A 72089-nucleotide genomic window follows, 5' to 3' on the forward strand; every position below is an offset into this window, starting at 1 on the left:
ATTTGTGAGTTGACTTCACACGTAAAATGACAAAGAAAACGAGTAAATGTACGTGCAACACGAACCGTTTAAATTCATTACTCCCTCCATCAAGGGCGGCCCTTAAGTGGTTCAATTAGGTTCACCGAACCGGGGCCCAATAGGGTTGGAGGCCTCATTTGGAAGGAGTTATTGTTAAAGTGCGTATTAACATTCTATAAAGTTAACAGTTCTTCCTATGGCATAGTGATAATAGGCCTAATAACAAACAACAAAAAAAGCCTAATGAAGTCTCATGCTCGAGTCCTAAAACTTAACACCCTTGTTTTACTTCTACTTCTAATTTAATCGGGTGTGAAAATCATCTATAAGTTAATACGGTCTTAAATAAGAATGGTGTTAAAAAAGTGATCTTATTTAACGAAACGAATATGTTATTGTCAATAATGCACTTTCTTACTATTTTTTTTATTGTAGCCTGATTTTTCTAGTTACTTTACTTCTAGAAATAAAAGTATAAAAACGCTAATTGGAAGAAATAGAGCGAACATTTGTTCACAAAAAACAAAATAATATAATTAAAGTAAGAGAAAATTGTTTATTACAGCCTTATAAAAATCATTTTTTGAAAATTACAGGCTTGTAAATTTTTTTTTTTAAATTACATCCATAATATCACTTTTCTTTGAAAATTGCACCATAATGACGTTTCCGGTAAATTTTGTCAAAAAGCGACCGATATGTCCTTGCCTATGTGTTTGCCTACTTAACCAGATCTTTTCACTTTACCTATCATTTACCTCTCTCACAACACAACATTCTTTCAATCTCTTTCCATTTTCACTCGTTCTCTTCGCATCACTGATACTAACTTATAATGTCGAATCACCACATCAAGGAGAAAGGCGTTAATGTCCAAGTCCTCTTTCGCTGCATGTTTTCCCAGAAATCCTTCAGCCTTTTTCACCCTTTTCCATTTCACTCTTTTATTGTTGTTTTATTGCATTTTCACTGGCCTTTCAGCGATGAAGAGCTCCGCAATTTGTTGTTTTTCAATTGATTGAATTAAATTTTAGGGTTTATGTCTAAAATTAGTTTGGGGAAAATTGATGATGAACCCTAATTATTTTCAAATTGGGAAAAATTGATGATAAATAACACTAATTAATTTTAAGAGAAAATAAAAATAATAGAACTAGATTGAATTAAATTGATTATGGTACAATTTGAATAAAAGGGATGAATTAGATTAGGTGATATTGTTGAAGAAATGAAGAAATCAAGAGAAGACGTGTAGTGAAATCTGATTTTGGGATGAACATAAGGGTTTATAAAAGGTTAGGGGTAGGGGTATTTTGGTCTTAAAAAAAGAACTGAAGTCACGAAAATTCAAAATGACATCAATTTCCCGCTGGAGTTAATGTTTTGGTTGTAATTTATGATCAGAAGTAATATTATGGACGTAATTTTCAAAAAAAATTATATAAGGCTGTAATTTTCAAAAAGTGGTTTTTATAAGGCTGTAATCAACAATTTTCTCTTAAAGTAATATGACTTAAATCGAAAAATTGACGCGATTAATTTTATATTTATAGTATTTCAAATTTTAAATATTACGCCTCCTCATACATTAAAGGTTTCATATTTTTTTATGACTATAAAAAAATATGACGCGATCATCGTAAGGGCCTCCATCTAGTATTTGGAACAGGGCCTCCAAATCCAACGGGCCGCCCCTGCCCTCCATTTAACTCCACATTACAAGTTTCTCTTTTGTACACTATTTACAAGTGAATATTCAATTTCGATTTTCTCTCGATATATAAGTGAAAATATATTTCATGTGGGATCTTATTTGATTTGTCTTTAGGAGTACATCAAGAATATCTAACTTTTATAATTTTTGCAAATACATAACTAAAGATATTTACCGCGTAAAACACGCGTTGGCAAACGTGAAAAAACAAACTTCTAATGTGGAGTTGAATGGAGGGAGTAGTTATTAAGGAAGGAAGCTCTTTTATTCCCTTTTAAGCTCGAGTTCCTCCGTCTCCGCTACTTATTTAGTTTTGTTTTGACCACAAAGATTAAAAGAATTGAAGGGGGCCGGGATTATTTGTGGTTATTTGTGGTTATTATTACTGAATAGTAAATGGATAATGATAGATTGGAAGATCAAATTATCCATAGAGACATACTTAATTATTATCTATTATAGAAAGTTAGACAAATAAATGACACATCTAAATATGAAATAGGTAAATAAATAAATAAATGGGACAAAGAATATTAAGGAAAGGAAGCTCTTTTATTCCCTTTTGGAACATTGCCATACTAGACGACTCCTAAATAATTAGGGGTGATAACGAAGAGAGTAAATTATTAGAACTTCGTATTATGTTGGTGGTTTAAGAAAAAAATGTTAATTCATTTAGGCAGCGTTTGATCGGGGGTTTATAGAAAAGGGAAAGGAAAATAAAGTTAATAATTTACTTTGTTGGGTTTGTTCGACACAAACAATACCACTAAATCCATCTAATTCTTTACCCCCCAAATCTTCCAAGGTGTGAGATTTCATTACCCTTGTTACCCTTCAATCACCATATTCACCTACCAGGGCTACCACCACACTTGCGACCACTACCACACCAGCCACCGGGCCACCACAGCACCACCATGACGCCATCATCGCCACCACCACAAGGCCACCGCCACTGCTATCATGACGCCACCATCACCATCAAAGTCACCCCACTATTGTCTGCTTCCTCATCCCTAACAAGTGTTCATGATTCTACTTGATATCCAAGTAAGTGTTGTATTTTTCGTTCTTATATTACCATCCTCCGTTTGTCATAATTATTTATTTGTTTTTTTATATTCTTTATAAGGAGTATTTATTACACACCAAAATGGTACTAAGGGCAACCTAATAATTTATCTCTTACATTTCTTGTTTCCCAAACTAATTAGGCTAGCTATAAATAATTAGGTTAGGTATAATGTTTATTTTTGTGAATGAATTAATCAAATCCTTCTTTGTCTAGTTCTCTCTTTTGCTATTATTGCTATAGAAACCAACCAAGTTTATTTATCAAAACCCTACATTTCATAGCTCATGAAAGGGCCTATCAATTGCAATAATTAAACAGCTTTATTACTCAGCAATTTAGCTAGTTATTATTTACATCATCAATCGGCTTTACTTCTGATGTATCCCTCATTGTTTTCCTATATTATTATGAATTGTAAAAGTATTTTAATGAAAGGTAAATAAATAATAGGAACGAAGAGATCAGAGCTGTAATTTGTATATAATTCATCATTGTTTTAAAACCGATTAACCAAGCTCGACGACTATGATTGGATTGAGGTAGTTGTTATACGGACTTACGACCGGAGGTTCTTTCATACTAAAGGTCGTTTGTGACTACACACAACAATTTTTTATGTAGAGATTAAACAATTGCCGGTACCGGTATCAAGGTGCCACATCCTCTTAAAATCTAAAATCGATCATGGGATACTAATTATCAGCTTAAATTTTTGGTTGAGATGATTTCTTTTTCATGGTATCAGAACCAGTGTAACTAAAAGGTCACGGGTTCAAATGAAATTCCAATCATGAATTTAAATTTTTAGTTGAGATGGTTTCGTAGCAGGTACAGAAAATCCATGAGATAGGTTGGTCCTAACCTAGAGGATCAACCTAATTTTCTTAGCTTAAAAAAAATATAATATTCACAATTCAATTTGAATGAGTTATATAATACTATTGTATTACTCCGTACATTATTACTACCCCATCTGCCTAATTTCCAGCATGCATTGAAGCAATAATGATACAGAGAAATGTCGTAAAAGTGGAGAAACAACGTGATACACAAAGTTACGGTTTCATAAATATTATTATTACTCCGTATGAAACAATAATATAGTAATAACTAGTTTGAATGCCCGTGCGTTGCAACGGGGTAATTAACTTATTTATAATTTAAAAAAAACTTTATAAGGGTTTAATATTTACATTCTATGTCTTATGATTTGTTTACATATTATTAAAATATCTCTTTCAAAAAAATAAAATATTAATATATACGTGAGTTAACTCTTATTTATAATCATATAATCACCCCACCTTATACTAATCTTTCGATGTGGGACAATTTTTCTATTTATAAGTAATATATTCACAAAACTTGGATTTTTTTCTGATGAAAGGACAATTCTACTATTTATACGTAATATGTATTCATCAAACCTGCATTGTTTTTCAATGTGGGACAAATAACATACTCAGAATTACACCATTTTTTTTTGCACTTAGTTTGACATCCAACCAGATCTCGAATACCGAATACAGACAATTGCTACTCATTATATCTAATAGTTATATTTAAATTTAATAATAGGATGAAGTACTCTCCATTAATATTTGTACGTTATTTTTTTTTCAAAAAAAAAATTAACATAATTGAAATACGGAAATTTCCCGTGGTACCCCTTAATTTTGTCAGATTTTCCATGTTACCCCTACTTTTAAGAATCAGCCTATGGTATCCTTGAGGTTCCATTTTTTTGCCCATGGTACTCCCTAATGTAAAGGCTATTAAAAGGACGTTAAGTTTGATAGCGTGACAATAAAATAACAATTTAAAAATAATACCTCATTTATTATTTTATTGGTACGGATATCTCTCTTTTAAATGAAAATTTAATTAATTATATCATTATAATATTGGAAATTTTTCATGGTAACCTTGAACTTTCATAGATTACACATGCTACCATAGACATTTATTTTCTATTTTTTTTTATCATAATTAAAATATGTGCAAATGATAGAATAGGAACTTATACTTTAATGACAGAATTTTTTTAACACAATTCTAATTATATTATTTAAACATAGTATATTTACCACACCTACATTATTTTTCAATATAGGACATATAAAATTTTTAAGTAGAAAATATAATGATATAATCTTTTAAGAGCTCTCTAAGACAATACTTAAGAGACTCAAAAGATTTTGAGTTGATGTCTAAGTTTAAAGGATGACTCCTATTTATAATCATAGAATCACCCATCTTATGCTATATTTCGATGTGAGAAAATTCTATTTTTTATATCACACCTATATTATTTTTCAATATGAGACATGTAACATACTATGAAATACACCATCTTTAATATGTGCAAATTATATAAAATCTATATATACTCTAATGATAACAGTTTTTACCATGAATCTAATAATATTATTTTCATAATTTTTGTACCGACATTATTTTGCCAAATGAAATGTAAAAGTTTTTATATAAAAATTAGAAATATCACTTGAATATAAAATAAGAAATACAGAATATATATTAGGGATAATTGATAAACACTACCAACATTAAGACCAACTTTCACAATCACTACCATGATAAAAAAAGTTCTATAATCAATACCAAGATGTAGACTCCGATTCAATTTTAGTACCAACTCCCGAAAAATCGTACTTTTCGAGGCATATTTAAAATTTTAGGTCAATTCTTTGTATTATATACCCATTCTACCCTCCCTCTTATTCTATACTCCCACACACTGACTCCACCACCAGTCACCATAACCAAACACTCACCACACCCACCTCGCCATTAATCCCTACCCCGACTCCACCACCAGTCACCATAACCCAACACTCACCACACATACCTCACCGCCAAACACCTTCAATCCAGGACTCGCACCTCACCACCAATTATCCATATCCGCTGTCGGAAACACGCCATAACCACCACAACGCCACAATCCAATTATCCCACTCACCACAACCGCCACCAAATACCATCCTACTAATCCTCCTTTTACCCATCTCACCACAGCCGCCACCTCTCTCCTCTCTCGCACAAAGCACTCCCCATCCCACCACAATCTGCACCACCACACAACTCTTACCACTACTTTACGCTCCTTCCTCGATTCATGCTCCTTAGCTTCTTTAATTTCGACCAACAACCACACATACCACTGCAGATCTAACGGGATGGCGGGTTTTCGAGAAGCAGGGTCGATTAGAAGGAGTGAGATAAGGTAGAATTTGTCTGTGGCGATCAAAAGACCGTGGTTATGCGTGTTCCTGATGATGAGAGGGTGGTGATGGGTGGTGAAGGCGGTGGTGGGTGAAAGTGGTGGGTAGAAAATGGTAAGTGATAGAATGTTGGGTTTGAGTTATGTAAGAGTGGTGAGTTAGTGTTAATGAGAAGGGTATTTTGGTCAGTTTATCTTATTTGTTGACTGAAAATGTGTTTTGGTAGTGAGAGTAAATCGGAGATCACATCTTGGTATTGATTATAGAACTTTTTTTATCATGGTAGTGATTGTGAAAGTTGGTCTTAAGGTTGGTAGTGTTTATCAATTATCCCTATATATTATAATAAGTAAAAGATTTTACAAAGATTAACTTAAGTTAGAAATCATTATTGTAGAGACAGTAATAAAAACTCTTTTAAGAGCTCTCTCTGACAATAATTAAGAGAATCAAAAGATTTTGGGTTATGACTTCTATTTATAATCTTAAGATCACCCTGCCTTATGATAATCTTCCGATGTGAGGACAATTCTAATATTTATACATAGTATATTCCCCACACTCACATTATTTTCAATGTAGGACAAATAACATACTAAGTACACCATTTTTTTTTTCACCTACTTTGACATCAACCCGATTTAATAATGAGAAAATACAATACAATACAATCTACACTCTAACGATAACATTTTTTTGTCACAATCTAATTATATAATTTTCATACAATACTTTTTTGTCAAATGAAATATAAAGTTTTTATATCAAAATTATAAACATCACTTTTATATAATATAGAAATTTATATATATATGGGACAGTTCTATAATTTATACATAATATATTCACCACACTTACATTATTTTTCAATGTGGGACATATAACATACTAAAAAGTACATACCTTTTATATTTATAGAATGAACTTATAGGGTGGGAGGGGACGAACTGATGGCAGCCTATTGTATTTTTTATACTTTGCTTGCCCTAGAATTTTCGTATTTTTAAGTTATTGTATTGCCTCTCCTATATATGTACGCTATTGTTAATTAATGAAATACACATAAATTACACAACTTCTACATATTTAACTAACTCGTGGTCTCGTGGACGGGTTATCTAGCTCACTTCTACACAACTTCTACATATTGTATTACTCGTAATATTTTGTAATAATTGAATGATGAGCAATTGTATGTGTAATTCTAAATAATTAGTATTGCTCCTTATTGTTATAGTGTAATGAGACGATGATTGAATGAAATGTTTTTCTATTTTACCTTAAAATTTTGGGTAATACTTAAGTTTTAAGGATGCCTCCTATTTACATTTATAGAATCACCCTACCGTATGCTATTATTTCAATGTGAGATACATAATTTAATTATTTAGACGTATTATGTTCATCATGCCTACATTATTTTTCAATGTGAAAGATATAACATACCAAGAAATACATGCCTCTTCTTAAAAAAACCACTATTGTATAACGACTCATTAACGCTCTATTACTTTATTAACGCTCTATTACTTTATTCAGAAGACAATCATTAGTAAAATATTTAGTTTTGTACTCTCAGGAGACTACCATTAGTAAAACCTTTAGTTTTGTCTATTTTCCGAGTAGTTCCCAATGATTTCCACTTTAATTTTTATATCATATCGTAGATAATGATAGAAAATCTTAAGAGCTCTTTAAAATAATATTTATGAGACTCGAAAAATTTTGGGTGGATACATAAGTTCCAAATATGTCTCCTATTTATAATCATAGGATCACATCACCTTATACTAATCTTTCGATGTGGGACAATTCTACTATTTATATGTAATATATTCACCACACCTACTTATTTTCCAATGTGGGACAAAACGTACTAAAAAGTACACAATTTTACGTATTAAGAAGTACACAATCTTTAATATGTGCAAATAATATGAAATCTATACTCTAATGATAGCATTTTTTACCACAAAGCTAAATATATTATTTTCATTATTTTTTTAACGATATTTTTTTGCCAAATGAAATGTAAAAGTTTGATATAAAAATTGGAAATATCACTTGAATATAATTTAGGAAATATACATATTATAATAATTAAAAGATTTTTCACTTTATTTTTTACATCAAAGATTATACTTTCCTAAATTGATTTTTGATGATGTGGACGCTCTAGAATCGCTCGAAAAAACTCTCTTTTATATATAGATATAGATTTTTTTGCCAAATGAAATGTAAAAGTTTGATATAAAAATTGGAAATATCACTTGAATATAATTTAGGAAATATACATATTATAATAATTAAAAGATTTTTCACTTTATTTTTTACATCAAAGATTATACTTTCCTAAATTGATTTTTGATGATGTGGACGCTCTAGAATCGCTCGAAAAAACTCTCTTTTATATATAGATATAGATTAGGTGTAGATTAAGACACGTCAAGCTTTTGTTAATCATCTTTACTAATGTACGTACAACGTTGTCCTATATATGCATGACCTAACTAACAGCGCGGCTTTCACATTATCACCCATTCTCATTCAAGAGTCAAGACGCATGCTTTTCGTTAGTAGCTGAAGATAGACGGGTTAAATCTCGTCATTTTAACGATAAAATATGGCTATTTTAATGACAAAGTGTTATAGCTTAGAACATTATTTTGTTGAAATGGTTATATTTTCGTCTTAAATAAGTCACATTTTACCCATCTTCAACTTATGACGAAATAGTACCCGTTTTCTGCAAGACTTATTGATTATTACTGTAACACTCCACGGTAATTGAAGAGGTCCAGGGATAGGCTTAAATGACTAGTGCTTAAAAGGATTAGAAGTACTACTCATATCAACAAAGTGCACTTTCTTTTATGGTCATCCATGCGAAAGAACTCCAAAGTTAAGCGTGCTTGGCTAGGAGTAGTCTTAGGATAGGTGACCTCCTGGGAAGGTTTCCGGGATGCGCATGAGTGAGGACAAAATGCGCTATAAAGGACCCGTGTTGATCTGTGAGCCATGTACACAGCCTGGTGAGCTATCATAAGTAACCGCTCCCGACCCGGTCGGGGTGTTACAAGTGGTATCAGAGCAACCCTGCGACCGTGTGGTGATCGGAGGCAGTTGTTATACGCTCCTGGAGGCGGTGGTTATACGCTCCATTGTGATCACACACCTAGCGGGGGAGGATTCTGGGTTAGCGGTTATGCTCCCAGGCGCAACGAGGACGTTGCGTTCTTCAAGTGGGGCGACTGTAACACCCCACGGTAATTGAAGAGGTCCAGTGATAGGCTTAAATGACTAGTGCTTAAAAGGATTAGAAGTACTACTCATATCAACAAAGTGCACTTTCTTTTATGGTCATCCATGAGAAAGAACTCCAAAGTTAAGCGTGCTTGGCTAGGAGTAGTCTTAGGATGGGTGACCTCCTGGGAAGGTTTTCGGGATGCGTATGAGTGAGGACAAAATGCGTTATAAAGGACCCGTGTTGATCTGTGGGCCATGTACACAGCCTGGTGAGCTATCATAAGTAACCGCTCCCGACCCGGTTTGGGTTGGGGTGTTACAATTACCAATTAGGAGGTATAAAATAATCGGTAATTTATTGAATAATAGCCGTGTTCGTATGTAGAGTTTATCATTTTAATGGGATGTATATATTATATGTGAGAGGTTGGTATCGATCGATTTAATTAATAAATTCACATGTTAACTGTGTCAAGGTGGTATCAAGTCTCGATACTACCTGATACCCTAAACTAGGGCAGAGTACGGATCGGGTATTTGATCCAAAGTGCTAGTTCGGATCGGATATCCATATTAAAAATCTTGAATTTAGATATCCAATATCCAAACCAAATGTTTCGGATATCCAATGTTCGGGTATCCAAAATAATCGGATCGGATGCAGATATCCATCGGATATCCATACTTTAGAATTTACTTTAAAATTAAGTTTGAAACACGATTATATTCATAGTCTTACATGCTGATTTTCTTTAGTATTCTTATTCCAATGTTCTCGACATAAAATTTAAGTACCACCTAGATATTTTTCTAATATTTTAAACATTAATTAAGTTGTTGTATCAAATAAAATTTTATTTTCTCAAAATTATACTAGAAAACTATAGTTTCGGATCAGATCGGATATCCAAATGTTTTAATTCTAATATCCATATCCAAACCAAAACCAAAGATTTCGGATCAGATATCTAAACCAAACTTAACTTTCGGATCAGATATCCAAACATTCGGATCAGATTCGGATCGGATATCGGATCAGTTTGGATAATCAGATTTTTTGCTCTGCCCTACCCTAAACGGCCTATTATTCTTCAAATTTGAATTAGAAATGTCAAGTAAAATAATCCGTAATTTAATGAATAATAACTGTGTTCTTTGATTAGTTTTTTCCAGTTCAATTTTTTTTATTTCATATCTAAATACAATAGTGATGTTACTGTTAGTCGAATATTCTGTGAATATTTGACATTGTATTTTAGTAAATAATATTATGTAATTATCTCTATTTCCTTGTTAGCTAGGTTGTTAATATTGCTTCCTAATTTGTAGGATTGTATCTAGCTAGAATAGTTAACATGTAACTATATATATTTGATGAATGATATGAAACCCTTCAAGGGATTCCATCAACTGACATAAGATAATTTCAATCATCTTCCCGGTCCTTCGTCCCTGTGTGTGTGTCGTTCTTGCAATATTTTTTCGAAAATCTTGCCCCTTTGCTTCCAGCCACGGCCAACGACACCCCTCCTCCTCCTAAATCCCAACTCCATCCCGTTTTTACCGTCACAAATATCCAAAATCGAGTCTGTGTTCTTGATGGCACTAAAGTCACATATGCGTCCTGGGTTCGTCTATTTAAACTTCATGCCCGTGGTTATGATGTCCTCTCCCATATTGACGGCACGGCTAGCCCTGGCAAAACAGATTCATCATATGCCGACTGGTGTAAAGTGGATACACATGTCCTCCAGTGGATATACGGTACGGTCAGCGACGACATCCTCCCTCGCATTCTTGAAGATGAATCCACCGCTCGGGAAGCATGGCTCCGGGTCGAGAATATCTTCAACAATAATAAAAGGGGCTCGCGCTGCTGCCCTTGAGTTTGAGTTTAACGCCCTTAAACTCGCAAATATGCCGTCTCTAGAAGCGTATTGTCAACGACTCCGGGAACTTGCTGGGATGTTAAAAGATGTTGATGCTCCTATCACCGAGCGGCACCTCGTCATACAACTGGTACGTGGTCTTCCAGGTGAGTATGATACTGTGGCTTCCTATATTAATCAAACTTCTCCGAATTTTGAAATCGCTCGTAATATGTTAGAGCTCGAATTACATCGTACTTCTGGCTGCGAAGAAGCCGCCACAGCTTTAGCCGCCCCTGCGGCAGCCACACCTGACCCGTGGGTCGACCCGACACCCAAGACCACCCAATCGGTTCCCCCTCGTCAGCCACAAAATAATTCCAATAACAGTCGGTCCAACCGTCACAACAACAATAAAACCACAAATACTTACCAACAAAATGGAAACCAAACTCCCTCCACCACTCCACAGCCACCCTCTTACCCGTGGGGACCACCACCAGGTTGGCCTACACCCTGGACTCCACCGCCATGCCCCTACCCTACGTACCCTGGTTGGGCTCCACAGTGGCTTAACCCACTCCAGCAGCCGCGTCCTCATCAGTCTCGTGGCAGTCAGCCTCGTTCTTACGGGCAGGCCTATGTTATGGATAATGAGCCTCCTCAACCCACTGATTTAAGCCAGGCCTTTCAAGCTCTCTCGGTGCAGAATGCTATGGATCCGTGGTATATGGATACGGGCGCATCATCTCATTTGACCTACGATCCAGGTATGATTATGTATCCTTTTAATACGAGCAAAATTCGTTCTATTTACGTCAGAAACGGCAATAGCATATCGGTTTTGGGTTCTGGTACTTCCACTATTAAAACTGTCGACCGTACCCTTCACCTAACCCAAGTCCTTCACACGCCTCACATTATTAAAAACTTAATTTCTGTGCGACAATTTACCCGAGAAAATAATGTTAGCATTGAATTTGATCTATTTGGTTTTTCTGTGAAGGATATTCCGACTGGGAAAACGATTTTGCGGAGTGATAGTGACGGAGAGCTCTACCCCGTGTCAGCCGTCCCTGGACCTCAACCTACAACTCCTACCGCTTTGTTGACCCACGGCCCTGACATTTGGCATTCCCGTCTCGGACATCCCGGGACTTCTACTTTAAATTTTTTACATTCGTCGTGTCGTATTTCTTGTAATAAATCCGACATTTCTGGTCTTTGCTCGTCGTGTCAAATTAGCAAACACAAACGATTGCCTTTTTATGATTCATCATCTCAGACTCTTGCTCCATTTGATATTGTGCACAGTCATTTATGGACTTCCCCTCTATTAAGCACAAATGGTTACAAATACTATATGGTACTCATCGATAATTTTTCCCAATTTGTGTGGGTGTACCCCCTAAAATTTAAGTCACGGGTCTATGAAAAATTCATTCAATTTCACAATTTTGTTCACACTCAATTCAATATAAAAATCAAATCATTCCAATGTGACTTAGGACGAGAGTTTGACAATAATTCATTTAAATCGTTTGCTAATAAACATGGGTTTGTTTTCCGCTTCGTGTCCCCAAACATCTCCACAAAATGGTAAATCTGAGCGAATGATTCAAAGACTTAACAATATTACCAATGTCCTCCTTCAATATGGCTCGGTTCCCAAGCATTATTGGGTCGATGCCCTTCATGTTGCCACTCACCTTCACAATATACTACCCACATCAACTCTTCAATTCCGTAGCCCCACTTCCGTTCTCTACCTCAAAAACCTGTCTTACGACCACCTTTGCGTGTTTGGTTATGCATGCTATCCGAATATGTCCGCCACCCGTCCCCACAAACTTGCCCCAAAATCCCTCAAATGTGTCTTCCTAGGGTACCCTCCTAACCAACGGGGCTATAGATGTCTCGAAATAGCCACTGGTAAACTTTTTGTGTCGCGTCATGTCACCTTCGACGAAAGCGTTTTCCCGTTCCAGGAATTGTCCTCACCGACTAAACCTCATGACCCGGACCCGCCTATACCCATTCTCCATCAACAACCTGATCCCTCACCCAACCAGACACCTAAACCTCCTCAAACACCACCCCACTCCCCAACCCGCCAACCTACTTCACAACCTCAGACGCCTAATACCCCTGCCACACCCGTATCCGACCCTCCTGTCACTCAATCACCCACCCCGTCCCCTGCTTCCGCTCCCTCATCTAGCCCACCCCCACCTCCGCCTCCCCCTCCACCCCCACGTCGACCACCCATACCCACTCATGCTATGTCTACCCGTGGCATGCATGGCATCTTCAAGCCAAAAGCCCTCCTTACATCGACACCCATCTCACCCTTGCCCAAATCTCCTCACCTTGCCCTTCAGGACCCGAACTGTAACCGTGCTATGCAGGACGAATTTTCCGCATTAAAGGAAAATCATACTTGGGATTTGGTACCTCGACCGAATGATGCGTCTATTATTCGTTGTATGTGGCTTTTTTCGTCATAAATTTAATGCAGATGGCTCGTTTCAACGATACAAGGCTCGCCTTGTGGTAAATGGTAAGACTCAACAAATTGGAATTGACTGTGACGAAACATTTAGCCCGGTTGTTAAGCCTACTACTATAAGAACAGTTCTTAGCCTTGTTGTATCCAAGTCTTGGCCAATACATCAATTGGATGTTAAAAATGCTTTTTTACATGGTAACTTGGAAGAAACTGTTTACATGCATCAGCCACCGGGATTTGTTGACTCATCCGCTCCTACTCATGTGTTCAAACTCCGAAAGTCGTTATATTGTCGTAAGCAAGCGCCCCGCGCTTGGTTTCATCGATTTGCCACTTTCATTACATCGAAGGGTTTTATTAGCAGCAAATGTGACAACTCCTTATTTATCTACAAGACACCGACCGCTACGGTATATCTACTTTTATATGTCGATGATATCGTGATAACCGTGTCTAGCCCTTCCTTGCTACGGTCCCTTATACAATGTCTTTCCCGTGAATTTGCTATGACGGACCTCGGTAATTTACATCATTTCTTGGGCATATCCGTTCGCCAATCTACTAATGGTTTCTTTTTATCTCAAGAACAATATGCCAGGGACATTATCAACCGAGCGAAAATGGCCTCGTGCAAATCATGCTCCACTTCTGTTGAACCCGGCTCTAAACTCAGTGCCGACGCTGGTCCAAAATTTGAGGACCATGTGCTTTATCGAAGTCTGGTCGGCGCGCTACAATACCTTACCATTACGCGACCAGATATTTCTTATGCGGTACAACAGGTTTGCTTATTTATGCACGATCCCCGTGCCTCTCATTTTCAATTTTTAAACGGATTATCTGATACATTCAAGGCACTAGTACTCACGGGTTAACCATTCGACCCACCCGAACACATGTGCTTACCGCCTACTCCGATGCCGATTGGGGCGGATGTCCTGATTCCCGGCGCTCCACTTCTGGCTATTGTGTGTTTCTGGGTGATAATTTGGTCTCCTGGTCCTCAAAAGGTCACGCCACCACCTCTCGGTCCAGTGCTGAGGCTGAATATCGCGGTGTTGCTAATGTCGTCGCAGAAACTAGCTGGCTCTGTAACTTGCGTCTTGAATTACATGTGCCACTGCAACGGTCCACCATAGTCTTTTGCGACAATATATCCGCTGTGTATCTCTCTGGCAATCCGGTCCAACATCAACGTACCAAACATGTCGACATTAACATTCATTTTGTTCGCGATAAAGACAAAATTGGTGAGGTTCGGGTTCTTCATGTCCCATCCGAATATCAGTATGCTGATATCTTCACCAAAGGCTTACCTCGCCTCAACATCTCTTCGATCGGTTTAGAGTCAGTTTAAGCGTTCGCCCCGCTACCGCTCCAACTGCGGGGGCGTGTTAGTCGACTATTCTGTGAATATTTGACATTGTATTTTAGTAAATAATATTATGTAATTATCTCTATTTCTTTGTTAGCTAGGTTGTTAATATTGCTTCCTAATTTGTAGGATTGTATCTAGCTAGAATAGTTAACATGTAACTATATATATTTGATGAATGATATGAAACCCTTCAAGGGATTCCATCAACTGACAGTTACTATTGCAGGGAGCCAACTCGTAAATTAGAAAAAATGAATTACCGGCACCGGTACCGGTGCCATGGCCAAGGTGCCTCATATCTCCACCAATATTGACGGCCATGGTATATTATTGCATGGAGCCAACTCGTAAAGAAAGAATGAAAAGATTTTCTTTAATTTGTACTCCGTATTATTCAATGTTATTATGCTACTCCGTATTAAATGTTCACACTAATTACACCATTTTTCTGGTTCACTCTTTTATTTTGGGAGCCTAACTTAAGAACAAACAAACGAGTATGTACGTTATTTCGAAAAAAAAAAAGAACAAAAAAGGAGTATGTACGTGTTATATGAACTGGTGTTACCGTGCTTCTCGTCTTTTTAGTCGAATGGGGTAAGAAAATAACGGAATGACTTAAAAATTACGAAAATTTATGGAAAGGAAGCTATGTATAGGCTAATCAGGCCATGATATGGACGAGTTTTACAAAAAACGGCCTTTTACTTTAAATCATTCTAATCTCCCTTTTATTACTAAGAGAATAAAATCTCAAAGTAGTTTTCCCGCCTAATATTTACTACTCTCTGATGGGTCTGTCTTATTGAATATCATCCCTACAACATAGCCCCTTAATTTAAACTAGTGTAGTTCTCGTGCTATAGCACAGTACTTTTTAGATTTATTTTATAAAGAGATATTATAAATTAAATTATTTGCATAAATGAAGTATAATTTTAATTTAATGTTATAATCTACTAAATATAATATTAATAAGAGGTTAAAAAAAAAGTTTACTACCATAAGAAGACATTTTAAGTTAAGTTTTTTTTTTACTATTAAAAATAACACAATAATTTTATACCGTTACATGCAACTAATTTATGACATTAATAGTACAATTATTAAGTTAGTTGTATAATTTTATTAAAAAGCGTATTGACCTTTAAACGAAAAGCAGTAAAAACTATTCCTCGCGTCGAAAAAGACAATTTACGAATTATTAAAATAATGTTTTTACTTTTTTATTTCTAATAGAAAATACATAAGTGTTTTTACATCCTTCAAAAAATAGTCCATATTACTAAGACAAAAATTTACATAATAAATAATGATGATTTCTTACAAAAGAGGTAACATATAAATATAATATAAATTTAAATTTATACGAAATCAAGTTCACTCATCTAAATTTTATAATATAACATGTAGAGTCCAAAATTATGGGCTATTAATAACTTTTACTTTGATAGATGAGATAGAAAAAGTGGGCTACGTATAAGGTCCACAATTTACAATCCATCAAATCTTGTTGTGTTAGTAGTATCCAGAAAAATAGGCCCAATTAAGAAGTTTTTTTAGGCGGGAAAACTAAGAGAATTTTTATTCTCTTAATAGTAGGGGGGATGTATGCCAAGTTCGACCTGTTTTATTAAATAAAATTTGCAGACTTCACCCGTCAAGTTAACGTATACTTTAACTCCTATACATGGAAACAATCACTATTTATATTACACTTATATCTTACTGATTTTACAATGGAAACAATCAAATATCCCTCTTATATATTATGCAATCTTTTCCAAAATTATTAACCTTGTTCATTCCAATACGAAATATTAATGAAAATTCATTAATATCAACCTTATATGATTACGATAATTTTATCAATACAATTACTTAGTTATAGAAATGAAATAGCTATGACCAACCATTCCAATACGAAATATTATGGGGTTTAACCCCTCTTATGCACCCAAAAAAAAAAAAAATACGAAATATTATGGAAAATTCATTAATTCTTTCGAATCAACAATGTTGATCTTTCTATTTTATTTCTTCTAATACGAAATAAATCAATATGAGCCCTCAACAAATTCAAAATAAGTTAAAAATAATACTTTAAATGCAAATATCTCTAACAATCACATCTAAAAAATACCGTGCTATAACACGGAGCTACACTAATATAAAAGTCTTCTTTTGTTGAGCTTTTCACAGAGGCTTACCTTGGCCTGAGATTGCTCTTTGGACTAATCTATCCCAAGCTCCGGAAAGTGGTTTTATTGAACCACCTAAAATAATACGAAGCATAATTAATATGTTATCTTCTCAACAACTTTGTAATGCGATTTGACATAAGATAAATTAGATCAAATAATAAAGGCAATAAATTCACTAACTGAGAGATCGTCTCTTTTAAAAATTTGTGTTTATCATAAAATTTTCGAATTTTATTTTTTAAAGATTATTATGAGTTTTTCTATAAAGTTTTTGAGTTCGTTCACTTAAACATTAAACTAAAAAAATACAATATTGCTCAAAAAACTATACATCTAATTAAATTCAATAAATTTTGAGTTTTGACATCAAAAATAAAAACATACCTTATAAATTTTAAAAGCTAAGAAAAGTACATGTAAACTCAATTAGTAAATGTGATCTAATGAAATACATCAAATACGTGTTCTTTTTTCCGTATTCCACATTAAAAACATAGTATTATCGAGGATTCCCACATTTAGTTTTTTTTTTTTTTTTTTTTTTTTTTTTTAAAAAAAAAAAAAAAGGATTGTACGTACACTTCACAAACCCTATAAAAAGGACCCTAGAAAGCCTTTGTTAAACACAACAAAACACACAAACAAAGAGAGCTCATAGAAAGCAAAAAGAGTGATGGCTAACCTCACAATAAACACACAAAAAGATCAAGTAGTGAAAACTAGACAACAAGTGAGTCTTCTCAAAGAAACCATCCCAACAACAAGTCGTCCTTTAATGGTCACACAATATTCAAGTCAAGTAAGTAGCTCCATCGGAGGACGAATGCTCTCCAATGTCGTATCTGAGGAGACTAAAATCCTTAAGCTTATCCAAGCTACTCATTCTCATGATGCTCGTGGTGTCGACACTGCACCTATTGTCACTGTCGTCGAGGATATCTTGCAACGAGCTACCCTCTCTACCACTCCTACTACCCCTTCTGAGGTTTGCACATTTTCCCTAGTTTTTTACTAATTACTCGGAATTTCTCTGTAGTTACATACATTTGCATGATAACATGTGAGAATGAAGAACATCTGAACTACTCAATCCACGGTTTATATACACATTAATAATAACAATATTATTACACTTATGTCTTAATTGTATAACCGTGTAATGATAACACAAAAGACAGTTAATTAATTACTATTATACTCAAGGTTGTACAAGAGCATTATACAACCATAACAAATCTAAATGAGCTTATGTGTATTTTTTTTTTTTGAGCTTTTATTGTTTTTGATTTATATTTTAATTTGTTGATGCCAAAATTTATAATCTAAATGAGCTTATATATAATAATTTTGACTTTTATTTTGATTTACAATAATCTATGAGTATAATTTTTTATTAAGTTCAGTATTTTTATAATATAGCTCAGATTCTTTCAAATAAAGCTCGAAATTTATAAGTTTTAGCTCAAGTTCTCTATTTTATACAACCAATACAACTGATTGTATAGTCTACTTACTAGTCTGGTAACGTTTGGGTGTGAACGATGATGATGCAGGTTACAAAAGAGCTCGTAGCGGATACCCTAGAGGAGAAGTTGGGTGCAATTGCTGCTGGACCTAAGGGCACAATGCTAGAAGCAGTAGCTGTTGACATTCAAAAAATTTGCTGTGAGGTACATTTTCATATGACATATTAGAATATAAAACCGATCTTGGGAGTTTAACCATCAGCTTAAGCTGCTGGTTGAAGTCCCAAGATCGGTTTTTTAGATAATTTAACAGCACGAGGCAAGACTCCGATAAATACATTGTTAAAAAGTAACTGAAGTCGAACAAGAGGTGTAAAATTTAATTCGATTATATATACAGACTCAATTATATAAACTATATCGCTTACTATGATATTTGTTCATGAAGTTTTCGTGCAAGTGCTCCGGAGGGGACGTACATGCATCGACACTAGAAGTCCTGAACATTCTAGGGAACTACTCATGGGATGCCAAGGTGGTCATAACCTTAGCCGCGTTTGCTGTGACCTATGGAGAGTTATGGCTAGTCATTCTCCTCGGCCTGGCTAACCATCCTTTGGCTAAGTCAATCGCGGTGCTTAAGCAGACACCCGAGTTAAGTGAGATCAACGGGGTGCTCAAGTCCCAGTTTGCGACTCTCAATGAACTCCTCGAGGTTGTGTTAGATGTTGCTAAGTCTCTTATCGAGTTTAGCTCGTTACCGTCTAAGTACATCACTCCTGAAGATGCTCCCTTGGCCACTTCCATGAACCCAATTGCAATTGCTACTTATTGGAGTATTAGGAGCATTATTGCTTCTGGTGCTCGGATTACTAGCAACATTGGCATCACCTCTGGGTAATTCTTAACTACTCTTTCTCTATTTCCTTATAAAAATTACTTCCTTTTAAAATTCTGTTTTCTAAAATTACTCCCTTATATAATTTTTTACTTCAACACTCCAATTTAGGTGACTTATTATGTCTGTTTTTGAACTTATTCTCCATTGTTATACGTTTCAAAGTATAAATTAGCTAAGACACAAACGAAATAAGTTCATAAAATGACGAAATATGTAACTTAAGTTGGTTTTTTGAAGCAATTTTTGATAAAAGTGCATTTTAAGGAAGTAATTTTAGGAAAAATTTATACAAGGGATTAATTTTAAAAAACTGAATTTTAAAAAGGAGTAATTTTTAATTTACTCTTGTACTTATTAGGCAGTATCTGAGTTACAGTATCTGAGTTACAGTATCATCCTCTCATATGTTTTCAAGTTCTGCTCCTTATTTCGGCCTTGTGGGGTCTACTTGAGAGAGTGATATTAAAACTCAGAACCAACTTATCTTGTATATGCAAATTGTTTTTCGTACCAAAAATTAGACTAGCTAGCATATACGGAGTATGTATCGATTAATTTGGAAGGAGTTCGAAAGTTTAACCTGAAAACCTTGCAATTTGTGATCTCAGGTTGGTAAGCTCTGCAACAGAAGCATGGGATCTTTCAAGCTTGACCCATAAGCATAGGAGCCTACATGATCAGCTGCGCCAAAAGCTCGAACTCTGCTACGAGCACATAGGTCTCCATTCAACTTCTACAACATAAATAAATAAATAGATAATCATCAAATCATTATTTACAGTCACCCTATATATAGGACGGTCTTATACGAGAGTTTTTACCTGCTGTAGCTTTAGACATAATAAAATCGAACAGGAATCTCACATGGCAATTCACATTTGTTGCAGAGGTAAAGAAAATGGAAGAGGCATATGCTAATCTAGTGCACATCTACCAGACACCTCAGAAAGATAATTTGAGGTTGTTGAAGACATTGATCTACCCGAGGGACGACATCAAACCCCTAGTCAAAATCTCACCCAAGAGAAAGAATCTGTTAGGAGTTGTTATGGACACAGTAGCAGACATCATCAATCTTCCTAATGATGATGAAGTCAAAGTCGAAAGATTCCATGTCGACATTCTTAAGGGGAAGACTGTACTGTTCTTCATATCAGATCTTGATGTATCCGAAGAAGAACTGGCTATCTTGGATAAGATTTATAAGGAATCAAAGCGGAAAGATAAAGAGTTTTCGTATGAGATTGTTTGGATTCCGTTGGTGGATCAAATGACGAAAGAGAATGAACAGAAGTTCAAGGAGTTGCAGTATAAGATGTCTTGGTACAGTTTGTTACATCCTTCGTTGCTTGATGCAGTGTCTAAGAGATTTACAAGGGAATATTTGGGATTTGCAAAGAAGCAGATCATTGTAGGGATTGATCCTGTCGGAAAAGAGACGACCCGGGATGCTTATCATTTGATCCTCATTTGGGGCAACTCTGCTTACCCTTTTACTAAAGAGAAGGTGGAAGAGTTGTGGAAGAAGGAGACTTGGAAACCCGACTTCTTGTTAGCCTCTATCATTCCTGAATTCAGTAAATGGGTAAGAATCCTGACAACATGAGTCATCCGAAAACAGTCCCTCTTTGCTGTAAATCTCTCTTCAGGTTTCTAACATGTTTTGTATTTTTGTATAGGCTGCACAACCCAACACTCATGTATGCTTCTTCGGAGGAGAAGACATTGAATGGATCCGCAAATTCACAACTACCATGAAAGAGCAATCCAAAAAAACAGGAACAAAGATTGAGCTAGTCTACATAGGCAAGCCTAACGCCAAGAAGGCAATCGAGAGAATCATCAAAATAATCACTGCAGAGAAAATCGCTCACACTATACCTAATGTAACCTCTGTCACATATTTCTGGACTAGGCTCGAATCAATGCTGTACACCAGAATGCAGTACAGTCATAACAATGTCGACAATGACAATATCATCAAGCAAGTCATGTCTGTTCTGAGCTTTGGTAGCGGACATGAAGGGTGGGCATCCATCGGAAAGCCAGGAACTACTGAAATAATTCAAGCAAAGGGCGATCAAATTATCGCTTCTATTTCCAAGCCAGAATTTGTAGACCTCCAAAAGGAGCGCGGTATTGTGGGTAGCATTTCCCAGATCATAACCCATATCCCTGGTAACAACACAGGTTTTCATTGCAATCGGGTTGAATTCCCTTCAGTAGCTGGTGCTGGTGTTCCAACCAAGGTGGTTTGTACCGACTGTCATCGCCCTATGGAGAAGTACATCCTCTACAAATGCTGCACTGGTTAATCCACTTACACAAGGATAAAGAGACATTGAAGAAGTATAAGAAGTTATGGCCCTTCTAGTTGCTGTTATCGACTTATCTGAGTCTATGTCAAGTGTCGTATTTCAGGAGTTTCTGTTTCCTAAATCTGTTTTCCCGGAATTACCTAAAGGTTGCCTGATGCAATAGTTATGCATCTTAGCTGCAACTGTATTAGTTTATAAGACAGTATGTCAAATTTTCGAAGTACTAAATAAAGGGCCTTATATTATATATATGTCTTCTTTTTTATGCAGTAGTAAGTAAATTTATCAAGGCGAAAACAAACGCTATAGTTGAACGAACTATCAGTGTTCCTGTTACATAACTTTAGCTTTACTCAGACTCGGCTACAAGAGTCAAGCACGCTATTTTGTGAAATTAAATTTAGGTTGTTGACTTGGTGGAATTATGAACTTCAACTAATCTAATTTCATCAATTCATCTCAAACAGATTGCAAGACAAAATTCCAATCAAAATAGGTGAAATCAAACAGATTGCAGAAATTCAAGCAAAGATCATAGAGTACCCATTAGAACTCACTCCGTCTAAATCAATTCTTTACGTTTGTTTTTGGCATAAAGACCGAGATATGAGAGTCCCCTTAAGAATTTGTGTTTAAAAAGAATACCAAGTATAAAAGCGGAAAAGTAATTACAAATGGGAAAGATTGTCAATTTGTACATGCTAAAAATGGATACATAAAGAAATGGCGGAGATAATCAATAAATCAAATAAGAAAAACATAAAGAATTGACCGAGAGAGCCTTGGTACGAAACTATAAGCAAAATTAACGGATGTATAATCAAATCAAATTGAATAAACAACTTACAAACCAAAATTTTCTCTCCAAGAACAATAATAATTGGCGGAATTTAACTGGAATTCAGACTCGGTGATTTTCTCTTCTTTTTCTTACGAAGTTTTTACTTTTCCTTTTTTTTTTTTTTTTTCAAATGAGCGCACTCATGCCGCAACTTCGCAAGTGAGAATCGAATCCCCAACTTTATATTGAAGTAAGAGAGCTCTTATCAGTTGAGCTAATTCTTGTTCTCAAATTTTTATTTACACTGGTGTGAGGCGATTTTACACAAGTTTTATTGTACAACAATTGCCTTTTACCCACTAAGACGATTATATTTATTCCGATTTAAATATTAATAGTTAAAAAATTTGTAGCAATAGCCCCTATAGCTCAGTGGTAGAGCGTCAGAGCATCCACATTGAAGAGGATGGTGCATCCTCTTAGCACCTTCTCTCATCTAAGAGGATGTCCTCTTCAATGTGGGATCAATTTAGACATCCTCTTTGAAAGAGGAAGAGGAAGACTTCCTCTATTTTTAGAGGAAGACTTCCTCTATTTTTAGAGGAAGTACAACCTAGGCCCTTGTGCCAATTAGTCATACATTTCGACCATGTGGCATATAATTTGTTTCTTTTTTATTTTTTGGTCATTAAAAATTTAAGAGAGGATAAATAAGAGGATCCTCTTTGATGTGGGAAAAAAATAGAAGAAAACTTAGGAGGAGGATGGAGATAGTGGGAAATGAGGTGTCAAAAATATAGAAGGAAAGAGAGGAAATAAGAGGAAGATGACATACTCTTCAGTCTTCAATGTGTATGCTCTCAGTCTTTTAAACTAATGTCTGTTGTTCGATCCTGCATGGGGGCAATTTTTTCTTTTTCTTTTTTTCTTTTTATATTTTATACTAGTCTTACAAGTGTTGCATTCAAGTTCCAATAGTGTAGCTTTGATATGAGAGTGTGCTTGATTGAACTAGTGTACCCTATAGATCAATAAATTTCTTTTTTTTTCAATGTCGGGATATTATTAAACTGCGCTTAATTTCGTCTAACAACTAACAAACTCATACAATAATTCGTGAAATTGTGAACATATATTAGTAGGCACATAATGACATAGGCCATGTTCTTTTCGGTTTGAAAGAATATGACCTTTAATCCAATCTCTCTTGTAAAATGTTATAGTCATAACTCCTGCTCATGATACTAAAGGTGATTGAACTATATGAGCATCCACAAAGATGGAAAACTACCTCTCCATATACACTATCTTTCCTCATATGGAGAATCTCATTATTGCACCAACTTTCCCTTAATTTGAGGCTCCACCATTTTTAGAGGAGGTCCCCAAAAACAAATATCAAAAATTTGTGAAAAAAGTAAGGGTTATTGGTGTGTTCTTTTGGGGGAGGTTCTCATATATTTGGCTGTGAATTAATATTGTTGGATGAAGATATAAATTGGGGAGGGTAGATGGAACCATTAGTAGAAAATAAGATGAATGAATAAGAAAAAAAGAGAAAAAATATGGGAAGCCTCATCAGCAATCTCAACTTTGTAAAAGGTGATTTTGCTAAAAGATGCCCTTTATTATTTTTATTTTATGCAGATTATTATTGATATTTGAAGAATAAAACTTTTTTGCGTTTTGCGCTTGCTACTCATGCACAATAATATGCTTATTCTCGATCCTAAACATTAAGGATCAGCATGACGCGACTAAAAGTGAAATATGTGAAATATTAAGCATCGGGTATGAGAAGAAGACATACAGGTGCATTCTATTATTAGAGAGTTTGATTCTCTTCCAACTTCATTTATTTGCTCAAATAATTGACGGTACACAGGCATCTTTTTTTTCCTTTTGTCTTCTTTTCTTCCTATTCACACAAAAACAGAATCAAAGTTGTTCATCGTCATCGTGTTATCAGCATCTGATGCTGTTATTATCAGCATCTGATCCTGATAAGAAGAAGACTAGCTAATTCATTCATTCACAATTAATCGTACAATTTCCATTCATCTATAAATAACCCTTCACGTTTTTCATAAACATTCATATAAATTCAAAGTTAAAAAAATCAAAACATCCATCACCCATTTTCGCTACAAATTCCCGTAATCCAAACTCCAAACAAAGGGTTAAGATATGTATGGAGTCACTGCTTGAGTAGACCTTGCATCGTTCACACTCTCTCACTGAGTGTATGAGTGGGTGGTTCAAAAAACGTTGTAGCGGCCTTCATCGCTCTAGCCATGGTTATAAACCAATGAATCACTAACAGATCGATGACGGTCGCTACAATGTTTTTTTTGAATTACGCACTCTACACGCAGGAGAGATTGTCCACAGAGATTGTACACGCAGCATTTTTTGGTGGGACACTTTGCCAATTAACTTGCCTGATAATCCACCTGAGTTCACGTAAGTTTGATTTTCATTTACATGAGTCTTATATGACTTATAAAATTTTCTTTGAATTTTCATTCATTTACTAGTAACACGACATTTTATTAAGTATTTTCAATGTTAAAAAAGAGTATTAAAAAAATATATGTAGAAGACAATCAGACATCATGTAATCTAATGTTACATGTCTTTCTTCTGCTGGTAATACATATTCCGTCATGAAAAGCAAGATCACTTATGAAAAGCAACAGATCCTTACATGATGCAGCATGACCGAAATCTGAGTCACCCACCTCCCTTGACATGTTTCTTGATGACAACAAGCCCGCCACCACATCCTCTTCAATGCCACATTTGTTGGTCTTTCTTCTTATCTTGAAGTATCCATCCTGTTAAATGAAATTCCGTCATTAATCGTTATTTAGTCCCGACTCCCAGCTCCAGATTACGTCTAAGCTTACTTCAATGTTGTGTTACATCCACAGTTCGCTTTGGCTTTGACCAAAGCAAGTAATATTTTCACACCATAGTTCTGACCAATACACACCGCAACTGACAATTGCAATCGAGTCCAAGTAACATAGACTGATATTCGTATACTCCGTATATAGAATATAGTACCCCAGAATATATGTCCATATATAATTATCAAAAAGGATTTCATTGTCGCGCCTACGGAAACAGAACCATGTCCTTTGGTTCTAAGTTAGTTGATGGAATAAAGCAAAATGATTTTTTAAACTAACTGATGCGCTGCTTTTAAAATGAAGTTGCACTCGACTCACTCAATGCAATTCTCGACGCAGTTTTCACCAGTCATTGAAAAAAAAAATCTGTGTGGTAGGGCAGCAAAAACCAAGAATTTTAATTTATAAAGTTCAAAATTATATTTATCACTGTTTCACGAGTGGCAGCACGGCAGCCCCTCTAGCTCCCTTTCGTTTCGCCACAACTTATGACAACACGCCAAAAGAAAAGGATACAAAAAGGGTGCATACAGAAATAAGGTTCTTGAAAGGAATAGTGTGTAGTATCCCGGAATCATGGCTGATAAACCTCTGGAAGCTGAAGCCCAACACTGGCAGCAGATTTTCCAAGTATCCTTTTCATCTCATCTGATCTATCCACAGCAATGTTGTATGAGAAAAGAAGGTCCTGAAGAATCACCAGGGAAAAGATTCAAGAAGAGGCACATCATGCCGAGCTTTAGCTAATCTAGCTGGGTCAGCGGTGGCAGATCAGTGAAACAGGAATAAGAGTATCAAACAATCAATAAAAACATTAGTCTTTTGTTCTTGGCAAAAAACGCACGTCTACAGTCCTACTACATAATCGAAAAAATGTTTTCATGTAATTTGTCTGCCAGTTCTTCGAATGTGTGCCCCATCATAATAGGGTATTGGCTTTGGGACGAAAAACTTGATAAAAATGTTTCATGTAATTTCCTCTGCCAGTTTTCATGTAGTAATTTTTCTGAGTTTTCATGTAATAAGGTTTTCAAATTTCAAATGCAGAATATTGTAACCAAACAACATTAACCCCTGCATCAAGGAACTTTTGTGGCATGCAAAGCTTCTGACCCCATTGAAATTCTGAGTGCTTTCCTCCGCCCATTCAACGACACTAATAGAAAGCAAGCAATTAAGAGAAGATAGTGATGCACAGTTATGAAAGAAGGTTTCTCCTAGAAGTCGGTCTTACAATATAAGTATACAAGTAAAAGGATCGCTAAAGGATGTAAGATACTCATTAACGACATAATTGGCTCAATAAATAAAGTTGGTTATTATGAAGGATAAAATAGTTATCAACATTATTACATTATGAAAATGGTTACTAGCTAAAAAAGTCGTCACCGGGATAACAACAGTTTGCTTTAATTTATGAGGAAAGTAGTGAATTACAAAGGAGGGAATCATCTAGACGAGTAGACGGAATAGATTACTGTAGGAGAAAGGGCATATATTTGTTCCGAGTTTTCACATTCCCCGAAGGAAAATGAAAGGACGCCACTGGGTGACACCCAATTTGGGCGCCACCCTCTCACATGGGGTGAGTGGGGACCCCTTCAATTAAGAATGGTTGTGAGAGGGTGGCCCCCAATTTGGGCGTCCGAAAACATTTCTGGCCATCAAAACTTGAAGCAAAACTAAATACAGCCATCTTATGCAAATTCAACAAATGATAATATAAAAGGTGAACAAATGACTGAGACGGAAATAGTACTAATTACCAAAATCAACAAAACAAGGAAACCAATAAGCATTGAATTGACGGGTTTACAAATTGAGCAAACCAAACAATTGAAAAATCAATCAGTATATCAAACAAAAACCAACAACCAATCAATCAATCAATAAGTCGATGACTAATCGATAAACAACAAATGAGATAAGAATTATTACAAATTATATTATATTAAAGATGATAAAATCGGAAAAACGGAATCATGGAATTTAGGGTTTATGAGTTGAAGATTGAAAAATTGAATTAGGGGTTTACAAATTAATTAAACAGAGAATAAACAACTTACAAAATCAAAAATCTCTTTCCAAGAACAATGATTGACGGAATTGAACTTGATCTAGCGCTTTGTCATTTTAAAAGCTTTCAAATCCTTGTTTGGTATATCAAAAGTTTAATAATTTGGAGCAAAAGCCCGTATAGCTCAGTGGTAGAGCGTCAGTCTTGTAAACTGAAGGTCTGTAGTTCGATCCTGCATGTGGGCATTTTGTATACACCTTTTTTATACTCGATCCGTTCCGGTCAAAATAAAAAGGTAAATAATTTTATTAAAACATCCAAAATGAATTTATTAAGACACTCAAAATAAAATAGGTAAATATTTTTAATGATCGGGTGAAAAGGTAAATAATTAATTGAGTCACGCAAAATGAAATAGAGGTAAACATTCTTAATAACCGGACCAAGGGAGTAACTTTTTAAACTTTCAAGTTCCAAATGAATTAAATTTCATTATATAATTGACTTGATTCGTTTTGTTCAATGTAAAGCATTGCGTTCACTTTGAAATTTGAATAAATCAGGATCCCATCATCGACAACAGTAAATAATCCCCTGGACGGGGATGCTCCTCGAAAAAATGTTAAAAGAGTAACACGGTAAACCAGCTGTAAATATAGTTTATGAACGGACCCTTTACCCACATACTCCTTTTTAGCAGTGGTGGAGCGAGTGGGGGGCTAGCAGGGACGCTCGCCCCGCTGGCGTTTGAAAATTTCGAAATTTTTAGTTAAAATTTTCGAATTTTTTCGAAGTCCCCTTATAATATTACCCTTCCGCCCCCGTTGAAATTTTTTTCCCCCGCTGACTTAAAATCCTGGCTCCGCCACTGCTTTTTAGTATGTTTTTTTTTTTTTTTTTTTTTTTTGACAACAAGCGATGAATAACTTACATTATAACGAACAATACAAGGTAAGCTATTCGACTAAGTAACCCCAGAGTCCTCACTATCAAATCTAGAGCTACCAAGCCAATCCTAAAGATTACATAAACATTAAGAAAGATAACAACCGCCATTACAAGGGCATGATGGAAAATGCAAGCGACAGAGCCATGGGCCATAGAACGAGCTTCATAAACACGGAAGACCTCCAGATACCGTCGATACTTACAAGCCGCAGAGTGACGATAGCAAGGTGTACTTACGTTCTTGCGAAAAGAGCGTAGAAAGACAAATTGGTAAACAAGACGACGAAGTCCGCCACCGACGGAGATAAAACTCCTACACCTTAGATATCGAGCCCTTTGAACGTAGGACCAACAGACCAAGAAATTCAACGTGCAATGACCAACACGAACATTGTGTCGTACCGAGCGTTCTCAGAGCAAGTCAGTACACAGACAAGCAAGGAACTACATCTTACTACGCACTATTATTTCACCCTGAGATGTTAAGAGGGATGAAGACTCCATAAATTCGAGCACAGAGTCGCAAATTAACCTTTATCATTAAACTGAACAGAAATTACATCACAGAAACTATTCACAAATTCTCATTTGTGACGGGCGTTATCCGTCACAAGTGAGAGACTGAGCGAATAGTGCCATATCACAAGGAAATGGGCGGGTCTTGTGCAAGTGGGTTTAATAAATAAAAAAAAAAGGAAAGGAGGGCTTCCCAATGCAAGACGTCATTTGTAAGTTTATTCATCATACCCATCACTTCTCCCTGTAACATTAACTCCTCTCTCTCTTCTCAAAATTATCAAAATTCATCTCTCTAAAAACACCATCTTCATCTGTTAGCTCCGTCCTATTCAATAATTTATTTAACTACTCTTCATCTCGCTTATCTTCATCTCGCCGATATGGGTCTTCATCTCGCCGTTCTTCATCTCGCCGATATGGGTCTTAATCTCGCCGATATTCATCTTAATGTCAAATATGGGTATTTTTTTTTAAGTTGTTAATGTTAAAATCTTAATTTTATTTGTAAAAAGTGGAGATATGGTTTAAAAATGGAGACATTGATTTTACGAATCTTGATTTTTTGTTGTTGTGATCTGATTTATTTTATTGCAATTTGATTTTTGTCGATTTGATTACTGATTTCAAATTTATTGCAATTTGAGTTTAAAGTTTTGTCGATTTGATTACACATTTTTTGTTCTTGTGATTTGATTTGATTCTGAACTTAATTCGTTGTGATTGTTTATTGTTAGCTTAGATTTGAGTTTAAAGTTTGATTTTCAGGAAAATAGAGAAAAATGTGATTGAGTTGATTACTGATTTCAAAAATGTGTATACTTTTGTGATGATAGCATTTATGCATAGATTTGATTACTGATTTATTGTTAGCTTAGATTTGATTACGGATTTCAAAAATGTGTTGAGTTGAAGTCCAAGAGAATGAGGTGTGAGACGATATGCAAGTTTGTAGTGCTTATGCATTTGTATACTTTTGTGACTACGACATTTATGCATGTCTGAGCAATTGTATCCAATAGTAACATTGTACTCTAAGATAATAACATTTTACACATACCTTTATGTCACCATTTGTATCCATATATGTTTTTAGACTAAGGTGATAATAACAGTGTGACCATTTTAGAGTTCAGTGTTGGCATTTTAACCAAAACTTAAAATTTGGTTGCTCTTGCCATAGATACTGATCTTTCATATATGTTACCATTTTAGCTAAAAATGTGACCATTTTAGAGTTCAGTGTTACCATTTTAACATAAGCTTAAAATTTGGTTGCTCTTGTCATAGATATTAATCTTCAAATATGTTACTATTTTAACGTACAGTGTGACCATTTTAGAGTTCGGTGTTACCATTTTAACTAAAGCTTAAAATTTGGTTGCTCTTGTCATAGGTACTGATCTTTAAGGGTGTTTACTTGGAATAAAAGCTACAAAATGGGAACACTGCAGATTAAGATGATATCATTTCTTAACATATAAGTGATTGTTAACAATGTTACCACCTTAGCTGACAAATGTACCAATATTATGTTGTAATTTTTTCTTAACATGTAGACATAATATACTTAACACGGTGACATGTAAGTGATTGTTGAAAATGTCACCACCTTAACAAAGATATGTACAAATAATATTATGATTTTTGGTGTTACAAATTATTCTTAACATGTAAACATAATATACTAAACATGGACACTATATGTGACTGCTGAAAATGTGATCACCTTATCAAAGGTACCAATATTATTAACTTGTTAACATAAATGGTGAATGTGACCACCTTATTATACATATGTACCTGTCTTAGTCTGATTATACAATTGTCACCATAATTACACATTTGCATAAACATGGTCACATATTTGTTTAAAGGAGAATGTGTCACAATGTTACCATCTTAGTGTATTGTAACATAAGCTAGCATGGTTACATTGTGTCATATTTTCTTATGTCACCACATTCCTACATCAATGTTACCATCTTAGTGTGTAGCAACATAAGTTAACATGGTTACATTGTGTCATATTTTGTCATGTCACCACATTCTTACATAAACGTTACCATCTTAGTGTGTAGCAACATAAGCTAACATGGTTACATTGTGTCATATTTTCTCATGTCACCACATTCTTCATAAATGTTACCATCTTAGTGTGTAGCAACATAAGCTAAGATGGTTACATTGTGCCATATTGTATTAAGACCCATTAAGCATTGATATTATGGTTACATTTACTCACTTAGGGTGGTAACATTTAGGGCATACAGTGTATATGTCAACATTTATATTCATGCATAAAAGCATATGTTTTAATGCTAATAATGGTAAATTGGTGACAGGTTTATCCAGAAACGATACATCGTCTATGTTAATGGCACATTATTCAACAAAACGCCATATCTCACTTTGGGAAATTAAAGGGTGATCGGTCGTTCCAAAACTTATTCATCAAATTAAATGCCTCAACGGTTGTTTATTAAGGCTAATGAGGAGATCCAATTGTTAAGGCTAATGAGGAGGTCCAATTGTTACTTCTAACCTTAATATGGAGGAAGATCAACCAACCGTAAAGGTGACCGTGCCTCCTATTCTGGACCCTACGTTGTATGATAAAGGGTAGCAGTCAACGAAAAAAAGGAACATGGGGCCGAAAAAGAAGGCTAGGAAAGGGACGGAGGTTGGGTCAGGGGAGAGTGCCATGTACGTCGTTGTCCCGCGTCTGATATGACCAATAAGATAGAAAAGGCTGATAATGTGACCAAAGTAGTTGAATAATGTGTCTATGTTTGATTGTATGTTTTTGCTATTTAAATTGTTGTTTCTTTGGATTTAATACGAAGCTTACCATATGTTAGGGTGGATTTCTGTTTACATGTAAACATAATACACTCAAGATGGTGACATATAAGTGGTTGTTAGATATGTTAACCCATTAAGCTGAAATGTATCTATGTTTGCTGAATGTTATAAAGACAAGTTTTGGCAAAATGTGATCAATGTATGGGAGATATGTTACCATTTTAACTTAGATAATGTGCTTATTTTTGGAAGGTGATAAAAATGGTGACTGTTTTGCAAGCATGATCACTCATATGCCAGGGTAGACATGTTACCATTTTAAATGAACATAAAACTCTAAAAATGGTCACATAGAAGTGATTCATGAATATGTTACCACCTTAAGGGAGAAATGTACCTGTATTTGCTGAACGTTATAAAAAGATAAGGTTGGGAAACATAGGGATGATAAGTTCTGCATCATAAAATGGTCACACTGCTGTACAACATCAAAATGTCACCACATTAGTGCTAAACTGTGATCATATTGGTCTACATATATGACAACATTAATATGTCATAAGGTTTATACAAAACAAGGATTGTTGCACAATCCCTACCACCTAGAAGGTCTTAAAAGTGTGCCCCAAAATATTACATTGTTAAACCAACCAACAACTACTGATCTAAAATATTACATCATTAATCAACATTGACGGTTACATTAACGACCTTTGCCCCATCTTCATTTCTTCTTGCCAGGCTTCTGGGCACGGGTTGGGGAAGGGGCAACATCCTTAGAAACATTATACACCGGACCCCATGGTGGACGGTCTCTAGCATGGGTGTACCTCAGCTCATAAGAGCGGGCTGGTGGCTCTCCCCCAACGCCAATGTCATCTATGCCTGTGTCAAATGAGGGTGGGAGCACCACGTTCTCCAAAGCGTTGTCCACCTCATCAAGCATGGCAATGAAGGCAAGATAGAATACAAGGTCGTTTTCCAATTGTTGCGTGAATGTCTCTTCCGATTCGCCCACGCTCCCAGCTTGCTCGCTTCTTTTGCGCCACCGCTTTAGACACGCTAAGATCCGCCTCCATTTCTGCACTTGTGGCTGTCTTTCTCTTTGAGCCTTGGCCAAGCTCCAACTCCTTCGAGCATTCTTCAGCAATGGTCTTTTTCTTGTCCACTTTCAAAGGCCCTGCTTGCACATGAATATCTGCAAATATGTTTGTCAGTAATGTCACCATTAACTCCAATAATGATACCAATTTAGATGCTTTTAAAACAATGTCACCATTTAAGAAGAATAGATGTCACCATTGCTCTAAGGTTCAACTCAACCGAACACCTGCTATACGTAATACAACTATGGTCATTACATTTTGATCCTAAAAACTATGTCATCATTATTTTTACTTAATGTTACCATTTTAAATGCTCTGACAAAAATTCAACCACAACAACAAATAGGTACATTAGCTACCAAAGATGGCCACATTTTAAAACTAACTAACATGTCACCCTTTAAGAGAATAGATGTAACCAGAGTAACCTAATCTCATAACACTAATTTAATGTTCATCTCACTTAACAATACCTAAATATAACAACTATGAGGGTCACATTTTAAGACTAAGATGTCATCATATTAGAAGCATTCATGTCACTTAAACATACCTACATATAACTACTAAGATGGTCACATTTTAAGACTAACAAACTTGTCACCCATTTATATAATATATGTCACCATATTTAAATAAATCTATGACACTACTATAAAGGTCACATTTGTCACCTTAGATGGTTACATTTCTGAATTATAAATTATGTTATCATTCTTCCCACATATTGTTACCCTTTTAAATGATTTCGTATTCAATAAACTACACCCTAAAATAGGTACCTCGGCGAAAACACTAATTTAATGTTCATCTCACTTAACAATACCTACATATAGCAACTAAGATGGTCACATCTTCACCACTAATATATATGTCACCATATTAGAAGCATACATGTCACTTAAACATACCTAATATAACAACTAAGATGGTCACATTTTTAGACTTCACAACTTGTCACCCATTTAGATTATATATGTCACCATATTTTACTGAATCTATGACACAACTATAAAGGTCACATTTTACACCTTAGATGGTCACATTTTTGAACTGGGCAATATGCCATCATTCTTCTCACATATTGTTACCCTTTTAAATGATTTCATATTCAATCAACTACATCAACTAACACTAATCTTCCAACACTAATCTGATAAGAATACCTACATATAGCAACTATGATGGTCACATCTTCACCACTAATATATATGTCACCATATTAGAATCAGACATGTCACTTAAACATACCAACATATAACAACAAAGATGGACACTCAAACAAATGTCATGATACTTCCTCATTATGGTTGCCATGTTTAGATGATGTTACCTATAAACGTGGCACATCCTAAAATGTGTACATCCACTGAATTTCATAATGACATATTAAACATCACAACATATGTGACTATTTTAAGCTTAGATGTCACCCTGTCAACTGAATATCATAATGACATATTAAACTTCACAACATATGTGACCAATTTAAGCTTATGTGTCACCCTGTTAAGTTCATGTCAAACCACGCAAACAGAGGTTAAAAAACCGCTGATAAGAAAGTAACATTTTTAACTTAAACTATGAACATTTTTCAGATGAAATGGTGACATTTTCAGCTTACCATCTACTACGCTTGCCTGTTCCTTGCTCTTCTTTTTTCCACCCATAGCAGCTGCCATTTTCACACCTTTTTCAAGCGCACCTGCCAGCATAAGCTATTACTAGTACGCAAAAAAACGAAACAAAGCTAATATCAATCAAACAACAAATTTGTTTAACCTTTTTAATTACATTAATTTCACCATTCTTTAGCAAATAAGAATCAACATGTACAACAACTCCTTTGACGACATCTATTCATGCATGCATGGTTAATACACAACATTGAACAATAAAGACCATTTTTTGTTACACAACATTGAACAATAAAAACCATTGAACAACAAACAACATTCAACAAATGCAATAATATCATACCTTCCATATTTTTCTTTGGGGGAGTTCTCCTAGCCATTTGTTTCTTGCCCATCGTCTTCGAGAGATGAATGAAATATTGTTATTTTGAAGAGATGCAGCTGTAGACGGAGTTTTCGATGCTCAAAGACTGCTAAAATGGCGATTATAATTGGAAAATGACGAACCCAGTTGATGATAGAGGGAGCTAGATGAGAGAGTGAAAAAGCTAGATGAGAGAGTGAAAAAACAATAAAAATTATGATGTGAGACTGTAGAGAGAAGAAGTAGTACAATTATTTGTCTGACATAGACGAAATATTGGGAGCACCCCAATTGTATATTATTTTTTTTTTGCTTTTCCAAGAATCTTAACAATAAAATAATAACTACACATGGTCCACCACTATCCATATTACACAATACGGTAGTTATTTGGCCCGTCTTCACCTTGTGACGGATATAGTCCGTCACAAGGGAGACTAATTGGAAACTATTAGTAGTCTGAAATTACAATGCAAATATTCTTAAATAATATAGAGCCATCAGAAACTACACATGACTCCAATGGGGGCTGGTGGAAACTTGTTCGTCGTGAGTCGCACCAGCCATGAATAGCAACAGAATAATGACAGATCCTTACATGGAGGCAGCATGACCGAAATCTGAGTCGCCCACCTCCCTTACCATGTTTCTTTGTGATGGCAACCCCGCTGTCACATCCTCTTCAATGCCACATTCATTTGTCCCTCTTCTTATCTTGAAGTATCCATCCTGTTAAAATAAATTCCGTCATTAATCGTTATTTAGTCACAGCGCCAGATTATGTTGAGCTTACAAAAAAGTTCTTCGTACCATAGTTGTGCCCAATACGTCTGACAATTGCAGTCGATTATGATGGAACTAAGCAAAATATTTTCTAAACTGACTGCGCTTCTTTTATAATGAAGTTGCACTCACTCGATGCAATTCTCGACACAGTTTTCATTATGGTCATTGAAAAAAATCTCTTTGTTACCACATGAGTCAAGACTTTGTGCATCCAACTCAGTTACCCCGCCAGTTGCGGAAACCCTGGAGGCATTCAGGCAATGTTTTTTTATGTAATTCCAACAAATTTTTCAACTAGACGATCTCAAGCAGTACTTTTTGATAAAACCGTTCCATTTACCACTAATCAAGCATTAACACATATATGTAAGACGGTTTCACCGGAGACTAGTACAAAGAGAAGAGGAAAGAGTAATAAACTTACATCACCCCAGCCTCTGTTCCACTGATTCGCAAGCAGCTGTGAAGCAAAATGAAATTGGTTAAGCAAAGAGATTTATCAGACGACATATATAATACTAAAATCTAAAGATACACGAGAATAGTATACCCAATAATCATCGCCTTCAGCCGATGTTCCCCATCCTATCAACTTCACGGCATGGCCTCCCATGTACTCCCCGGTGACATGTTTGTATACTCCTGACTTGTAATGGGCGAAATCCTGTGAAACAATACCATAAGAACTAGTAAAGAAGCAGTCAAAAAATTTAGACCACCAAAGTCGAGTACTGACGATAAAACGAGATGGGAATAAGTCATAAGTTAGTCTTTACCCCATAAACGGTAAAAGCGACCTCAACTGGTCCATTCTTGTAGACTTCTGCCATGATATCATGCGGGTCAGACTTGACTCTGTAAACGTTTTTGGCATAATGCTTAGATTGTTTCCACAGTTGGTTGCCATTGGTACATTTCTTCTCGCACTTTGGTGTAGGGTAACCAGGCTCACAACCGGGGTGAGAGCAACCTTCAGTGTCAAAGTAGGGATCACACTCTTCAGTGACCACACCGTGGTGAACAAGATAGCTCCAGGCATAGATGGGGGTCCCACCATCACAACCCTCTCCACACAAGAATCCACAACATGCCAAAAGATCATTGACAGATAAAGGAACAGTCGTGTTGAAATGAATGCAGAAACGGTCTTGCAAGGACTCGACTGCACCAAATGCCCAGCAAGAACCACAGTGACCCTGGTCAAGAATTTTGCCAATGGTGCTACATTGGGGCCATGCTTTTCTGGCGTCAAACTCTTTCGGCAAATTCAAAGACTTGGGATGACTTATAAGCGGTATTTTGGCCTTTTCACTTTCAGGGGTAGATCTAGCGCCCAAAATGCGCTTAAATTGGCCAACCTTCACAATTTGGAAAGCTATAATCATTTTCAAGTTTAACATGAGATTGATAAATCATTACAATAGTCTATCAAAACTTACTGAAACATCGGAAAACTTTTGGTTCACGCCAGCCTTCCATCCGGCCTCTGGATTAGCATTGATTGTATTGATAATAGAATCCTGAGAGACAAAGAAACAAGTCAAAAGCTGAAATGCTGATCAACGAAGAATGACAATTCGTTTGTTCTTTACGCACTTTTTTACAAGAAATTTACCTGGAGAAGGTTAGAGTTCAACTTGAGCTCAGAGGATGATTCGGCCACAAGAACCTGATACCACAATTACATTCATCAGACTTCAACATATACCAAAAGCTGATGGATCGGAAAATACTGAGATTTCAGCTGAATTTAGAAAGCGGATTCTAGTGAATCCTACAGAAGGGGAGCCTTGGCGCACCGGTTAAGGTGTTGCTTTGTGACCCTGAGGTCACGGGTTCAAGTCCTTGGAGCGGCCTCTTGCCAAAATGGCAAGGGAAGGCTAGCCCCAGTTACACCCTTATGGTGGGACCCTTCCCCGGACCCTCGCCTAGCGGGGGCGCCATCGTGCACCGGGCTGCCCTTTATCCTAGTGAATCCTACACTACTCAAGAACGACAAACGGGCAAATCTTTCTCTATAGAATACAAAAATTTCAATTTTTTTTCCATTGTAAATACACTTTTCTCAAAAAGATCAAACTGTTTGAGATATGAATTCAGTGTCAACTATCAAGTAGATCTGTAAATAGCTCGTCTTCTAGACGAGATTCGGAATGATTCTATCTGAAACTACTAACAACAAGAGATCTGGTCATCACCCTGCTAAGTAATTTACCAGATGTTGACTGATTATCCTCATCAGTCATCATCCAAGCTCAAATTCCTAGTTGCTAGTTCAATTAATTAAATTAATTAACTAGGGTCATTTTCCCATTTTTTCTAAAAATTAATATTAAGCTCTTAATCACAAACATTAAACAGTAATTAAAAACAATTCTGTTGATTATTTCACACTAGTTGAGAACAAAAACACCTAAAATAATGACGACAACATCACCCCACCCCAGTGTCTCAAAGGCTCCCGCTTATAAAAACTTAAAACAACAATAACCCAGCAAATATATTCAATCAGTGATCCCTCCAACATCAAAAAATTTGATAAATAAATAAATAAAGTCCAAAACTTCAGTCTTTTACACCACCAGACGGTCACAAGCTTGTAACGTCTCGTAACCCCTTTCTTTTTTAACATTATTTAAATCGGGTATGAGTCGTCAAAATTAAGAATTTGTGATACACATGATACTGCAAATTACCACTGTCAAATAAAAAAATTACCCTAATCAAAGATCAAAACTTGTAACACAAACAAGCAAAATTTGTCAAATTTAGAAACAATATTCTTCAACAAATTATGAAATATACTGATTAATTTACGTATAAATTTGATTAACAACATAATCAAAAAACAATAATTTAGATCATAGATAGAATGATTACCAACGATGCAACAAGGAACAAAAGAACAGAAGATAAACCCAGTTGAGAAACAGCCATCATAGATCAAAATATGAACTTTTTAGGTGTTGACTAAGATGGTTTGCATAAGAATATCTCTAGGTGAGCTTTCCCTCCCAAATTTATAAAGTTGGAGATTCTTTTTCAATCTCTTTTAGTATTTGTTTACGTTTAATTAAAATAGTCCTAATAAATTATACGAGTAATGTAAATACTCTTTTCATTCAACTCTATATTACACATTTTTTATTTTTACACTATTAAGTATTTACAATTCAATCTAATTTAATTTCTTAAATTGAAAATATATTCATGTGAAATCTTGTTTGATTTGTCTTTATGAATACATTAAAAATATTTAAGTTTTATAATTTTTGCAAATACGTAGCTAAAGATATTTAGTTAATTACCGCGTAAAACACGCGTTGTCAAACGGAAAAAAGTAAATGAGTAGTGTGGAGTTGAATGGAGGGAGTAAATGAATGATTGAGACAAACTAAGGCGTTGTTTGGTTGATCAAGGAACTTAATTTTCCTAGGAAAATACAATTCATGGGAATTAAGTTCCCTCATCCAATTCGGGTGAATTTCGGAAAAGTGTTTGGTTGCTCATGTAGGAATTAAATTCCACAGGAACTTCCAATGACCAAGGGGGGAGTAGGTAAGCAACTTCCTACATCATGTAGGCATTGGAAGTTCCTGGGAAGTTCTAATTCCTACATTTTCCAAAATTTATGGCAACCAAACAACCCATGTTTTTCAAAATCATGGGATTTTCCAATGCCTATGTTTTCTAAGTGGCAACCAAACGACCCCTAAGTACAGCGTATTTCTTTTGGTGCCTTTGTTTTTAATTTTATGTTTATGCACAAATTTGTTTACGTTTTATTAAAATAATTAGTAAAGTAGATAAATGACGTAGGTGAAATGAATATTTCTTTTGGTTTCTTTGTTTTTCAAGTGTTCTGTGTTTGTTTATGTTTAATTAAAATAACTTTGAAATATGTATTAACGTAAACAAATTATTGAGACGGGATGATATGTTTTCAAATTATTGGTTTGATTGAGATACTTGTGGAGTTGTGGGTGTTAATTATCCAACAAGGTATGGGGAGGAAATAGGAATGCAAGATGAGGAAGCAACGGTGAGTGTTTAAGTCAGATAAGTTAATGATTAATGAATGTATTTTCCGCAGAAGATAAGGCGTTGGAATGTGTGTACTCTTTGATTGATTCTTGAGATTCCTATTTTTTATTCAGAGAATCTCTCACATTAATTTTGCCAAAATTTGAATTTTTTTATCTTATTTTTGTAACAAAACGCATACTTAGTTATATTAGTGGGGAGGGAAGATTGAATTTTGTAATGTTTTTGAACAAGAAATACGAATATCTTTAAATAAATGTAAAAATAAGTAACGTAACTTACAAATATAACAAAAAAAAAAGTTTGTTGATTTTGTAGTCAGTTTCAAATACAATTTAATCAACTTCAAATATTTTTTTTTTTTTTGACAATTGGAAAGCGAGTAGAGATTACAGGCGGATAGCTCCCTTAGCCAAAGAGCTTGAGCTATCATATTACAGTTTCTAGGGACAAAATAGAAGGGAATACAATGGAAATTGTGGACCAAATTAAAGATATCTTCAATAATAGTCTTGGTTCCATGGTGGTTTTGATTAAGTTTGAGAACTTGAGATAACACCTGCAAACAATCAGAGAAAATAGAGATATGAACGTATTTAGACTTCAGAGCAGCAATTAATCCTTCCCGAATAGCCAGAACTTCAGCTTGTTCCGCACTTTTGTGCAGCTAGCGATCGGGCACTCTGCAAAATCACTTCTCTAGAGTTTCTCTTTATAACCCAACCTAAACCATCAGAGAGATTTTTGTGCCAAGAAGCATCTACAAATAACTCAAGTTGGTCACAATTAAACTTAGCCGAAATAAGAGGAAAAGAAACATTATTCTTTAAATCCAAGAGTTGGTCGTCTACACGACATTGATGCATAACTCCTTTAGGATTCAACCTAGAAGATCTTATTTCTTCCGCTTTCAAAGTCAGGTTGTAGGAAAATTCATATAAACCTTGATAGCTCTATAAGGGGGGATAACTTCCTTGTGAAAAATCTTTTTACATCGACAACTTCAAATACTTGCAATTTAGTTAATTAGAAGTTGACCATTTCTATGCAAGTAGGTTATCTAAAAATGAATGAAAAGTGTAATATAAATATATAATTTATCGAAAATAAGAGAATATAAAACTTAGTTTAAATCAAGTACGAATTTTACGACATAGTGTACCATAGTTACGATGTTATTAGTGATCAACTTAGAAATATTACTGTGAAGTACTATATTAATTTCGATGTTATTCCTAATATAGTATTAAAGAGGCCGTAATGTTTTGAGCAAACTATATAATTCAGAGAATTATTTGCATGATAAATCTACCATTTTCATGCATAAACTCAATATGCAATTATAATATGCTGCTAATAGCAACATATTTAAAAACAGTAAATTCCGGCCAATATGCTATCTGAATATGTCATTAGGCATTTGATGAGGCATATTCTGCACCCGCTGACCAGTCAACATATTGAGCAAGGTCAAAGATGTCCACAGCAAGTCAACGGCTTAGACAGCCTAACCGACGAGGCCTGTCAGATGGGTCCCGGCCGGGGCAACCAGCCAGCCAGGGCACACATCCGCGAACTCATATCCAAGACCCCTCGGCGGTGAGTCAACAGGGCCCGCCGGCCTGCCATGGGCCACTCGGCCGAGGGGTAGGTCAGTCTTTCCACCTGCTAGCCACTTGGCCACTTGGCCACTACGTGACAAAAGGTGAAAGTCTATAAATACTCCTCTACTCTCATTGAGTAAAGGATCCAGAATTTAACCTAAGAATCACTATTCATCTGGTAATATCTTCCTTATCTCTCTACAATACGTACTTTGCCAAGTAACAACAACTTACCTCTCTAAGTTACTGACTTGAGCGTCGGAGTGAGTTCGCTCGGTCCAAAGCCGAGCCCTCAGTTTGTTCATCGTTTCAGGAGACCGCAAGGAGAAGCCAACCAAAGACGTCATTCTACAAGCACGGGTGGTGACAAATAACTGCTCTGGAATTACACCCGGAACAATTGGCGCCGTCTGTGGGGAAGAGATACTAGAAGCTAGTCACATTCATTCCCAAACAAAAAAAAAGACAAAACAAAAACCCACCCAAAAAGCTAAGAAGATGTCGAAACAACAAGAGGTATTCGTGACTGACGAAACCGAATTCTGCCAAGACAATACCGTCCACAGTTCTGGTGTTGCGCAGCCCTCCACCGGTCGGGTAATTCAACCGGAGTACGGGTTGCCAATAATACCAGACACACCGCTGCCCGCCAGCCAGGTCACAATCATGGGACATGTGGTCGATGCAGCGAAACTAAAGCTACTCCTGGACCTAATTGGTAGTACGTCGGCTCACACTGTCACACCGACAAGAGCGGCGGAACCCGTCCAGGAAACCAGGGCCCAGAACGTGACTCCAAGAGACTTGAATGGAGCACTGGAAGAAGCTGGCCCCGTCAAGACGCCGGAGGAGCCCAGAGTGCTAGTGGTAGACCTAAGTCCTTCCCGCACCCGCGGGAGGACAGCGTCGCAGCGGCACCGACGAGGCCTGCCTCAGAGGAGTGAAAGAAGTCCGACTCGTCAGAGTCGGAGAAGAAGCCCGACTTACCATAGTCGGAGGAGAAGCCCCACCCAGTACGAGGAGAGGAGCCGGACTAGGAATGCGAGGAGCCGATCGCCGCGTGTCATTCGACACGTGGTCAGACAGCCCCTCAGTGCCTATGTCCTTGACACCGTCATGCCAACCAAACTAAAATTGCCGGCGTTCACATACAAAGGGGATAGCGACCCCACCGACCATGCCGAAGCCTTTGAGTCGTACATGTCGGTGTGGGAACAACCCGATGAAGTCTGGTGCCGAGTCTTCCAAAGGACCTTGAATGGGATGGCTCAGAGTTGGTACAAAGGGCTGCCCGACGGCTCAGTATACTGTTACGCCGACCTAAGGGACGCCTTCCTAGCCCAGTACTCTTGCAATAAGAGAAGGGCCGTGGAGACATCGGACCTCCTAACTATTAGGCAGGAGGGGGGCGAGTCTCTACGAAGCTATGTGAAGAGGTTCGATGCCAAGGTTCAGCAGATTCGAGAGATTAATCCCGAGCTGGCGGCCTTCTTGGCGATGAAAGGCCTCCCAAGGGGAGACTTAAAAAACGAGCTCATCAAGTCCGGAGGCCTGGGCTTAGACGCCGCCAGGAAGATGGCCGACCAAGCCATCAAGGTAGAGGACTATCACAAGACCTGGGTAGGCCACAGCGAGGCTGGGCACTCAGAGAAGAAAAGCCACCGGGAGGACAACCCGGATGAAAGACGCCGTGACAATAATAGGTCACGGTCGGACAAGACTGCCAGGAAGCAGAACTCGGCGGACGCCGGGGGGAATTCGGGGCTGTACTACCAAAGGCGATACAAAGATCACACCCCCTGGTCGTATCGGCCGCCGAGGTCTTCGCCCTGAGCAAGAACGAGGGCCAGAAATGGGAAAGGCCCCCCAAAACGAAAGGAGACGGTGACACGAGCCGATCGTGAGTACCACGGCCACACCGGTCACCTTATCGACAATCGCCGCATCTCGAAGAATGCCATTGAAGAGCTGATCCGGAAGGGGAGCCTCGGCAAGTATGTTGCCAAAGGCCAAAAGACTGATGCCGGCGGGCCGAACAAGAAATCCATCTTTGAACGGATAGGAGTTATCCATGTTGTCATCGGGGGCAACGAGAACGGTGGGTCCGCTCATGGGCACAAACGGCATCTGAACGAACTATATCAAGCCATCAACTTTGTAACAGCCCAAGGTAACCTGCTAACGTGATATTGTCCGCTCTGGGAGACACAACCTCCTCACGACTTTAAAACGCGTCACATTAGGAAGAGGTAGCCACATGATTATAAACCATGCTTTGTTCCCCTCTTCTACCGATGTGGGAAGGTCACCTTCCCTCCTCCCCAAAGGAGAAGGCAGCGTCCTCGCTGCCCACCGTACAGGCCCCGGCTCTGATACCATTTGTAACAGCCCAAGGTAACCTGCTAACGTGATATTGTCCGCTCTGGGAGACACAACCCCCTCACGGCTTTAAAACGCGTCACATTAGGAAGAGGTAGCCACATGATTATAAACCATGCTTCGTTCCCCTCTTCTACCGATGTGGGAAGGTCACCTTTGGTATTGTGCAGTAAATTAGGACTGTTTTTAAGTCCGCTTTGCAGGTACTTTGGGACATTTTTGGGGAGGAGGGAAGGTGACCTTCCCACATCGGTAGAAGAGGGGAACGAAGCATGGTTTATAATCATGTGGCTACCTCTTCCTAGTGTGACGCGTTTTAAAGCCGTGAGGGGGTTGTGTCTCCCAGAGCGGACAATATCACGTTAGCAGGTTACCTTGGGCTGTTTCAAATGGTATCAGAGCCGGGGCTGTCTTGTGCGGTGGGCGCGAGGACGCCGCCTTCTCCTTTGGGGAGGAGGGAAGGTGACCTTCCCACATCGGTAGAAGAGGGGAACGAAGCATGGTTTATAATCATGTGGCTACCTCTTCCTAGTGTGACGCGTTTTAAAGCCGTGAAGGGGTTGTGTCTCCCAGAGCGGACAATATCACGTTAGCAGGTTACCTTGGGCTGTTACAACTTTGTGCCCAACACAGCAACCCCCGCTTCCAACATCCCCGATATAACTATTGGAAAGAAGGACTACGAGGGAGTCATCGCCCCTCACAGCGACCCACTCATAGTCCACTTGGACATATCCAACCACCTGGTCAAGAGGTGCCTGATTGACACAGGCGCCTACACGAACATCATGTTCAGGGAATGCTTCCTCAACCTCGGTCGAAAGTCAAAGACCTAAGCCCTTGCACCAGTCCACCTGACAGCCTTCTCCGGGGCCGGCCTAGTACCCCTGGGGTCAATCAGACTGCCGGTGATGTTCGGCGAAGGGAATGCGGCTAAGAATGTCCTAGCTGAGTTCGTGGTCATTGACGGCTCGTCCGCCTACAACGTTCTTATCGGCCGAGTCACTCTGAGCGAGGCCGACGCAGTGATGTCCATACGAGCCCTGGCACTGATGTATGTCTCGGACCGGGGGGAAGCGCATAAGCTCGTCTCCAAGGAAGAGAAGGACGAGGTGGTCAACGTCCAGATATCTGCCAGAGGATGCAACATGCAATCCCTCAAAGCGGCAAAGAAGTCAGAGAAGGGGAAAAGCCCATCCTTACAACATAAGGACGACCTCATGGATGCAACTGACGGCTAACTAGGAAGGTGTGCCTTTAATAAGCCGTTAGGACACTGACGATCTCAGAGAGTACTTTGTAAAGTGGCGGAGGTGCCCAAGACAACTGTGGGTACCCCGACACATGTTTATATCTAATGAGGAATCGTCCAAGTTCTCCATCAAAGTGTTCATTTCCCAAATAGTCACTATCAGAAACAGGCGCCGGCTCACACTGTCATGCCGACAAGAGCGGCAGTCATCATCAAGAAGCAGACGTCGTCGCAGTCACCCCAAGTAGTAGACGCTACGGCAGTCACCCCAAGAGGTAGACGCCGCAGCAGTCACTCCAAGTGGTAGACGCCACGACAGTCATCATCAAGAAGCAGGCGCCGTCGCAGTCACCCCAAGTAGTAGACGCTACGGCAGTCACCCCAAGAGGTAGACGCCGCAGCAGTCACTCCAAGTGGTAGACGCCACGGCAGTCATCATCAAGAAGCAGGCGCCGTCGCAGTCACCCCAAGTAGTAGACGTTACGGCAGTCATCCCAAGAGGTAGACGCCGCAGCAGTCACTCCAAGTGGTAGACGCCACGGCAGTCATCATCAAGAAGCAGGCGTCGTCGCAGTCACCCCAAGAGGTAGACGCCACGGCAGTCACTACCAGCACAACTGATACTCGCAAAAGCGATCAGCATGACTTAGGAACGTTAAATAGTTGAGATATGCATTCTAGCTGCCTCGGCTAAGCCGAAGGTAAAAACAAAAGAGGCGCTCAATTAATAACGTAAGAAGACAACTCAGACGAAGACGAGAAAAGACCTCGGGCAAGCCAGAGGCAAAGTGAAAACGTTAAGTACAGTTGAGATGCTCAACTATTAGCGCAAGAAGACAACTCAGAAAAATGAGGTGAAGACCTCGGCCAAGCCGGAGGCAAAAGAAACGAACTCTTATTAAAAATAGTCAAGTTACAAAGTGAGGAAAATACAGACGACGGCCGTCCCCATAAAGATAAGCCAAAACACAACCTACCAAAGTTGTACAAAATACAAGGGAAAGAAAGGCAAAAGATTACAGACATATCATTTAAGCGCCAAAAGATGGCAGGGAGGAAAGGCTTAATAGTTGGCCCCGAACGCCTAAAGCTATCCGAGACGCCGGGTGAGCCTGGTGACGACCGCCCGTCTCCCTATGCCTGTTGCTGCTTACCATCAGCAGCGTTAGCAGCATCGTCCTTAATGGGCGACCCAGAAGCTGTCTCAGCAGTCTCAACTTCCTCAGCAGCCTCAGCTGCCCTCATCCTCTCGGCTTCCTCCTTGGCCGCCTTAGCCTCCTCAGCAAGGGCTGCCTTCTCCGCGGCAGCCTCTTCCTCCATCTTCACCCTTACCTCCTCCTTAGCCTTTTCCTTCGCGGCTTCCTCCTTAGCTTCGAGCTTGTCGTCAAACAGCTCGTCAAATTTGTCCCATGGAAAGGAGCCATCAAGAGGGAAGAGCTCCTCAATCACTTCCCTGGCGGCTTCTTCAGCCAGGTCCCGGTATTGGGCGCACATGTTAGGGAGAAGAACGGTTTGGAGTCTCTCAATGTCCTCCTCCCTTTGGGCGATGATAGCATCCTTGTTCCGGACCACCTTCCCCTGGCACTGGAACAAGTCCCTAAATTCGTTCCTCTGCGTAAGGTAAAGGTCGGTGTGCTTCTGAACGAGGTCACGCATCTCGCGCAGCTTAGCAGCTTCAGCCGCCGCAGCCTCGGCCTTGGCTCTCTCAGCAAGGACTTCCTTTTCAGCGTCCTCCCTGAGTTTTCTCTCTGCACGGATCGCCTCTTCACCTCGGCCTTGGCCCTCTTAGCCTCCTTGTTCGCCGCGTCGAGTTCCAGCCTTAGCCGCTCGAGCTGTGGGGCAGCCTCAGCCATGGTCCTCTCTTGCTCCATAATGTGGGAGCCGGCTAGCTGAGTCCATTTCGCCATCCTCTTGCCTATTCTCATCCCCTCTGCTACAAGCTCGGTGGGGGAAACCTTCTGAGGTAGGGGATCGACGGCGACATTTCTATCACCCGCCTTCTCAGGCTGCTTCTCCAATTGCCGCACAGTAAGAACGGCGGCTGCCAACGGTTGATCTACAAAAATGAATTAAAACATCCGTGTCAGTATACATGGGCGTATCGGAGGGCCTGTCATCAGGAACGCCTAATTAACCGGCTAAGTCTGAGCCACAGGATATATCTGTACCATGCTTGGCCTTCTTGCTCGGAGGACGCATCTCCTCGCCGGTAGCAGCTGCAGCAGTAGCAGCAGAAGTATCAACAGCAGGGGAGGGCTCTTTCCTTTTACGGACAAGGGGAGACCCCTCCGCATCGGAGTCCCCCCCATCGGTAATGTCAACGATCTCCACCGTCTCCTTCTGGACTGAGGGGATGGAAGGTGGAACGGACGTCGACGCCGTCGAAGACTTCGTTTTCCGCGTTCGGCGCGGCATGTTACTAGCAACCCTCGCCTGGGCCGCCTTCACATTCAAGCCTTTCAGCTGCTGATCCATGAGATCATTCGGCGCCATTCTGCGGTCACGGGCTGAAGCCTTAGGATGCAAATTAGCAACGGTCTTGTCCTTGTGCAGCCCCATCCTCTTAAGAATATCCCGGATGTGTCCGCGCCAAAATGATCTGCAAAAGAAGCAAAGCAAGAGTTAAGCAAGGAATGAACCAAAATTCAAAACGGACAGAAACATTGAGAGCGGTGATGGGCCTCACACCGACCCCACTCACCCTGTGCTAGGGCCGGTATGAGGCCGACATGGCAGAGCAGCTCATCCTGAAGAATAATCTGCGTTGGGGGAATCCATCTTTTCGGCACCCCACTCTTGTCCGCCTCAAAAAGCCTCATCGCCAGCTTCTCATCCTCAGTAAGAGGGACCTTGCTGGCGTCCATCTTAAGCTTTTTCCGGGTGACCCATCTGTCGTGCTCCGCCTTAGTCTCGCACCGCAAATTAACTTGGTGCTGGAAGGACCGGGGCAGCGGATAGTCATCCGACACCTCAATATACACCCACCGATCTTTCCAGTCTTTGCAAGAAGACAGCTTATCAACGGAGACGTAACCCGACTCCATTTGCACGCTGTACCATCCGACGCGACCAGAAAATGACGGCCGAAGGTGGTGAAGCCGACGGAATAAGTTAACCGTTGGGACTTCCCCCTTAAAGAGACAGAGCCAGACAAAGCCGACTATGGTCCTGATAGCCAACGGGTGCAGCTGGGCCACATCGACGTTCATGGCCCTAATGATGGCCATAACGTAATCATTCAGCGGAAACCGGAGCCCGTACTCCAGGTGCCGGATATATACGCCGGTGCAACCCGGTGGAGGGCAACAGATGGCTCGACCCCCTCGGGGATAACAATTTTGTATCCCCGCCAAAGTAGAAATGGCCCTCGAAAAATGTCTCGCCGGAACAACGGGCGAACTTATGGGTCCAAGTACGGTCAGGGCCGATCTTACAGGGGTCGCCGTGATCCATGACGTACTGCCTCCCCTCATTAGGATGAGCCCTTTCGGCATCATCACCGAAATCGTCTCCGTCATCATCAACATCATCATCATCCTCCCATTCCTCCAAAATTTGAGGATCAACTTCAGGAGAAGGAGACCTAGGGCCCCCAGACCTTAGCGGGATGGCGTCTAGCATCTCCCCCTCATCAAGACGCGACGGAGAACCCCCCGGCGTCGGTTCGCTAGTTCCGACATCAGCAGAAGACATGTTTACAGCAAAACTCACAAGTTAAAAAGAGAAAAATTTGTTGGTTTACCTTGAAGAAAAGTACTAGCCGGAGTAGTTACACTGAAAAATAGAAGAGAAAAGCCCTTGAAAGTCTAGAGAAGAAAATTTTTGAGAAAATGAAATTGGTGCCCAATTTCAGGGATTAACTGCCCTATTTATAGGAGAAAGCCCATAAAGAAGGACCAATCAGGGTGCAGCCCATGAAACGCCAGCCAATCAGCAAACAGACACGTGTCAGACATGCAACCACGGAATGTCAATCGTCGCAACAGTTGAACGTCAATCAATGCAACAGTGACCAAGCGTCTTCAACACGCCCCTTTCATATCTCTCTGCCCGTTCATCTTCCTCAACAAATTCCTAAGTATCCGTTTCTCCGCCGGCCACATGATCAACCAAGCGTAGTAAACCGGCCAGGGGGCAATCGAAACAACTAAGACTCTCCACCCTGGTCTCGGCCCGGCGTCATTGCCTCTTTCCACATCGGATGTCCATTACACATCCATGTGGAGGGGGGGATATGGTACGGCCTAAGCAGAGCCATGCCGAGGAAGAAGAGGCCGGGGCAGAAGTAGGAACTTGCGCAGAATATACGCTCAACATACATCGGAGCCCATACCACGGCATAGACTACGCTGGGGGCAAATTGATGAGGCATATTCTGCACCCGCTGACCAGTCAACATATTGAGCAAGGTCAAAGATGTCCACAGCAAGTCAACGGTTTAGACAGCCTAACCGACGAGGCCTGTCAGATGGGTCCCGGCCGGGGCAACCAGCCAGCTGGGGCACACATCCGCGAACTCATATCCAAGACCCCTCGGCGGTGAGTCAACAGGGCCCGCCGGCCTGCCATGGGCCACTCGGCCGAGGGGTAGGTCAGTCTTTCCACCTGCTAGCCACTTGGCCACTACGTGACAAAAGGTGAAAGTCTATAAATACTCCTCTACTCTCATTGAGTAAAGGATCCAGAATTTAACCTAAGAATCACTATTCATCTGGTAATATCTTCCTTATCTCTCTACAATACGTACTTTGCCAAGTAACAACAACTTACCTCTCTAAGTTACCGACTTGAGCGTCGGAGTGAGTTCGCTCGGTCCAAAGCCGAGCCCTCAGTTTGTTCATCGTTTCAGGAGACCGCAAGGAGAAGCCAACCAAAGACGTCATTCTACAAGCACGGGTGGTGACAAATAACTGCTCTGGAATTACACCCGGAACAGCATTAACCAAACACATTAATTAATAGTTTGATTGGTCAAACTGCTATTTAAGCCGGAATATACTAATTTCGCCTAATAAGTTGTTTACCAAACAAGGTCATAGTACACTCCGTATATGGAGGGCAATTAGGTCTCTCTTCCAGCCGTCAAAGCAAACTGTGTTATTTTCCAACGTTTGTGAATGATTGGCCTAGTTAATTCATCATACGCAGGATATATAATAACCGTGGACTCTGATACCATGTTAAATCATGTACCCTAGTTAATTCATCATACGCAGGATATATAATAACCGTGGACTCTGATACCATGTTAAATCATGTACCATAATTAATGGATTATCGCTAGTCGTTACTAGTGAATAGTGATCAACTAAGAAAATATTAATTACTATGTACCATATAACATATCTTACAAATAGTTTATTTTAGAACCGTCTTAAACAACAACTCATGCATGATGCATGCATATGAATGCTCAAATAATGTCCACGCTATTAGTGTGATACCAACTACCATTCACCAAGATTGCGAGAGAAAATGAAATCTGTTTTGCAAGAAGCATATGGTTATGGTATCCTAGTAGAAGTTGTGGAGAAACAATCGATGTTACGTAGTGTTTTAGGTGTTTGATTGGCTTTTCTAAAACACTAAATTCTAAATTCCTATATGAATCTGCACATGTTTTTATTTAAGACAGACATAATCATTTTAAATAGTAAAACGGATCAAATAGGTGGATGAGAAAAAAAGCACTGAGCTTAAGAAATGACTAACTTTTATCTCGTCTATGTATATAGGATAATGTTTATCCATTTTACACTTAAGATGGACAACTATTTTAAAAGAGATCGATTAAGTGGTCAGATGTAGCAAAATGGTGCTATCACAAACCGTTAAAAAAACCAAATATGTTTGGTGTGGTGGTTGTTCACCTCATCCATATGAGGTAAGGGGTTTGATATTTGCCTATGGAAATGGAACAAACTCTTTGGTCAATCATTTACCTCTTTGTAAGGGTCAACCATAACAAGAGAATTTTACACTCTTGTCAACTAACGATGGCCCCCCGTTTACCCCCACAAAAAGAAAAAAAAAGTGTTTTTTTTTTGTTCTCCTACGTTTTGTATTCATGTATTGTCGGATGTTGCTTCATTGCTGAGATTTCTTGGTTTCAAGTTGTGTGTTGGTTTATTAGTTTTAACAAATTGGACATGTGCTCGTCACTTTGTTGTGCATTATCTTATTTTACACGTTATAGACTTACATGCAAGCGTGAGTTAGGCCCGGTTTGTTTGGTGAAGAGAGTTGAATTAACTAAATCACAAATTCTCATTATAGACGGACACTATCCGTCTATACGTATAGACGGATACCATTTTCCCTCACAAAATACCCATTTGCCATAAAGTGGGAAGCACATGGGGGGTGCCCCACCTTGTCCCCCTACCCATTTTATTAGAGGTCTTTACCCGTCTGTTCGCCCCACCCGTCTATACCAAGGCCTATTGTAACTAAATTTAATTGAGTTAAATTAAACTGATTTGAATAAAATTGAATTGAAATTAGAGTTAATTTGTGAAAATATGAGGGGAATTGAACTAAATGAAGTTGAACTAAATTTAATAAAATGAACTGAAATTAAGTCCAAAAGAACAGGGCATTAGTGCGACACAAAATCTCATTATAGACGGCATATATCCGTCTATAACTAAAAACGGGCCAAATACAATATCACATTCCTAATAGGACAAGCAACAAGTGGGGTGGTGGGAGCCAAATATGTCACCACTTTCAAATTATTTAACCCGTCTTTAGCTACAAGACTAGCTGTTAGTGCAAATGAACTTCAGATCTCTCACCAAACCAGGCAAATGAAGCCATGCCTGACTCGATTTCAAGGAAATAAAATATCACTTGAAAAAAATGAGAGATTCATATCAGGTTAGTATAAAAATATCTCACCCGAATTTCGTATTACGTTCGTGTCAACATAAATAAATCCTAATATCGTAACCACCTAACCTTGTTATAAACGGATATAGTTAAAGACGGGTCAAATAGCTTGAAAGACTGAAAGTGGGGACATTTTTTGCCTCCACCACCCCATTTGTTGCTTGTCCTATTAGAAATGTGGTATTGTATATGACCCGTCTTTAATTATAGACGAATATGTGCCGTCTATATTTTGTGTATCTTAACTCTCTTTTAATTCCGGTTCGTGTCGGGTTTCATGCCGAGTAATAATTACCAGCTCTATTCCGTGTTACTGTAGTTCCAGATTTTCGCTGCAAAAAAAATACTCTACTAAAAAGGAAAATTAAGGCTTTCTGAAGAGCGAAATCGCTCGATAATTTACTTGACGTGCGAAGAACAATCGACAATGGCGATGATCAATAAGTAAGAACATGATTTAAATTCACTCTCTAAATTAACTTCTACTTAAATTTTATCCAATTGATTCTTGTAATTCTTTTGATTAAGTGAAATTAATCAAGATAATTGTTTTTTACTGATGAAAATTAGGTCAAAGGAAGAAGAATTAGATGATAAAGCAAGAAAAGCAATTAATGATTGCTTATGGCAGCTTAAGCAACGACGAAAATTTGAAGAAGGTGCTTTTGTTGACCTAATTAATGCTCAATCAAGGCCTTTTGTTGATCAGGTTTTGATTTAATTTCAATTTCTTAATTTTCAATTTTAGCTTTCCTAGGGTTTTGTTTCAATTTCAATTTCTCAAGTTTTATGCGGAATTAAAATTTAGTGATTCACTGGAAATTGATGATGACAGTGAATTTGATTAGTTTTGTTTGAAATGTGTCTGTGTGTGCTACATTGGAATATATATGGCTTTGATTGCTTCGGTAGTATCGGATGATAGTTTTCGTTGATCAATTTGAGTGAAATGTTAGGGTTTGGGAATGATATGTTGAGGATTGAGTTAGGGTTTGCACAGAAATGTGAGTTCTTTTTATGACAGCTGCTAACTACGTTAGTTATTTGTAGAAAAAGAAGATCCCGTGCAACTTGTGTTAGTGACATTGTTTGGGAATGATTGTTGAGTCGGTATGTTCTTGGAGGTTGTCGAGGATTGAGCTAGGATTTGAAGGGAAATGTATGTTCTTTTTAGGGCAACTGCTATCTGCGTTAGTTATGTGTAAAAGGAGCTTGTGCAACTTGTCTTAGTGACATTGGCTGCTGGAGCGATGCCATGGACCTTCTCTATCAAGCCTCTTCTTTAATCGTCTCTTCTTGTGGTATTATCAAGAGTGAAACAGTTGAAGTTTGATGTTAATTTTAGCCTCTTGGAGGAAAAAAGAAAACATGAAATATCTTTCTTAGTCTTGTAGCGATTTCATCTAGCCATGGAATGCTTGTGAGACGATGTGTCATCTTACCCTGCAATGTTTCACGTGATGTGAAGTGAAGTACTTTGTAATCTTTCTCTGCTTAGTGATAAGGGTTGGGACAGATTTACCAGATATTCATTTTTAAATTCTTTCACTTGGCGATGAATACAGCGAGGTTTATTAGATGACATCCTTTCGATCCTTGCACGGTGTCATCTTAACATCCACTTCTGATCAGAGTTTGAAGGTTGAGTTTTAAGTATAGTCTCATACAGACTTATCAACAAGAGTGTAGTCGCATATACTTTGAGCTTCTTCTTTGGTAGATGATCCTAAAAAGTTTTCTTTTTTCTCTTTGCAAAATCCTTTCATAAACACATGCGATGTATTTGGGTTTTGATGACACTTTGTTCTGCCCTGATATGTATTTTTTTTAATCTATGCTTTAAGATGGTTCCTTAAATTGCAATATTTATTCTGTGGACATTGCAACTGAACTGGTGGATTTGTTCATCAAGGGCACAGAATGGAAAGAAAAAGCGGAAAAGCTAGAGCTTGAACTCCAGCAATGTTACAAAGCTCAATCTCGACTATCTTCCCAGCTTGTGGAAGAAGTTGCCGACGGCCGAGCTGCAAAAGCCTCGATTCAAGAAAAAGATACTCTTATTGCTGACTTGGAAAAAGAGGTTGCACTGCTAGGGTTGGCCGCTCATGCTACTCACTGCTACCATTGATTTTCTAACTTTTCACTTTTTCCTTCTCAGTCAAGCACTGTGTGTAGTTTTTGAATTGAAAGAGTATATATTTTTCAGGGATGAATGCTCCAAGTTAAAGGCTTTATTAGAAGAAAAGACCCAAGGCGTAGAGTTGCTTACAAGTGAAAACGAAGATTTGAAAGCACGACTTGAAGAGATGACAGTGAAATTAAAGGCTGCAGAAGCTGAAAACAAAATGTTGATAGACCGTTGGATGCTTCAGAAAATGCAAGATGCAGAGCGGCTTAACGAGGTATTTTAATCTCATTCTGTTGTAACAAAGTAGAAACATTGTTAGATTCATGGGCATAAGATAGACTGGATGTCTTATGACTACTATGCCAAACCGGATATCCAACGCCTCAAAATTTCATAATAAAAACATACTTCATAGCGCATAATAAAGTATGAGGTAGTTCTTTTTGGGTAAAATTACGTGCAAATGGAACATCAAATTTTCTTTAATGTTTATTTTCGGACATTATTATGTCGAGAAAAGTCGTGAATTTAGATGGAATTTGACTAATTGTATATCTTGGGCTACCAAGGTGAAAAAATTTGCAAACGGTAAAAACATGTTCTAATGCCCTATCCCCCCAATTTAATCTGTTTTCATATAAACATTCCTTATAGAAACCGAATTAATAAAGTCATTTGGAGATGACGGTAGAAAGAATCCTACCATGTGTTGGTCTTTTAAAATTTGAACATATTTGTCCTTTCGACAACAGTCACAGTGTAGGGTTATGGATATTTATGCTCAGTGGCAGCCAATTGTTAATAGTGTTTAGATTTAATGCAATGGTGCTCAAATTCAAAATTCCTCGTCTGCTGCCATGGTTAAGTAGCGTGTTCTTATCAGTTATCACATCCAGTACTATCTAGCATAATCATGATCGCGGAACCAAACAAACATGGGCTTGGAACATCAATTAGCCTGTGTCAGTTATTACTTCATTATATTGTGTCACGAAGCATTAATAGAACTGTTGAAAAAGTTACAAAGCTATGAACAAAGTCTACATTGTGATTGTTTTTCTTATTTTCTCAAAGAAAGATGTTGTCTGGCTATTTGGAACTGATATGTAAAGTGCCTCCCAGAAATCGGAATATTTAAAACCTTGATTAACCTTCCTGTTCTTTCTTCTTCGACTGATTTTTCTATTAACTCACTTTCAGGTAAATGCTCTCTACAAAGAAATGCAAGATGAAGTCAAGGCCAGAAGTATACAGCAGCTTGCTTGCATGCAAGTTGATGGTGTGGTTCGTCAAAGTGAAGAAGGTGCAGAGTATTTTTCAGAACCGATTATTCCCAAACATTGCAAGAATAGAATTCGAGCTCATGACAGTGGTTGTGCTTCTATATTGTTTGAATACAATTCCAGTAAGTTGATCACTGGAGGACAAGATAGCTCAATCAAGATATGGGATTCGAGCACCGGTTCACTAAACCAAACCCTCCAAGGTTGCTTGGGTTCAATTCTAGACCTTACTGTCACCAATGATAACAAGTCAATAATTGCAGCAACTAGCTCAAACAACCTCTATGTTTGGGACATAGCCACAGCTCGAATCCGACACACACTCACCGGACATTCTAATAAAGTCTGTGCAGTTGATGTCAGCAAAGTTTCCAATCGCCACGTCATTAGTGCAGCCTACGACCGCACAATAAAAGCCTGGGATTTGAATAAAGGGTATTGCACTAACACAATTCTTCATCCTAGTAATTGTAATGCCCTTTGCTTCAATATGGATGGAAGAACTATATGTTCGGGCCATCAAGACGGGTATGTCCGGCAATGGGACATCGAGACTGGAAAAAAGCTCAGTGAAGTTGAAGCTCATTCTCAGGCATTGACTTCAATCTCTCTGTCTCGAAATGGGAATACTATTCTGACAAGTGGGAGAGATAATGTGCACAATCTGTTTGATATGAGAACACTTGAAATTTACGGGACATTGAGGGCAAGTGGAAATCGGATAGCATCTAATTGGAGTAGATCTTGCATCAGCCCAGATGATAACTATGTTGCTGCAGGTTCTGCAGATGGGTCTGTGTATATTTGGTCAATTCAGAAGGGAGACATAGTTGCCACTTTAAAAGAACACGCGGCTCCTGTTTTGTGCTGCAATTGGAGCGGTCTTGGAAAAATATTGGCTACTTCTGATAAGGACGGGGTTGTCTGCGTATGGTCATGAGTTTGACGGGTTTATCATCGTCAGTTGACGTGGTATTTCTATGCAACCAATTCCTATAAAAAGGTTAGATGGTGTGAATATGATCTCATTTTCTTCTACTCTATTTTCTGCTAATGTACAGTTAGTTTCCTGAATATTCCGTTTATTTTTTCAACTATATGGGTATCTCATTCTTATATCTTCGGATCCTTTTGGGCACTTGGTGTATGGTTATGTGCATCGCTACTAAACTGTTGTGGAATTGCAAATTAATTGATGATACATTGATATTTACACAAGAAGTACCGTTGCCTTTTTCTTTTTTCACAAGTAGTTTTTGGCCAAAGTTTGGAATTTGGATACTATATACCATTGTTGCATTTGACATACGCTCTTATTAAATTTGGCCGAGTTGTGAAGGTTTTGAATGTTTCCATGTGAAAACTCATACACAATTGTAGTGTATGAGTTCAGCTGGTCATTTTTAAAGCCAGTTTAATATAAACAATTTGGTCATTGGTTTTTAATTGTGTTTTGATTTATTTTCTTCGGAATATCAAATCAATTTACATCTCTAATGCTTGGCAGTTACTCATAGGTGAGTCAACCCTAATTTAAGGAAGAAGATGCTTATAGTTAGCTGAACTACATTATGACTTAATTGGGTTGCATGATTCCACATGAATTCCTTCAATCAAACTTGCACATTATCTGAATCGGAAGCAGAATCGGAATTGGAATCTGATTCTCTTCATCCATTTGATCTATAGTTCATTGTACTAAATCATAAAAGACGTACCATAATTCTAAAAATCTTCGTGCACATAGGTTTTTTTTTTTTTTTTTTTTTTTTTTTTTTTTGTGTGAACTAGACTTTTCCATTTCCATTGGAGCCAAAGACTCATTTCTCTTTGACTCTATGTTATGATGAAATAAAACAAAATGATTAAAAAAAGTGGTTTCGCTTCTTTTCGTTGTGAAGTATCAGTCCTTCATTGCCCTTGTTAACACAAGAGTAAGACGTTAGACGTGTATATCCCACCCCTCTCCCCCCACACCTTGCAATTTACGGGCTAGGTAGCACCAAAACGGACACGGACACGGGACACGGACACGACACGGACACGTGACACGGCATTCCTTGAAATTTAGGACACGGGACACGTTATTTAAATTTAATAAAATATATATTTTATAATTATAAACATTCCAATTTATTTTTATAAAAGTATTTGATATTAAATTTAAATAAGTGAAGCTAAAACTTGCCCTTGATTATAACTCGTTTTCATTTACCATCCAAACGAATCTTTTAATCTATCTCTTTCGACAGCTCATTTCACGCTTAAAGAACATCATTCACCCCAAATGATGTCCAAATGTCATGGACACGCGTCGGACACGGCCGAAATACCATGGACAAGCGTCGGACATGTGCCCGAATAAATGTAGAAAGTTAGACACGGCTTTGTAGGTGTCCGACACGTTTCGACGTGTGTCCGAGGAGTGTCGGTGTCCGACACGGTGTCGGACACGGGACGGCTGATTAAGAGAAGTGTCCGTGCTACTTAGTTTACGGGGGGCTATTGAGGCATTGAGGTAATATTGTTATCCGGGAATGCACTTTTTGGTGGTAGGATAGTTGGTTGGTCCATATGCTATTTCAACATTGAGTTAAGTTTTTGTACATTTGATCTGTTTTATTTACTTATAACGTGGAGTTATCATTTGAAACATTGAGATAATGTTGACTTGCGTGTGCATCAAATTTGTTGATTAATGATGGGAGTATTTTTACAAGATGGTCCAGTTCATGTTGTGGTGTACCTTAAACAAGATGGTCCAGTTCATGTTGTGGTCAGAGGCAGGGTAATAGTTGGCTGGTCGATGTAGTTATTAACTTATTATATAGCGTTAGGTCAAGGTTGCGTATATTCAATCTTTTTTATATCGTTATAAGGTAGAGTTAGCATCTGGAGAATTGAGATAATGGGATAATGTTATTCAGATATGTGCGCGAAGTGTTTCGTGTTACGTTCACACCGATGAACAACTTTAGTTTAATTTATAAACAATGATGATTAATCATGAAGGATAATTTTAGAAGATGGTCCAAACATGTGGTGTAGTGGTGTCCCTGAAGGATGAAGGCTATATCCTTTGCTTCATCGTCCACGGCAGGAATTCTATGTGTCAACTTTTTATTAATTAAATCCAACACAGAAGGATGCTACCATAGTTCATAATGAGCTGACAATTACCTACATGCCTAATTTTTTGGTAGGAAAAGTCTACCAGTATTCACATTTAACTAAACAAGATGGACCCAACATAAAACTCTCATTTATCCCAAATTCGTATTTCAGACGGATTATTTTTCGTATGAAATAAGACGGATCAAATGTAATCATTTTACAATAAAACATTGTTATTTCCTGATAAAATGTTACTATTATTTGCAGGGTAAAAAATGACAAATTTAGTTATAACATTTTGTCATTAAAAAATTACATCCTATTAAAATATGGTGACATATTCTAGTTTGAAAAGAAGACCGTCTGAACCAAAACTTATTACTCATTTATACGTGCTCCTATATTTATTTGCAGTGGGGATCATCTGTCTAATTTGGTGTCCTATTATGTGTCACACTCCATTTACCTTCTAACACATCAGCAAATTAACACATTTATTGCAATATTTTATTTTACAACAAATGATATGTCAAAAGCTAAATGGAGTAGGACATATAATGGGACATAAAAGTGGGATAGATGATTCCTACTGATATCCCTACTGATTTATTTGCAGGTGTTTTTTAAGAGTGGGGATCCTCTGTCCCATTTGGTGTCCCAATCTGTGTGCCACTCCAATCACCTTCAAACACATCAACAAATAAATATAATTATTGCAATATTTTATTTTGCAACAAGTGATGTGTCAGAAGGTGATTGGAGTGGCACACAAATTGGGACACAAAAGTGGGACAGAGGATCCTTACTGATTTTTTAAGGAGGTTTTACAGAAATAGAGTGTAAAAAAGACTTATTAAAAGAAGAGCCATAACCCATCTAAATGAGAAGTTAATTACTTAAAACATCCGTTTTATAAATTTTTAGTATAAGGCCGCCTCGCACAAAAAATTTATAAATTATCACAGTTTTTCTATGTTAATATAACCTAAAAAGGAAAGTTTTGCATTTATTATCGTACTCCTTCACGGACTTCACCTATTCCCTTTATAATATTCTGTTGGGTAAACTCAATTTAGAGGAAGGAGTACGATCCTCCCGGAGGACCAAAGAATCTCTCACACCACAATATAAACATTACCTATCCCAAGCAAAAAGGTTGGATCAAACATATGTCCTTAATTGGTAGGTTAAGCCTACAATTATTCACATTTATAATCATGGACACTCAATAGATGTGTTACAAATGTGGAACACGTCACTTTTTTTTTTTTTTTTTTTTTGCTGAAAACAGATTTCAAATGACAATTTTATTCGCTTTTTTTAATGTATCATCTCTTATAATTTTACGATGTTGATATTTATAAATGGTCTCAGGTCCAGGTAAAATGAGTGTATGCGCCTAAATTTTACCAAGTAGGGAATGAGAATTACCTTAAGTCTTAATTAACGTTTAAGCAGCATCTTCCAACATCGTCTCATACGTAACAATCAACAATAAAAAAAAATATTCTTAGATTTACTCTGGCTAAAATATCAATTAACTACGAGACTAAGACATCTTTAATCACGAAACGTGTAATAAACACGAGTACTCCTATCCCCAAGTGAATCTTTGATTATTGATGCACACTTGACCTAATTATAATTTGATTCTTTGTGATCCAATCTTTGAAGCTATCAATAGTCAATAATACCAACCTAAGATTCCAATAGAATTGTGCTTAAGAAAACTCAATCATAATAATAATACTAGTTGGAAAGCCCGTGCGATGCACGGGGCTCCTATTAGAATTATCTGTAAAAATATGTATTCTTAAGTTAACAAGAAAAAGTCTAACTATGTTGAATCGTTGATGAAAAAAACATTCATGGTTGGTATAGTTGATTGAAGAATTATTAGTGCTTTTACCGTAAAAATTTGACATTTAATAATACTTATAACATCAAGTGATTTATTTTTTTTTTGATGACGAGGAGGTTGGATCCTCCCCGGATACAGGACCCCACCCTGCTAGGCGCCTGTAATCAAGTGATTTATTTATAATATGTACTTTGCTTTTTCATTGTTGCAAACACAAATTGGTTTTTAATTCAATAAAAAACGCTTTCTTTGTAAATATGGTGCAGCTCACCAAAATGAATCCTTAATAACGGAGACAGACCTTTATGAGTCTTGTAAATTATTTTAACCTACAACAACTACGTAAAACTGAATGCTGTTACGTAAAACAACAATTATCATAATTATATATAGTGTGTTCAAAGAAAATGTTAGATCTCTTAAACATAATTTTACCTTGATTATATATTTGCTCCTTATAAACTTCTCGCAACATCAAATCCAAACTGATTAGTCTCTAAATAACAATCAAAAATATATGTGATTCTATTGCATAGAATGCACGGGGCAACATTATTTATTAGTTTTATGACATCATTTAAAATCGTTGAGTTACAAAGTTAGTATTTTATGGCAACGCTGAAACTTGATTTAAGTTACCATGGTCTGGTAATAGAAAACTATTAAATTTAATAAAAAGTCAAACCATGTTGAAAATGAGAGCAAACAAAAATCCGGGAGTTGAATTAGATGAGGAGAGATTAATCATCAGTTCCCCTCACAAAAACGCAACAAAAATGTTGGCATTTGGTATTGACTATATCAGTTGTATAACATTCACAGATATAATTGGATTGTAGAGTTATTATTCTTATAATCTCATGCGTCATTGATTTTTAATAGAAATAGTCTTTGACTATTTACAATTAAGATTACTTGTCCTTAAAAGTTTCATGCAAAATATATAATACGATACATAATTTGATAAATTTGTGAAAATTTCTTTGTAAATAATGTCTTTCGTTTGGCCTTGATACATTTGGTGTCTCTATCACGATGAGAACCTTAATCCCTTGGATGACTTTGCTCTTGACGCTTCTACGTAAAGGTGGTCATTACTAAAAATTGGTTTCAGCACATAAATTCCAACATCCAACATGATTAAGTGATTGTCCCTGACTCTTATTTATTGTTTAGCAAAGCATAACCTTAATGTATATTGTCTCCGCTTAAAAACGAAAGGAATCTTTGTATCCGAGGAAGTCATTCCTATGCTCGGTTCAGTACCTTTTGCCAATTTTGGAACCCGTAATTATCTTCCTTTCTATTTTGAATTTTCCAAGGCGATTGATAATAAGACAATGTCTCTTTAGATAGTCCTCTTACGGATTTGATGTTCCTCAACAACATAACCGACATACCACACTTGGTAGAACATACCATTATGAGTTATGTTAAAAAATTCATCATCTATACTCCCTTCACTTCTTAATAAACATCTTTCATATTACTTCTCAAGGGTAAAACGTCGTTTATAACTTTGACCATTAATATGTCAGAAATGATGGTCAAACTAATCTATTGACGACTCTGCAAAAACAATACATAGGATCATTGGGAAGAGGATGATGTACATTTAGTGTGAAATTCCTAAAAGATAATGAATTTTGCTCCCAAAGTCTAACGGGACTAAAATACTCTACCAAGTCTCGAATAATAGGAAAAAAAAAACGACTCCTAAAAACAAGTATGTCATACGGGCGAGGGCCAGGACGAATGTAGGCTTTCTCATACCCATATTATTAGTTAGAAAAATTACATGCCCTTAGTTGTCACAAGTAAAAAATTTCAAAGCCATAGATCAACTTGTGTAGATCTTAAAACAGTTCGTTCCATATAAATGTTATATTCTCGCTTATTCTATAGTTTTCAAATATTTCTGATATTTTATTTACCCATGTCCCATGGTTGACATGATTTAAAATTCAGTTTGAGTCTGAAACTTTCTTTATATTCGCTGCATCCAAGACAAAAGAGATATAATTGGACAATTGTGATAGATTTTCCTTTTGATCAAGTTTGTTTGTTTGTTTCTTTTTTTTTTTATTGTATAGTTAACAATTTTCTTATATGGAACGCTATTAATTTTGAACCAATTGCTTATTTATTCTATTTCTCATGATTATGATATATACGTACTTTGTGTTACAATGTCTCATAGCTAATATTTATTCTGAACAAATAGCTATTTATTTCATTATTCAAGTTTATAAAATTAAAAATGGAACATGAGATTAACTCCTAACAATAGGTTCAAAAGTAAGTAAACATGGGTCAAAAAACTATAAAAAAGGAAATTAATTTGGTATTATAAAGGTCAAGAGATCGTGAAATTAAAAATCTCATATTTAGGCTCTGTTTCGAAAAAAATAAACTTAAATTTATCTAATCAAAATTTCATTTATTTTTTTTTGTTGTAAGTATTTAGCGGATAAATTATGTACCAAAATAAGCGAAGCATATGAGAAATAAGCTACCTGTTTTTTTTTTTAATACTTCAATTTATAATATCAAATATGGAGTACTTACAATGTCCTTTTATGCCATATTATAAATAAAAAAAACAAAAATCTTTCTTTCGGTTAGTTTAAAAAGCAATTTTTATTCAATCGGTTAACTGATCGGTTCCTAATTTTCAGTTATCTTTTAAGTTCGTTTTTTAGGTTTCAGTTAATTTTTAGGAAAAATTACAAATAACCACCACGTATTTACGCTTTTTTACAAATTACCACCTTGTATTTGCGTTTTTACAAATAACCCCCAGACTTTTACATATACTCCCCAATCACCACCGTATTTTAATCGCGAGCATAGTTTTTCTTATTCGCCTCGTTAAATTACGACTTGCTCATATTGCCCAAATTACCCTCCAGTACTACAACACTAATTACACACATATACATTTTGTTTGTTTCCTCCAAATTCAAGAACCCTAATTAAATCCCCAAATTCCTTATCTCTTCCCCAATTCTTTCGATTATTGACAATTCATTCTCTCTCCCTAATCATTCATCCCTCAATTCTTAACCCTAATTCATTATCTCTCCTTAAATTATATTCATAAATAGATTAAATGCAAGTGCCTCCAAATATACAAGCTACAGAAATCTAAGAGGAACATCATACCGTGAACGATGTGAAACAATAGATTCCCAATATATACTCCAGAATTCACTATGCCACTGATTTAATTAATTTCCCCTCTCAAAAAAAAAGTTGATGATAAAATGGAAAAATGTAAGGTGTGTTCATTCATTTCAACAAATACAGTTAAAACAAATTACACTCTAAAGAACTCAAACGTGTTTTGCAGGCTTGTATGCTTTAGGGAAAAAGAGAATGAATTACGGTTAGGAGTTGAGAGAGTGAATGATTTAAGGAGAGATAATGAGTTTTCAATAATTGATTGAATTGAGGAAGATTTAAGGAATTTGGGATTTAATTAGGGTTCTTGAATTTAGAGGAAACAAAACAAAATGTATACGTGTGTAATTAGTGTTGTAGTACTCGAGGGTAATTTGGGCAATATGAGCAAGTCGTCATTTAACGAGACGGAAAATAAGAAAAAAAATGCTCGAGTTTAAAATACGGTGGTAGTTGGGGAGTATACGTGAAAGTCTGGGGGTTATTTGTAAAAACGCAAATACAAGGTGGTAATTTGTAAAAAAGCGCAAATACGTGGTGGTTATTTGTAATTTTTTCTAATTTTTATAATGAAATATAAAATATAGTATATGAATAATGTGTATAACATTAATATACCATATAATTAGTTTCATAGTGTATTTTGAGTATGTAGCACCTACTATTTCGTATTGGTTAAATTACTTGGATATATGCTGGGGGTTTATATGAAATTTTGTAGTAGATGAAATTAGGTGATACTACTAATGCGTGAGTCTACAATCGATCATCAATTCATCATATGAATTACACTGTGAATTGTTCATGGTTACACAAAAGCTTTGAGTTGTTTAAACCCCCAAATTCTACTTCAGGGTTTCTCGGTTTCATTCCTCCATCTAAAGGTCTCCACATTCTTATAGAAAGTAAATTAGTTAAACAAAAATAGTAACATATATAGATTAGTGAAATGCTTTATGTATTGATACCTTGAATGTACACGAAGGCATTTATGTTTATGATTTCTATACACACACTCCAGTGATTATTTAGTGATTACATTTTGATGAAATTGTAATTTATACTTTGTGTAATTACGTAATATTATACTACATCATCTTAACATAACACTTTAATAAATAAATTCATCTTTTATCCGCCAGCTTCTTGAATTTTGATGCGAGAATACAAACTAAAAATGTATGAGTCTATAAGTTGGGGAAAATAAATACGATAACTTGAACTATTATGAATTTCTATTATCTATTTGATAATTTTAATCTACTTATATTAGGATAACTAGTTGGAAAGCCCGTGCGATGCACGGGACTCTTATTAGGATTATTTTCAACAATATGAATGTTGAACATCCTAAGAATTTTGCACTTTTCTTTAAACAAAATCTATACTTGAGTTTTTCTGGTATGAGAAAATGAATTTTTCATGAGATTTTGGGTAAGGGCTTAATTTCACCTTTTGCGTAATTTATGGGGTTTAATTGCTACAATTTAAACCTAAGGGGAGCAATCTCACAATTAGCCAAAATAATGGGGCTCAATGGCCACTTCGCGCTTTATAATTTGCTTAACGATCATTATTGATTGAACATATGATTTTATAAGGTAAACTAATTGACATTTCGATAACACATTTTTTTCCTTTACATAGTAGTTTTGAGGTTTTATTGATAAAACAAAACAAAAATGACAATTCATTTGTGTTTTAATTAATTTAACACTGCGTGTTTTACATACAATATTAACATAGTACGCGTCTTCTCTCTTTGCATCTTTTTAACTAAAGTATAATAGTGACTAATATATACTCCGTATGTGGTACATTGTATACCCTTTGACTTCTTAAATTCCTTCTTTTTGGACTTCTCCTCCCCCACCTTAAAAACGTGTTTGACGTCCTCCATTATAGTCAGTGGCTCTTAGAACGTTTATGACAATGAGTTTTAACTTGTGCTCCTTCAAAAGTTTCTCATTAGGTCTCTCCTATTCCAAAGAGTTCTCTTACCCTCATTATGACATAGCAAAACTAAATCGACCCCAAACAAACTTGACATGAATCCGAATTGAGGTCCCAAATATGATCAAAACCTAAATTGGCTTGCTTATTTAACCTGATCCGAATGTTTATTATCACAAATTGATCATTCTCTCCAAATAATTAATTTGAAAATAAACAATATACCCGAAAATAACTTAAACGCGAAATGACCCGACTCGACCTAGTCCAACCCGAATTCCGCCAAACCCGAACAACACGAACCTGGTCTGTTTGTTAGTCTACTCACCTTACTCTTCTTTTCTTGTCAGCCTTAAATGGTTGTGTTCTACTCGTACCAACACCATATTTCTCCTTTCTTGTGTCTTTCTTGGTAGGCTAGTTGTACTCCTACATAATGTTACCTTCTCCTCTGGGGGTTTGCCTATTTCACCTTCTTGCGGCATGTGTCACCATCACTATAAGAACATCATCCACATAATGTGAGACTTTCCTTCGCTTCACAATGTGTAGGGTTCTTGTGAGCTCTCATTTATCTTCATCTACTCCTTTAATTTGACTTTTAACTTAGACTTTTTCATCAACACTTCAATCACTCCAACGCGTCTTAATTTACTTTCATATCTTCTCCTTATTCATTTGGTGGCTTTGGTTAGCTTAGTGTTAGACCCCTTTGACCCGTAGTGGGTTTAATGCTTTATTACTCATTTTCATTGCTCTTCATGATCTCTTACCAACACTCTTGAAATCCGCCCTTAGACACCTGTTAATCGAATTTTTTAAGGCCCTCCTAATTCTCCGTGGCACAAGATCATTGTAGACGCCTCCTTTTGCGCTACTTCTATTTTGGTGGGTATTGGTTAGGTTGCTTGTGATCATTTAAGGCAGTGGTTAGAAGGATGAACTTTCAAGTGTACTCCATGTACTCCTTTGGAGCGAACTACTTACCATTCAGGTTGGTCTTCTTTCTTGTGCAATCGCATAATTAAGTTGTTTCATCATCAACTCGCTAAGTCTTTCGTCTTTCTTGCTACATACTTCCTCCATTCAACTTTTATTGTACTCCTTTTTGTAAAATTTATTCCAAATTAATTATTCCTTTTCTAAATTAATTTGATAAGCTAAAATGATGGACCACCATTATTCCCCTAGTCTTTTAACTATCTGTCCATCAAAATGACATTGTACCCATTCTTCCCAAATAAAGGGGTAGAGTAGTAGTTTTACATTTATCTCTTAAACTTTCCCAAAATAGAAAGTAGGACACCAAAGTGGAAGGGAGGAAATATTATTCAATTAGACTACAATGTTTTAAAAATGGTGGGATAAAATTCAATCATGAATAACATAACATGAATTTTTGCAGTGTTCTATGTTTTACAAATGGTGGGTGGGTATAATTAAACACTATGTCAATATCACAAATAGTCATGGAATATAAAGTACTAAACTGCCTCCCATTTGTTATGAGACATCTTTAACATTTTAGTTCATTTTCAACTGGAATATAAAGTACTAAACTGCCTCTCATTTGTTATGAAATATCTTTAACATTTTAGTTCATTTTCAACTTAAGATAGAATGAGAAATTAAAGTTACCATTACTTATAAATTTATACTCACTAAAATACATATGCGTGTGATTTAATAAATTTAATCTACTTATATTACGATAAAATTAAGTAAAATTTGTTTTGTTCTTAAGAAATCTACTTTTATTAGGATAATTTTTTAATTTTTTTTAGAAATCTACTATTGTTAGGATACATTTAACAACATTTTAGTTCATTTTCAACTTAAGATAGAATGAGAAGTTAAACTTACAATTACTTGGAAATTTATACTCACTACACTCTATATATATGTGTGTAATTTAATAATTTTAATCTACTTATATTAGGATATAAAATTAAATAAAATTTACTTGTTTTTAAAAATCTACTCTTATTAGGTTAATTTTATTAATATTTTTTAGAAATCTGCTATTGTTAGGATAATTTATTAAATTTTTCTTTAAATTATAGGATTTGTAAAAAAGTTGGACTCTCTAATATCACATTTTTTTTAGAAATCTACTATTGGTAGGATACATTTAATAACATTTTAGTTCATTTTCAACTTAAGATAGAATGGGAAGTTAAACTTACAATTACTTGGAAATTTATATTCACTACACTCTATATACATTTGTGTAATTTAATAATTTTAATATACTTATATTAGAATATAAAATTAAATAAAAATTACTTGTTTTTAAAAATCTACTCTTATTAGGTTAATTTTATTAATTTATTTTAGAAATCTGCTCTTGTTAGGACAATTTATTAAATTTTTCTTTAAATTATAGGATTTCTAAAAAAGTTGGACTCTCTAATATCGCTCGAAAAGTTTCTGCTTTATATATATGTATTGATTTTATTAAAATATATTTGATCTACTTATATTAAGATAATTTTATTAAAATATATTTGATCTACTTATATTAGGATAATTTTATTAAAATTTGTTTTAAATACTAAGAAATATACTTTTATTAGGATAATTTTATTTATTTAACTTTTTCCAAATCTACTTTTGTTAGGATTTCTAAAAAAGTTGGACTCTCTAATATCGCCCGAAAAATTTCTGTTTTATATATATGTATTGATTCATAAATCATAAAATAAAGTTTAATAATTATTAATTAAAAATTAAGTAATTAAGTCATCGTGGTTGAATCCTTTGTGGTGCGCTGCCTCACAAATTGAAACGCACAAGTCTCTTGTAAGTTGTAACTAGCTCAATACGTTATCTTGTTTGGAGAAGCAATAACATATGCCACCCCATTTCCTACTAATCGGTCTCCTTTAAGACGGCGATATTCATGTTAAATATAAAACAGGTCAAATATTACGGAGTATCTTATATAAGTGGAGGGATAAGAGTTTATCGTTACCTAAACATTTTTTTTTCTTTTATTTATTTATTTGATCTGTTATTATAACGGATATGATGACGGTCTTAGATAAGAATTTGTAAATTTTCTACTATTACACTTCAACACAATAATCTCACCGTTAATTAGGGAATTGAATATGATGCTATGAGGTGACTTGAACGAGAGCTCAGAAACTAAAAATTGTATTTACATTCGCTAGCTCAGAAACTGATCTGAACTTAAATAAGCTAAAATTAAGTCCAAAAGAATAGGACTTATGTTAGTAACTTGAGAGATTACCTTTTTTTTTAATGAACATTTGCAAAATATTTTTCATAAATATTTTATTACCGAATAAGTTAGTGACACATAATGACTCTTTGATTACTTGTATTCATTAGAGAAAATTGTTGATTACAGCCTTTTAAAAATCATTTTTTGAAAATTACAGCCTTATAAATTTTTTTTTGAAAATTACATCCAAAATATTACTTTTCTTCTAAAATTGCACCAACTTAAGGTTTTTGGTGAATTTTGATGATGTTTTTATGATGTACCCTTTATTATTTGAGAGCCTACTTACCCAGATTTCTTACCTCTCCTTAACACAAACCAATTATTCACCCCAAACATCATAAAAACATCATCAAAATTCACCGGAAACCTCAAGTTGGTGCAATTTTAGAAGAAAAGTAATATTTTGGATGTAATTTTCAAAAAAAAAATTATAAGGCTGTAATTTTCAAAAAGTGATTTTTAAAAGGCTGTAATCAACAATTTTCTCTTTTCATTATGACGTATCCATTTTATCTTAGGTTGTGAGCAATTTTTCTTAGCAAATGATTTTTTATTATACGTACCATTTTTATTACTTGTGATTTCATTCTTATTTCAAATTGTAAAATGATATCACAATATTGAGATCCTTTCTTAAGAGACCTCTTCACTAAGAAATTAAACATAAATCTCTTTAACTTCTCTAAGTTAAAACATATTTACATGGCAATGTTTACTCATTTCTATTGTACATATAAATGTTTTCATATATAATCCTCGGGTTCTCATATAATTTATGAAATTTTATAAAACTATATAAAATCCAAAATTTAAAGAATCTTTAACACAATTTTGACAAGCCTACTACATACTCAGGAAATTTCTCTAAATCAATTTCTAAATTTGTATGTAGTGAAACGACTATATATAGTTCTCCACAAAATCACACTTTAGACAGATACTATCCGTTTAAAGTTATAGATGAGTAAAATAAATGACCGTTTACATAATAAAATAAAAAATAAGACTAATATATAACTAAAGACGTCATTCTACAAGCACGGGTGGTAACATATAACTGCTCTGGAATTACACCCGGAACAGTTGAATCCTCCTTGCGGTCTCCTGAAACGATGAACAAACTGAGGGCTCGACTTTGGGCCGAGCGAACTCACTCCGACGCTCAAGTCAGTAACTTAGAGAGGTAAGTTGTTGTTACTTGGCAAAGTACGTATTGTAGAGAGATAAGGAAGATATTACCAGATGAATAGTGATTCTTAGGTTAAATTGTGGATTAAATTGGATCCTTTCCTCAATGAGAGTTGAGGAGTATTTATAGACTTTCACCTTTTGTCACGTAGTGGCCAAGTGGCTAGCAGGTGGAAAGACTGATCTACCCTCGGCCGAGGGACCCATGGTAGGCCGGCGGGCCCTGTTGACTCGCCGCCGAGAGGTCTTGGATATGAGTTCGCGGATGTGTGCCCCGGTCGGCTAGTTGCCCGGCCGGGACCCAAGAGACAGCCGACGAGTGCGTCGGTAAAATTTGTCTAAGTCGTTGACTTGCTTGTGGATATCTTTGACCTTGCTCAATATGTTGACTTGGTCGGTGCGAATATGCCCCATCAATTTGCCCCCAGCCGTAGTCTATGCCGTGGTATGGGCCCGATGTATGTTGAGCGTATATTTCGCGCAAGTAATTTCCAAAAATTCTTTCGCCCCGGCTTCTTCTACCTCGGCTTGGTTCGCTTAGGCCGCACCCTATCCCCCTCCACATGGATGTGTAATGGACATCCGATGTGGAAAAAGAGAGACGTTGGCCGAGACCGGGGGTTGAGAGTGGACCGTTTGGCAAGTAGATACCAAGGAGCGTGTTGAAGAAGATACGTCGATTGGCATTCTGTCAAGGAGCGTGTCCCAACCGCCGCTGTAAACATGTTAGCGTATCGGTCGTTGTGGCCCCGCTGCTTCCCGGCCTTGGCCGAGGGAATCGGGGTTACGGCGCGCGACGCGTGTCGTATCTATAGACCATTATTAATTGCGTCCTCGTTCACGCTCGGTCTTAATTCGCCGAGGTGTCAGATTTGCGTCTCAACGGTACTTACACATTTTTAAGCTCGGTCTTAATTAGCCGAGGGCAAGTCGTGGTTCCCTCGTCACTCTCGGTCTTAGTTAGCCGAGGTGATCGAGTTTACGTTCTGACTGCCGTTGTAAATATCTAGGCATATCGGCTCGTTCCCCCGTCGCCCTCGGTTTTAATTAGCCGAGGTGATCGAGGTTTTGGCTTGATTGCATTTACCGGCTCGTTCTCCCGTCACTCCTGGCTTCGGCCGAGGGAATCGAGGTTTTGGCTCGACTGCATTTACCGGCTCGTTCCCCCGTCACTCCTGGCTTCGGCCGAAGTGATCGAGGTTTTGGCTCGATTGCATTTACCGGCTCGTTCCCCCGTCACTCCCGGCTTTGGCCGATGTGATCGAGGTTTTGGGTCGATTGCATTTACCGGCTCGTCCCCCCGTCACTCCTGGCTTCGGCCGAAGTAATCGAGGTTTTGGCTTGATTGCATCTTTCGGCTCGTTCCCCCGTCACTCCCGGTTTTGGCCGTAGTGATCGAGGTTTTGGCTCGACTGCATTTACCGGCTCGTTCCCCCGTCACTTCTGGCTTCGGCCGAAGTGATCGAGGTTTTGGCTCGATTGCATTTACCGGCTCGTTCCCCCGTCACTCCTGGCTTCGGCCGAAGTGATCGAGGTTTTGGCTCGATTGCATTTACCGGCTCGTTCCCCGTCACTCCCGGCTTTGGCCGAGGTGATCGAGGTTTTGGCTCGATTGCATTTTACCGGCTCGTTCCCCGTCACTCCTGGCTTCGGCCGAAGTGATCAAGGTTTTGGCTCGATTGCATCTTTCGGCTCGTTCCTCGTCACTCCGGCTTTGGCGAAGTGATCGATGTTTTGGCTCGACCGCATTTCGGGCTCGTTCCCCGTCACTTCGGCCGGCCGAAGTGATCGAGGTTTTGCTCGATTGCATTTCTGCGGCTCGTTCCCGTCACTCCCGGCCGGCCGAAGTGATCGAGGTTTTGGCTCGATTGCATTTACGCTCGTTCCCCGTCACTCCCGGCTTTGGCCGATGTGATCGAGGTTTTGGCTCGATTGCATTTATCGGGCTGTCCGCCGTCACTCCGGCTTCGGCCGAAGTGATCGAGGTTTTGGCTCGATTGCATCTTTCGGCTCGTTCCCCCGTCACTCCCGGCTTTGGCCGAGGTGATCGAGGTTTTGGCTCGATTGCATCTTTCGGCTCGCTCCCCCGTCACTCCCGGCTTTAGGCGAGGTGATCGAGGTTTTGGCTCGATT

General features: G+C 37.4%; 4 protein-coding genes, 3 long non-coding RNA genes and 1 other non-coding gene across 10 annotated transcripts; 4 read left to right on the top strand and 4 right to left on the bottom strand.

The window, feature by feature from the left end:
* Positions 1-17049: 17049 nt before the first annotated feature.
* On the bottom strand, positions 17050-27880 carry LOC141622556 (uncharacterized). 2 transcript variants are annotated; one of them, XR_012533010.1, is made up of 6 exons: positions 27711-27877; positions 26176-26332; positions 25437-25566; positions 24540-24647; positions 20211-20363; positions 17050-17335 (listed from the first exon to the last, which is right to left on the bottom strand). It is a non-coding gene; the product is annotated as an uncharacterized LOC141622556 (long non-coding RNA). The 2 variants fall into 2 exon arrangements; XR_012533009.1 differs by having other exon boundaries at positions 17055-17335; positions 26176-26800; positions 27711-27880.
* Positions 17827-18865, bottom strand: LOC141622558 (uncharacterized). The gene is made up of 2 exons (XR_012533011.1): positions 18778-18865; positions 17827-18293 (listed from the first exon to the last, which is right to left on the bottom strand). It is a non-coding gene; the product is annotated as an uncharacterized LOC141622558 (long non-coding RNA).
* Positions 17890-22197, top strand: LOC141622554 (protein SIEVE ELEMENT OCCLUSION B-like). Its single transcript, XM_074438586.1, has 6 exons — positions 17890-18248; positions 18817-18933; positions 19178-19626; positions 20239-20348; positions 20518-21215; positions 21310-22197. Exons 1-6 carry the CDS (start codon positions 17937-17939, stop codon positions 21943-21945), a joined length of 2322 nt encoding a protein of 773 aa, XP_074294687.1. The 5' UTR covers positions 17890-17936; the 3' UTR covers positions 21946-22197.
* TRNAT-UGU (transfer RNA threonine (anticodon UGU)) lies at positions 27835-27906 on the top strand. Its single transcript has one exon. It is a non-coding gene; the product is annotated as a tRNA-Thr (tRNA).
* Positions 27907-29321: 1415 nt separating this feature from the next.
* LOC141621168 (uncharacterized) lies at positions 29322-31958 on the top strand. Its single transcript, XR_012532125.1, has 2 exons — positions 29322-29588; positions 31471-31958. It is a non-coding gene; the product is annotated as an uncharacterized LOC141621168 (long non-coding RNA).
* Positions 31959-32434: 476 nt separating this feature from the next.
* LOC141622560 (uncharacterized) lies at positions 32435-35171 on the bottom strand. 2 transcript variants are annotated; one of them, XM_074438590.1, is made up of 3 exons: positions 35017-35171; positions 34661-34726; positions 32435-33128 (listed from the first exon to the last, which is right to left on the bottom strand). In XM_074438590.1, exons 1-3 carry the CDS (start codon positions 35066-35068, stop codon positions 32869-32871), a joined length of 378 nt encoding a protein of 125 aa, XP_074294691.1. In that variant the 5' UTR covers positions 35069-35171; the 3' UTR covers positions 32435-32868. The 2 variants fall into 2 exon arrangements, with proteins under 2 accessions (XP_074294691.1, XP_074294690.1); XM_074438589.1 differs by having other exon boundaries at positions 34661-34741.
* Positions 35172-35302: 131 nt separating this feature from the next.
* Positions 35303-38858, bottom strand: LOC141622559 (cathepsin B-like protease 2). Its single transcript, XM_074438588.1, has 7 exons — positions 38704-38858; positions 37439-37492; positions 37263-37343; positions 36600-37181; positions 36374-36487; positions 36248-36283; positions 35303-35766 (listed from the first exon to the last, which is right to left on the bottom strand). Exons 1-7 carry the CDS (start codon positions 38761-38763, stop codon positions 35632-35634), a joined length of 1062 nt encoding a protein of 353 aa, XP_074294689.1. The 5' UTR covers positions 38764-38858; the 3' UTR covers positions 35303-35631.
* A 13428-nt stretch (positions 38859-52286) lies between these two features.
* Positions 52287-56625, top strand: LOC141622561 (autophagy-related protein 16-like). Its single transcript, XM_074438591.1, has 5 exons — positions 52287-52437; positions 52564-52702; positions 53906-54087; positions 54200-54395; positions 55322-56625. The coding sequence occupies exons 1-5, from the start codon at positions 52421-52423 to the stop codon at positions 56342-56344; spliced, it is 1557 nt and encodes a 518-aa protein (XP_074294692.1). The 5' UTR covers positions 52287-52420; the 3' UTR covers positions 56345-56625.
* Positions 56626-72089: the final 15464 nt, after the last annotated feature.

This window comes from Silene latifolia, chromosome X, assembly GCF_048544455.1.
Source record: "Silene latifolia isolate original U9 population chromosome X, ASM4854445v1, whole genome shotgun sequence".
Taxonomy (NCBI): Eukaryota; Viridiplantae; Streptophyta; class Magnoliopsida; order Caryophyllales; family Caryophyllaceae; genus Silene; species Silene latifolia.

What these genes read in the sequence shown, in the direction of transcription:
- LOC141622559 (XM_074438588.1), bottom strand. Translation starts at nt 38,763, where the DNA reads ATGATGGCTGTTTCTCAACTGGGTTTATCTTCTGTTCTTTTGTTCCTT. An exon ending in TGTTCCTTGTTGCATCGTTG is followed by an intron (nt 37,493 to 38,703) that starts GTAATCATTCTA and finishes TTGTGGTATCAG; the next exon opens with GTTCTTGTGGCCGAATCATC. An exon ending in GGAACAGAGGCTGGGGTGAT is followed by an intron (nt 35,767 to 36,247) that starts GTAAGTTTATTA and finishes TTATTTTAACAG; the next exon opens with GATGGATACTTCAAGATAAG.
- LOC141622561 (XM_074438591.1), top strand. An exon ending in CAAGGCCTTTTGTTGATCAG is followed by an intron (nt 52,703 to 53,905) that starts GTTTTGATTTAA and finishes TTGTTCATCAAG; the next exon opens with GGCACAGAATGGAAAGAAAA. An exon ending in ATGCAGAGCGGCTTAACGAG is followed by an intron (nt 54,396 to 55,321) that starts GTATTTTAATCT and finishes ACTCACTTTCAG; the next exon opens with GTAAATGCTCTCTACAAAGA.
- LOC141622554 (XM_074438586.1), top strand. Translation starts at nt 17,937, where the DNA reads ATGGCTAACCTCACAATAAACACACAAAAAGATCAAGTAGTGAAAACT. An exon ending in AACATTGGCATCACCTCTGG is followed by an intron (nt 19,627 to 20,238) that starts GTAATTCTTAAC and finishes TTGTGATCTCAG; the next exon opens with GTTGGTAAGCTCTGCAACAG. An exon ending in TTCCTGAATTCAGTAAATGG is followed by an intron (nt 21,216 to 21,309) that starts GTAAGAATCCTG and finishes ATTTTTGTATAG; the next exon opens with GCTGCACAACCCAACACTCA.
- LOC141622560 (XM_074438589.1), bottom strand. Translation starts at nt 35,068, where the DNA reads ATGGGCAAGAAACAAATGGCTAGGAGAACTCCCCCAAAGAAAAATATG. An exon ending in CCCAAAGAAAAATATGGAAG is followed by an intron (nt 34,742 to 35,016) that starts GTATGATATTAT and finishes TTATGCTGGCAG; the next exon opens with GTGCGCTTGAAAAAGGTGTG. An exon ending in ACAGGCAAGCGTAGTAGATG is followed by an intron (nt 33,129 to 34,660) that starts GTAAGCTGAAAA and finishes ACATATTTGCAG; the next exon opens with ATATTCATGTGCAAGCAGGG.